This window comes from Chaetura pelagica, unplaced genomic scaffold (assembly GCF_000747805.2).
Source record: "Chaetura pelagica isolate M959 unplaced genomic scaffold, ChaPel_1.0 scaffold40, whole genome shotgun sequence".
Lineage (NCBI taxonomy): Eukaryota > Metazoa > Chordata > Aves > Apodiformes > Apodidae > Chaetura > Chaetura pelagica.
In genome coordinates this window covers 285,870-357,958 of record NW_009952160.1, presented here as the reverse complement: position 1 = coordinate 357,958, position 72,089 = coordinate 285,870, and the positions used below count along the sequence as shown (strand labels likewise).

At 39.3% G+C, this 72,089-nt stretch overlaps 1 protein-coding gene across 1 annotated transcript; it reads left to right on the top strand.

Annotated features, from left to right (window-relative positions):
- Window positions 1-26,431: 26,431 nt before the first annotated feature.
- On the top strand, window positions 26,432-70,174 carry DAPK1 (death-associated protein kinase 1; the record flags this gene model as incomplete). The annotated part of the gene is made up of 24 exons (XM_010007220.1): window positions 26,432-26,655; window positions 33,145-33,283; window positions 35,131-35,260; window positions 35,543-35,591; window positions 35,718-35,744; window positions 36,164-36,316; window positions 36,465-36,510; window positions 38,962-39,051; window positions 40,319-40,411; window positions 41,855-41,974; window positions 43,089-43,187; window positions 43,985-44,083; window positions 45,213-45,311; window positions 46,800-46,997; window positions 48,555-48,752; window positions 51,962-52,060; window positions 57,874-57,951; window positions 59,738-59,960; window positions 61,507-61,695; window positions 63,386-63,583; window positions 65,949-66,087; window positions 67,316-67,436; window positions 67,924-68,112; window positions 68,704-70,174. Coding segments are annotated over 24 exons (4,233 nt in total), but the record flags the coding sequence as incomplete, so codon positions are not given.
- Between the last annotated feature and the right edge of the window lie 1,915 nt (window positions 70,175-72,089).

Genomic DNA, 72,089 nt, shown 5'->3' with positions numbered 1-72,089 from the left:
TTTATACTGTAAAGTTTTATGGACCAAGATCTTTCACATTAAGTCCTCCTGCAATGGATCTTTTGGAGGCAATAAGAGGTAAAGACAAATGAGAATTTATTTATGAAGGAGCTTACTCACTTATTTCTTAAAAACAAGGGTAGAAGGCAAGGGGAAAAAAACCTTTTTGTGTCTGTTTGTGAGGTCATACAGGTATTTGCATTTTTGTGCTTGTTTTTTCTTCCATTTATTTATTCACACATAGATTGTATTGTAACTGGCATGTTTTGAGAGTTCATGTGTTTAGTCAGTTGCACAGAATTATTTAATAATAAAGTTCTCTTTGCTCACCAACTCTCTTGCTAATTTTGGGGGCTTAGGAATTTTTAAAAGCCTTGTAAGCTCATTTTGAATGCAGTTTTCTCGTATCTACTAAGTAAGGTATTTGTCTTTGTAGCAGAGGTGCTCCAGCCCTTCGACCATCTTTGTGGCCCTTCTCTGGACCCCCTCCGTGTCTTTCCTGTGCTGAGGGCTCCAGAGCTGGACACAGTATGCCAGGTGTGGCCTCACCAGAGCGAAGTAGAGGGGCAGAATCACCTCCCTCACCCTGCTGGTCATACTTCTTTTGATGCAGCCCAGGACACAACTGGCTCTCTAGGCTCCAGCACACACTGGTGGCTCATGCTGAGCTTCTCATCTACTACCACCCCCAAGTCCTTCTCCTCAGGACTGCTCTCTATCCATTCTCCCCTCAGCCTGAGGACTGCTCTCCAGCCATTCTTCCCCCAGCCTGTATTTGTGCCTGGGGTTGTGCCAACCTAGGTGCAGGACCTTGTACTTGGCCTTGTTGAACTTCATGAGGTTGGCACTGGCCCACCTCTCCAGCCTGTCAAGGTCCCTCTGGATGGCCTCCCTTTCCTCTAGAGTGTCATCTGCTCCACACAGCTTGGTATTGTCAGCAGACCTGCTGAGGATACATTGAATCCCACTGTCCATATCTCCAACAAAGATGTTAAAACAGGTCTTGTCCCGATACTGACCCCTGAGGACCACCACTTGTCACTTGCCTCCACTTGGACACTGAGCCATTGACCACGACTCTCTGGGTGTGGCCATCCAGCCAATCTCTTATCCACTGAGTGGTCCATCTATCAAATCCATGCCTTGACAGTTTGGAGATCAGAATGTTGTGTGGGACAGTGTCAAATTAAAAGATAATGTAATGTAATGCTTGTTGAACTAAGAACTTAATCTTAGTATCACCTGGTTGAGTTGCAAAATGTGCATGTGTGTGTTTGGGTGGCAGGTACCTCCGTGGAGGTAGAAAATAATGCACGTTTCTCAGAGATACTGTGTAGCCTTACGCTGAAGTGAGAGCGTGTTTACTCTAGTTTTACAGTAATGGCTGTGTCCTTGTACAGTGTGGAAGGGGACACTTACACTAACAAAAGTGAAGCACAGCTGCAAGTGTTGGGTGCTACTTGGAGTGCTGCTGTTCACCTTACCTTTTCAGTAGCTTCCCCATGTGTCAAGATTGCACAGAGACAGGCTGGTTAATCTTTGTAAAGCTCAGACCACATTGTTAAGTATATTTGACAGCTTAAATCAATTGTTTTTTCTATGCTTTCGTTGCTCTTCTCTTTCTCCCTTGTTGTAGCATGGTACAGTTCTATATGCCGTCAGAAACAAGATATAACTGCATTCTGATCTATTTCTTGGGTGTTACCTTTGTTTGCATTTGCTTTTTGTCCTTTGCACTTTGTTAGCTATTCAATCTCAACACTTGTTTCCTGCTGCCTGTTGGATTTTTATCTTGACTTTATCTTCAAGTGTCAGAATGCACTATGTTATCCTTAATCACTTGAGCAACACCCAGAAGCTGGGATTCTTTTCTTCCAGGTGTTCAAGTCATAAAAGGGTGGCAAGGTCTTCAGTTTTAGTCTGAAGGCATCTCCTTTGTTTGTGGTGTGCTCTTAGCCTATTGTTGTCCATCATCCTGACTGTATCATCTGCCTCAGAAAGTTGTGTTGCGTAGTAACAAGCTCACCTAGGTACGTGGTGAAGTTTTTCAGGCGATTTTTTTATGTAGTAGTATCTGTTTTAAGCAACAATTATCGGAATAAGGTAACTTCAGCTTAAACAGCAGTCATGAAATAACAATGAAGCTGAAATCATTAGTATTGCAAGACACCTTACAGTGAATTCTTGTATCCATCTTAATCAAGATTGCTAATTGTTAATACTTGTCTTTCCTCTGCATATGTAACTGTTGGAAAGTTTCGTTTCTCTGTAGCCATTTAGAATTTTTATTTTGAAAATTTTAAGTTAACTGTGTTTTTACATAGGGTAGGAAGATGTTGAGAAAATAGTGTAAATGTAATGTTTTTCACATTCATGTTCTTTTGAGATGCCCCTAAAGATCAATTTACTGTCTTTTCCTTGCCTTTTGTAGTACCTATATTGCATTCAAGCTCTTTTTCAGGTGTTTAGGATGTGCAGTCTTTTGCATTTAACGTTAGAGGAGGTTACTCTGACCCTGAATTAAAAACTGTTTCATAGCTGGGGCTATAATGTGGACTTTTTATCTGTTCATAATGAAGAACCAGTTGAATTAATAACTTATTTCTTTGGAGACATCAAAGCTGGTCCTGCATATAACTTGACTGTTGTCCATACAAACCTTTCTGCTGAAATTCCCAAGTGTTCAAACTGCGTACCTGTACTTCTTTAGGACAGGAAAACTACATAGTAAAGGAGTGCATTTAATAGCTTATGCATTTTTACTGGATTTTAGGTTACAGGGACAACTGTGACTTTGGACCCGTCTGCTCACTTGAAGTGGCCTCCAGAACCATTGCAGTGTGACCCTTTTGATTATTTCTTTGGCATTTGGGTCTAGTTTGCTAGTAGTGAGAGCTACTGAAAATGTCTGCCTTTTACTTTCCAGCTCTTCACATAGGTGGTTTGGTGCCCCTGCTGGAAAGGTAGTGTGACAAAGAGTAATCTTTTCTGTTCTGTCCTCTGAACTTCATATATCAGGGAGGAATTGACCAATAGGTAAAATTTTCTAACCTGTTTTGCTTTTTTGGTTTGTGTTAATTCAAAACAGTGAGCTTATATTTCATTTTAGGTATGCCATCTTTGTAACTGCCCTATATACAAATCAAACTTGATGTTTCCAGAATAGGATCCTGAATGTAATGAACTAGAAATACATTATTTCAGTTTTTGGGGTTTTTTTTATACCTGACAGTAGCTAATTTTCTGTAGTGGGAAGAAACTGAGCACGGTGGAAGAGTACTGGAGTTTTTGTCTGACCCCCATTAAGTCCTAGAAATCTTTCCTTAGCTACATCATGTTGCATGATAACTAACTTCATCTTTTGCCTTTGGTGGAGCAGAAGACTTGAGTGAGAGGTTTTGCTATCATGAATGAAAACCGAGGGAGCAGAAAATTAGTACTCTGTAAGTATTTGCAAGCAACCTTTTCTTGCTAAAAAATAATAATAATAAAAAATTACTACAAATGAAGTTGAAAGCAATCTATTAAGTTCTAGTCTATTAGCTTTTTTGAAGTCTCTCCTGTCTCTTTCAGAGTATTGTCTTTCCAAATCTATCTGCTGGATATGGAGCAACACTGGTTCAAAGAATTTCAGCTCATTACCATTTCATCCTAGGACATGCAGTGGCACTTTCTACCATTACTTGTGTGAACATTTTTTAATCTTTTAAACTGGATCATAGACCATTAATGGTTAGAGGTAATTTTTTATTTTGTGAGATCAGTTGATGAAGGGGTATGACAACAGGAACAAAGAGTTGGGTGTGCAGGAGATGAGGTAAGGTATACACAGACATTTTTGAACCAGCTTCACTTAAGAGACAAAGGATAAACATGTTGGAGACCCTTTCTTCATTGTCATATGCTGCAGAATTGCAACTGTGCTCACAATCCAGCCCAAGAAATGTATGTAAAGTATATGATGAAAATTAGTTACACTGAACTATGAGAAGACTATGAGTGGAGAAAATCATAACTTCTTTATAAATTGCATAGATGAGTCTCCTGTTCTTCATAGTACTGCTTTTAAAACTAATTTTATGTGATCCTTTGATTTACTTAAGATGTTTGCATAATCTTCCTGCTTTCGTTCTTTAGAGTTCCAGTGTTGGCCTTTTTTCTGCTACCTGGGTGGTGTTGACTGAAGATTATTTCTCCTGCTAGTCATGTGGCAGATGAGGAAAAGAGTTTCAGCATTACAGCATGAAAAATCATGTGAGGCCAGAAAAACAGTGACTATTTCTTGGTGGTGTTCTTGATTCTGTGTAGTTGTGGGTTTTCTGTAACATCTTTGGAAGAGGGTAGTGTCCTGTGTGCTCACTGTAATTCCAATTCCCCCTGCACATGCAATCATGAGAAAGCTCTATGCTTAGGTAGAGCTAGCAGTAGTGTTTACAGCCCACTCAGCAGCGATCACATTATCTTTCATGTGGATGTTGCTTCAAGCCGTTCTGTCTTCCAGTTTTGTGTTATCATCACATTCCCGCTGATAAAGGATCTTCTTCAGCACCACAGTGAAATGGTTATGTGCAGGGTTGTTTACAGCTGCGTCGTTACTTCTGTTTTTCCTGTGCAGCCACCACTGTATTATGTCTTCCTAAAAGACATGGAATTTTGAGGAACCTTTCCTTGGAGAAGTCTGTACTCCCTGTGAAGACAGTTTATATATGCATCCCTGACAAAGGCTGTGTCTGGCTGCTTGCAACAATGCCTGTGCTTCCTGTTCATTACCTAGTGGAAGCCTGAACTCACGCACTTAAAGAGGATTTCAGCTGGTTTTCTCAAATGTTCTTTGAGTCAAAGCTTGAGATAAATTGCTTTTGAGTGCTGACCTCTTGAGTAGCAGTCACTGCTGCCTTCTCTGGCTGGGAGTGAGATCTTCACAGGAGATGAAATCAGAAAATGCTACTTGCCAAATTCTGCCTCTGGCAGCACAGGTTTTCTTAGTACAGAGTACAATTAAGTCCTTCTTAAAGACCTCTTTCCTGGGAATGAAAAAAGGCAATTAAAATCTGTTGTTCTTCATGAGACTATTCTTCAAGATCAGTTATGGCAAACGCACTGCCGTGCTGATCTCTTGCTCTCTTGCAGTTCCTCACTGACATTTTTTCCCTATATAAAGAGCTGAGAGAAACCTCTTGTAAGAGGAGTTTTTCTTTTACACTTTAACATGAAAAAAGCAAAATTAAGCATGACACTGGAGAAGAGCACATTGTGCTGGCCTCCCTGAGACAATCTGTATTGAGCTGAAAAGCTAGTGGCTGACAGTAGGAAAAGAAGGCTGCTTACAGTTCTACTGGCACAGGGGGTGCCTGCGGAAAGCTGTGGAGAGGCACATGGTTGTCCGATCTAACAGTTTTTACTGGAGATTCAAGCTTCTGTGAAAGAAGCAATAGCAGTCGCTGCTAAGCAAACCTTGCTCCAGGTGGTGTTTCAAGCAGATGCAACTCATGCAGATGAGTACTTCTTTGTTGAAGTATTTTGACAGGAAAAGGAAGGAAACACATAACTGGAATTTGTGTTGAGGCAAAAATAAAATACCTCTGTCATCTGGATTTGTAACAAAAACACACCAAAAAAATGAGTTACAACTTTATTTGCACTACTGGAGCCTCAGGAAATCTACCTTCGTCAATAAGGAAAAAGATAAAAGAAAATGCCAAGTATTAGTGCTGTTTAATATTTTAAGTCTTTACTCAGAAATTCTGTATCTAGAAGATCAAAGAAAAACATAGGCTGTGGCTTGTGAAATTGAATATTTGAGGATGTCTTTAAGTTCAACAAGGCCAAGTGCTGGGTCCTGCACTAGGGCCACAACAAGCCCATGCAATGCTACAGGCATGGGGAAGAGTGGCTGGAAAGCTGTCTGGCAGAAAGAGACCTGGGAATTCTGATAGGCAGCTGAATATGAGCCAGCAGTGTGCCCAGGTGGCCAAGAAGGCCAATGGCATCCAAGCCTCTATTACAAATAGTGTGGCAAGCAGGACCAGGGATGTGATCTTCCCTCTGCAGTTGGTATTGATGAGGCCACACCTTGAATACTGTGTACAGTTTTGTGCACCTCAATACAAGAAAGGCACCGAGGTGCTGGAGTGTATCAAAAGAAGGGCAGCAAAGCTGGTGAGGGCCTTGAGAAAAAAATCTTACAAGGAGCAGCTGGGGGAACTGGGACTATTTAGTCTGCAGAAAAGGAAGCTGAGGGGAGACCTCATCACCCTGTACAACGACCTGAAAAGATGTTGTAGAGAAGTAGGTGCTGGTCTCTTCTTACAAGTAAATAATTATAGGATAAGAGGGAATGGCCTAAATGGCAGGGGAGGTTTAGACTAGACATTAGGAAGAACTTTTTCATTGAAAGGATTGTCAGACATTGGAACATGCTGCCCAGGGAGTTGGTTGAGTCACCATCCCTGAATGTGTTCAAAAGTCATCGGATGTGGAGCTTGGAAATATGGCTGAGTGCTGGACTTGGTAGAGTAGGGTTAATGGTTGGACTCAATGGTCGCAAAGCTCCTTTCCAGCCTAAGTGATTCTGTGATCTATGGTTTATTCCCATGTGCAAAAATATATAGTAACTAGAACGAATGTATCTTCCATAAAGCAGGCTGTCCCTGTAGACAACCTATTTATATTAGCATACCATGTAATACAGAAACATCTGACCAAAACTTTTTCAAAAGAGAACTTTGATACAGGGTTAAAATTAACCAAGAGCCCTCTGGACCCTTCCAGCATGCCAAGAGTACTCCACCCTAAGCCTCTGAAACCTATTGCGTAAGAGTTGGTGCTTTTAGGAAGTTAATTTCATATGTTATTTTTAAGGAAGTCATGACAGCAAAGGGGGTGCAGCAAAGTACCTTTTGAAGGGTGGAGGGGGAAGTGATATGCAGAGGTTTACTGGAAATACCAAAATGCTGCTGGATGGCCGGTTCTGCTTTTTTTCCTAGGCTCTGCCCATCTTCATTTGGGGTGCAGTGAGGTCCCAGGTAGAGGCAGGATGAAGAACTGAATCTAGGGAGCACACTACTGGTGGCAATTGAGAGGAAACGCAAATCCTAAACTTCCTCGTTTATAACTGTCTGGAGCAGAGCATGGCTGAGGGATGGATTCATACAGCTCTCTGTTGGGGTATTGCTTTCTCATTTCCTAGCTCTAACCAGAGAATACCAGCTATCTAGAAGAATACTATTATTGAAGCTCTGTTTACAAAGTCATCTGTGAATTAAAAAATGGTTGCTTTATTTTGGAGCTGTGTTGAGACACACTTCATCCCTTAGCTGAGTGTTCCCAAGTTATCTGACTTGTTTTATCTCTGATCTAGTAATAACTATCTGTAATATACAAAGCCATAGGTGGGAGGGGGGAGCAAGACCAGGCTATATGTGATAATTTCTAATTCTGCAATGCCAAAGTCTACAGAAAGACTGTAATTAAGACTGTAATTTCTAAAATGTTTCCTGTAGTTTATGCACTACAATCTTTTTAAACAGAGTAAAAAAGGATTTCAACTGCAGCTTGCACTGACTGTTATGCTGATGTCCATGTGACTGCATTTTAATTCTAATGACTAACTCTACATCTGAGTAGAAAGAGCTGCAGCACTGAAAGCTGAAATAGATGCATGGAAGTCTTTTGTAGACTGTAGAAGGTGAAACTTCTCCAGTGCAACATCAGTGATTATAGATACATAACCATGTTGAATGACAAATCTGCTTGCATCTTGTTATTCAAAACCAAACTTAGAAAATTGTCTGCTTTGGCACAGAAGCTGAATTTTAGAAATAATTCTTTTTAATAATGATAATAGGGACCTGCAGCTCTTTTTTCAGTTTGTGTTGTAGTTGTATTTATTCTTATGGTTGATATTAATTGAGCATACTTCTTGTATTCATGACACTGTGTACATTGCTTACAGCAGTCACTGACCTTTCCTTCCATCTAATGGTTTTCATAGCTTTCACAATGATCACCAAAGTAGGCATGTGAATTTTGGTCTACTTCAAAATACTGATGGTTGAAGTAAGAAATAGAGGTGGTGTTAGGTCAAAGCTTACAGGAGAGAGTTTTTGTACTCAACACCCACTTGCAGAACTGCAGCTAGAGTAGGCATTTGGTGCCCACAGAATGTCAATGAGAGAGAGCTCCTGTTTTGGACTGACAGCTACCTGTGCACGTGCTGCCTTCCAGAGTAGCCCCAGTCCAGCTGTGCAGAAGCAAGTTGCTTTCTCTAACAAGTTTAAACTTAAAAGCAATGCAGTAGATTATCATCCCAAGTACAATTTAGAGTGAAAATAAGACATCACTTGGCACTCAAGGAACTTGACCCTAAAGTAGGTTGTACTAATACAGGAAGTATAGAAGTCTGTGATCTTGTGAAATATGAAAGTCTGAATCCCTGGTCACGGAATTCAGGTGAGATCTGGCTGCTGCTGAGTGTTGCTGTCTCCAGAGATCCTTTTTGGTGAAACAACCTTAAATTTGGATCACTACCTAATCTGTATCAAGGTATAGTGATTTTTCTATCTACATGAGTAAAATGCAGATTTGCAACTTTTGGAAAAACAAGAATTTTTACCAGTGAGCTGTTTTATATAAGATACAAAGCTAAACCATCATGACATCTCTAGGAATCACTTTAGCTGTTTCTCTGCTTCAAAAGATCAACTCAGCTGCTTAGGAGTATAGAAAAATGTTTATGGTATTATCTGTGGAGCAGCAGAAACACTGAAAAATAAAGCTTTTCCTACTCTTAACTGAGTACATATTGCTGCCTTTTTCATGGTAGTTTTAAGTAAGTGCTTGGAGGCAAAAAGCATGTTAAAAACCATGCAAGGTAATCAGATGTGTTTTAAGAGGAAATGGATAGCATTCAGAATCTGGAATACATATTGATGGAATCCCAAGGGACGGTGGTGGTGTTATTTTATTTCAGACAATTAAAAGAGGGACTATAGATTAACTAAATGATGATGCACCTATTTCTTCTATTAATTTGATAAAAGATTTTTTGTTTTCAGTGATCTGCTGTTGTTTCTCATTTTTAAGTTCTGAAAAAGTTAGCCAATCAGCCTTGCAAAGACTTGGTATTTTCCTCTTCTCACATTCCATCTGGAAGTCATAACTAGAAACCTTGTTCTTGTTCCACAAGGAGCTCTCATGCGAATAAAATGCATGCTTAACCTGAGCCCCTGTAATTATTCAGCAGTGCTCCAAATTTGCTGTCTTTCTGCTGCTGGACAAGAGCACTTTCAAATCTCACCAAAGGAAGAGAACACTGTGTTTTTCATGAAGAGATCAAAGTGGCTGGTTCTGGTGCCAGTGGTTTTCATCCATTACCTTCACAACTACGCTGGGATTGTTTCTGTAGCACAGAGTCCTAAATCAAAATATTTCCATGTTAAACAAGACCAAAGTACCAAAGAGCAGTGATCTTCAGCATCTTTCAGTGTTTTTATGTTTCAGCATAAAAATGCATAACTCGAGTTGCTAGGTCACAGGCTTTGTTCTCCCTGAAAGGAAAGAGGTGGAGAGTTAAGTGTTAAGTTCCAGGGATTTAGGTAGAAATGTTTTGTTGGGGTTTTTTTAAAAATAAAAATGCTTGTGACTGTTTCTCCCTCCACTCCCTCCAACTATTAAATTTCTACTATGGACTCTGATTGGAGAGCATATGAGTGTCCCAGCCCTTTCTGGCTTTGGAGTAACTTTAAAAAAATATTTAGGTGCTGTAAATTAGAGCTATATGCAGTAAGCCAAATAAAAAAAAAAAAAAAAAAAAAAGAAATAAAAAACCTAGAACAAACCAGTAGAAAATATGCTTACATCTTTGGAAGATTAACATCTTAAATAACAAAATTCCTGAAAGTAAACATTTTGGTAAATATAGGAACTTCAGATGGTTTGTACTTTAAATGGGGCAGCACTGAAAAGTGGACTGACGTGGGCTCAAAAGTAGATGGATAGATAAATGTCCAAGAATTTCCTACTGAAACATCATTGCCTAAGGAGCATAGTTTTTTGTGTGTGTGTGAAATTGGGAGAAAGGGAGAATAAAAGATGAGGTGAGGGGGAAGGAAGATACTTTCTGTATAGGTGATGGTTATGCAGAAGGATTTGTAGATTTTGCCGTTACTGCAGATTGATAGGTAACCACATGTGCCATCTGTCATTTAGCTGTTAAAATAAATTTAGACTTTGTGCTTAGATTTTTTTAATTTTTCATTTCTTTTTTGAACCGTTTGTTGAAAGTGGTAATCAGCTATCTAAATAAAAAGGTAACTTTGAAAGTACTGTATTTGTATTTTTTAATATGAAGTATGTAGAGACTTTACTTTAAATTATTAACTTACAGTTTACTATTTTATTCCTTCATTTAGATTCTAGTAAAAAAATTGTTTAAGGCTCTTGTGTTTTAACTTGGACATGCTGTGAGTCCAGCCATTTTTATACATCTGTAGTACAGAACTGAATAGGTTTTGTTTAATTGTTTATCTCTATGTGATAAATATGCTCTACTGGTGCTGGGAAAGTGTGAGTGCTGCATTTAGGGTGGAGTATTCTGTTTACTCTAGAAATTAGGCATAATTGTCAGGATAGTTTGGGTTTTGTTTTCCTTCCAAGTATCTTTCTTTGATGAGCTCTGCTGTTTTCTTAGAAAGGTAAGATAGACAACTTAGAAAGAAACCAAGTGAACATAGTATATGCAGAAAGAGGGTAATTTGGAGAAGGGCATCTCTCATAGGAGAGACTGTGTGGAGAATACTAATTATTTTATTTAATTGTGCCTCAGGAAGACACCTCAGCACCCAACCATCCCACTGGAATGAGGTAAATGTTTTAGCACATGGAAATAAAGAAGAGAGCAGAGTTGGAAGAAGTGGGGAAGAATTTATCAAGCAAGGTGCACTAAAGGCGGACTCAGCTGTGCTGAGGTTGGACGTAAGGGTGGAGATCATAAAAATATGGAGTTAGGAGTATCTAGCAAGGAATATAAATACAGTGGGCTGAGACTTGTGAAAATAATGAGGAAACCTTTAAATTATATTAGAGGAGCACAGCAAATAGAAAAAAAGAGGGCTGAAGGTGCTAAACACCACAGCCTGTGAAGCCGTGCATCTTATTTAAAAAATCAGTGTTTCAAATAAGGTGAAAGGCAAGCAAGTGGTTTTTCATTTGTATTGGAAAACTTTGACTGATAAAGACTACTGGCACTACAGCAAAATGATTGGTGCACATTGAAAGAGTCTCACCAGTGGGCCACCTGCAAGCCTTGTTTATAGGATGTATTGTAACCAGGAAATCAATTCATGATTGTAGTGGAAGAAAGGAAAGGAGGATGTGTAGCAGGAGATGCAATGTCCCAAACTGTCTTAAATCTTTAACTTAACAGTTTTCTTGTCCTTGCCATTATTTCTAATAAGGAGATTGAGTGAATCACAAGGGGACATCTTGGTCCCAGGCTCTCATCCTGCTGGGGAACTTCAACCACCTTGACATCTGTTGGAAAGGTAGCACGGCAAACTGTGGGTAATCCAGGAGACTCCTGGAGTGCCTCAATGGTAACTTCTTAAGACAAGAAATTGACAGCCCTACCAGGGGAGATGCATTATTAGACTCTCATGGTCACAAATGCAAGTGATCAGGGATGTCAAATTGAAGGCAGCCGGGGCTGCAGTGATCATACGCTAGTGCAGTTCACTGTCCTAAGTGGTATAAGGCGGATGAGAAGCATAGTCAGGACTCTAAATTTTAGGAAAGCAAACTTCAGCTCTTCAAGGAGTTAATAAATAGGACCCCGTGGAAAACAGTCCTCAGGGACAAGGGAGCAGAACAGAGCTGGCAGGTCTTTAAGGATGTTTTCCATAGAACACAGAAGGTCTCAATCCCCAGGTGTAAAAAGTTAGGCAAGGAAGGCAAGAGACCAGCATGAGACTTGCTGGTCAAACTGAAAGGCAAAATGGAACTAAACAGGCAGTGGAAGTAGGGACAAGTATCCTGGGAAGAGTATAGAGACATTACCTGATTGTGTAGGGATGACGTCAGGAAAGCCAAGGTGCAGCTGGAGCTGAACTTTTCAAGGGATGTAAAGAAAAACAAGAAGGGCTTCTACAGGTATGTAAACCAGAAATGGAAGGTTAAAGGAAGTGTGCCCCCCTGATGTGCAGTAGTGGTGAACTAGTAACAACAGACAAGAAGGCTGTGATTCTCAAATTTTTGCCTCAGTCTTCACTGGCAACCCCTCTCTTCATGGCTCTCACGTTGATGGTCCACAAGAAGGAGACCAGGGGGACAAAGTCCCTCCCACCATAAGCGAAGACAAAGTTTTTGACCATCTGAGGAACCTGAACATACACAAGTCCATGGGACCTGGTGAGGTGCATCCCAGAGTCTTGAAGGAACTGGCAATTGCCCAGCTGCTCTCCCTGATATTTGAAAAGTCTTGGCAGTCAGGTGAAGTCCCTAATGACTGGAAACACTACCTAGAGGATAGTGGTCAATGGCTTGATGTCCAGATGGAAAATGGTGACAAGTGGTGTCCCTTAGGGGTCCATACTGGGACCAGTGCTGTTTAGTATCTGCCCCTCTACTCTGCCATGGTGAGAACTCACCTGGAGTACTGCATCCAGCTCTGGAGACCCCAATCAAGAAGGATGTGGACCTGTTGGAGCATGTCCAGAATAAGGTTATGAAAATGATCAGAAGCTTGGAGCACCTCTCTTATGAAGACAGACAGAGGGAGTTGGGGTCGTTCAGCCTGAAGAAGAGAAGACTCTGGAGGGACCTCATAGTGACCTTCCAATACCTGAAAGGAGCCTATAAGAAGGCTAGAGAAGAGGTGTTCACAAGGGCATCGAAAGATAGGACAAGGTGTAATGATTTTAAAGCTAGAGAAGGATAGATGTAGGTTGGACATTAGGAAAAATTCTTTAATATAAGCATGGTGGATCACTGGAACAGGTTGCCCAGAGAGGTGGTGGACGCTTCATCCCTGGAGAAATTCAATGTCAGGCTTACTGTAGAGGGGTTGGACTAGACGACCTTTAGAAGTTCCTTCCAACCCAAGGCATTCTGTGATTCTATGGATCTAACTCATGAGACAGTTGCAGCTTTACATTTATATTCAAATGTCTTCATTGAAGAGCAGACATAGTATTACATTTAACAGGTGAGATCTATTTCCAGGAGTCTTCAGTTGTTTCCCAAAGTTATTCTATTGTATCACTGCTGAAAAGAGAAATACTGCCCAGAAAAAGAGTTTGAAGACTTATGCACGAGTGCTTAAATCTTCTGAAGTGTCAGCCTGAAGTCTTACACATTACTTAACTTTTTGTATAAGGTTGTCTTGTGTCTTGATCATAATGTAATTATTTCACGTATGGCTTTATTACTTACTTTGCATCCAAATTGTAGAAATTCCTCCTTTATTGGCTATGACAAATTTATAAGGTTTATTTTTAATGCCATAAGATATATGAAGACAAATTGGGAAAACAGAACCTAAATTAATTTTACAGTTACTTAAATTGAGGGAAATTAAGTAATAGGAAAATTTCCTTTCCCTTAAAAAAGAAGAAAAATCAATGCAAATGTGAAGCTGAATGTAAGACTAATGTAGTATATAGAAATGCACAACTTAAGCAGCTTCAGAGTTTAAGTTTATGTGCAAAGACTCTTTACGATGCATCTTTGTTGAAAAACATTTTCTTCTGAGCAGGCAGCTGCTTTTGAAGGACTTAGTGAAGTCCTCTTACACTCTTGAGTTTCTATCTGTCAATTTGAGTTTACGGATGTTAACTTTTATTTAAAGTCTTAGGTAAACTTTGTTACTTAGTCTTTTTAAACAATGATGAAATACCTTGGTATGCCTTGACTGTGTCTTACAATGACAGGCTTTGTGTGGCACTTAGTTTAGACAGTAAGTATTTGCTGAAGTATTTTATATAGAAAAGACTCGTATCTGTATTGTACAGGTCTTTCTGTTCTTCCATCTAACTCCCATATTCTTCTTGTTTGTTTTTTTGAATTAAGACCAGTGATGTCTTTTAAATAGAGACAAATCTGTGTTGAATGCAGATAAAGTCTTCAGAGGTGATGTTCTTCATGTGATTTGCTTAAATTAAATTCACTATATACGTTTCTATTTTAGTGGTTGGTTATAAATTAGTATCTTTATTTCAGGTAATTGAAATGTTCTGGCACACCGTTTACATTTTCCTGTGCTGCAATGTGTGATGCATTGTGACTGAAATATTTATCTAAACATCCCTTTACAGTGGTGAAGTAAACTACAGTTCAGTTACATCTAATTAAATATCAAGGAGGTGGACTACATAAGGAAAATACAAATGGCCTTTGTTTCAAGCAGAACCTATGCAGGTATTTTTTTCAAGTGTTTTTGTAAGTGTTTTCATATTGAATCATGCAATAAACCATCTCTAGCTTTGCTTTTCTTAATTCCTTCCACTATTCTCCGTGCTCTGAGATGATGTGCAAATACTTAGGAGTCATGCAGAGCAGATGTATTTGCAACCTTATGGGGAGATCTGGTGTTACCCAGTCAGACCACATTTTGCACACTTTAAAAAAGCCCTGACTTGAACCATACCCATACTTAAAGGGAAAAATTGTGAAGGCACTCTCCTTGGATAAAAGAGAGGACTGCACTCTGATTTGGTTACGCAGCAGCTGTGCTTCACGAGGGATATCAATTCATTAGCCTTTAGGAGAAGTACATCAGCAGGATGCAAATGTTGCAAGCTTTTCACACACTTAATTTCTTTTTCAGGGTGCTACATTTCTAATTAAAACCCTTTTAAAGGGACAGTAACTGTTAATACTTACAAAGCCAAAATGTATCAAATATCTATTCACTCCACAGGATAGTGTATATAAAATAAACAAAAATCATGTAGCCGTATTTTGTATTTATATCCTGTTTTAACAATGCTCTTTTGATGTATAGAGACATACTGATGTATTTATGCATACACAGAGTAGGTGAAAGCATTTACATGTATTGCATGTAAACAGAAGGGGAGGAGGTGGATTTTTCTTTTTAACTTGTCCTTTGTTCCACTTCACAAAATAAAGGCTAAGCATCACAAGGTTGCATTTTTTTCTGAACTTTTTGTTTCTAAATGTGAAGAATTCTTCAGTGATCTGCAGTTGATATTTACTGTCAAACTGCTGATACGTGGGATCCATTTTCCATCATTTCTACCTGGTGGACTCTACTAGTTAATAAGTACTTTTTAGCTCAGCAAATGTATGCACAGGTGTTCACATGCATCCACATTCCAGCAGTTTAACTTGTTTCTCATTAACTGTTGTTAATGTTGGAAGAACTTTGATGAAGTTCTATGAGTAGAATGACAAGTGTTCACACAGATGTGATCTTAATAGAATCAGAGCATGGATAACAGACTGTGTAGTGAGCCTTTGCAGTGCCAGTCACACTTGATCATTTGTGGTTTTGAATTTGTGGTCCAGAAAGCAATATGGAAAGCAATATGGAAAACTGGTATTATGAAGGCACCCAGTAGGGTAGATTTCCGTTCAAATACTGGATACACATACTTTTCACATGTATTTATATGTAAAGAAGTAGTCTGTATTTTTATTTGTCAATCACTCGCTTTTCTGTCTCTTTTAGGCCATTATACCATGTAATTATTCCTCTAAAATTTATCATACTTAGGGCAGTATAAATCACAAAAGAAATAATAACAAACTGTAAACAATGTGGTATCCTTCTTGTGCTCTGTCATAGGAAAAGTTCTTTATGATGCTGTTAAGTCTTCCTTTAGGACTAGTGGCTAGACTTGCCATCAGAGTGGCTTCATCTGGGTTTCTAAGGAAACAATTAAGAGACTGAAAAAATACTTTTTTGTAAGCTTAGTATACATCTAGAGAAGGACATTGGCAGCCTAGTGCAATTGCAGAAAGCAGCAAAGCAACACAGATCTCCAGTTTCATGAGTGTCATGTGCTGACAGTACAAGAGGATTTCTGCAGGACATAAACTGTAATGTATGAAGAGTTGCTTTTGAAATAACCAAACCACAAGAATATGAGGCATGAGCTTATAAAATGCAAGAGAAAATAACAGATTGGACAAATTCCCGACTTTTGTGATTATTCATATTCTGGTCCATCCTACAACGTGGCTTCTGTTGTGGTAGGTAGTTTAGTCTTCTGCTATGCTTAAAAAAATAACTTAGCCCATCTGCTTCTTCCAGTGTTTGAAATCTCAAATTCTGACTACTTCATGTTGTGGTACCATCTGTTATAGATACTACCAGAGTGTTTCTCTTTCTATAAATTTCCTTAATAAGTTTTAACTGTATTTTACTAGGTAGCACAGTAGAGGTTTAATTGATTTTTACAGACAAAAAATAGTATCTTATAATGCAGTGTTTTTTTCTAACTGGAAGTGTTTTGTGGAGTAATAATCAAGATTATTTGGAAATTAGTTGGTTTTAGGGTTTTGCTCCTTAGATCTTTCAGGCAGGCAGTGATAAGGTAGAGAGAGGAAGTCTGAGGGCAATGAAGAAAGGTTTCAGGGCCTTGGGATGACTGACCAAGGGATTGGGAGCAAAAGTTGTGTTCTCCATTATCCCTCCAGTTCCAAGGCATAATGAATGGGTAAAAAAGAAGAGCCACTAGAACAACGCCTGGCTTCAAACCTGGTGCTACCATCAGGACTTAGGGTTTTTTGATCATATTTTGATTTACAGGACACTGGGCCTGCTCGCAATGGATGAGAAAACCCTGTCTCACAGAGGGAAAGGATACTGGGGCAAGAGTTGGCAGGACTCTCAGCTGGATAGGGCTTTAAACTACATGTGAAAGGGGAAGAGGATAAAACTAGACCCACCAGAGATGAGCCTAGGGGTGAAGTGCCAAGGATGGGGGTGAAATTGGTAGCCCAGACTAACTGCACCTACACTAGTGCACATAGCATGGGCAACAAACAGGAAGAGCTGGAAGCCGTTGTGCAGCAGGACAGCTGTGACGTAGTTGGCATCTCAGAAACATGGTGGGGTGACTGTCATGACTGGAATGCTGCAATGAATGGATGTAAGCTCTTCAGAAGGGTCAGGCAAGGTAGGAGAGGTGGTGGGATGGCTCTATACGTTAGCAAGTGTTTCAGTTGTACAGAGCTTGATTATAGTGATGATAAAGCTGAGTGTTAGTGGCTAAGGATGAAGGGGAAGGCAAGTAAAACAGATACTGTGCTGAGAGTCTGTTATAGACTATTCTATAATACTCTATAGAAGTATTCCACAAGTGGCTGGCTGAAGTCTCACAGTTGCCCACCCTTGTTCTGGTGGAGGACTTCAACCTACCAGACATCTGCTGGAAATACAGCAGATGAGACACAGTCTAGGAGGTTCCTCGAGTGTGTGGCAGATAGCTTTCTGACACAACTGGTAAGTGAGCCTACCAGCAGAGGTGCTTCGCTGGACCTTCTGTTCACAAACAGAGAAAGACTAGTGTAGGTGTTGTGGTCAGAGGCCATCTTGTGCTTAGTGATCAGGAAATCAAGTTTTCAGTCCTTAGTGATGTAAGGAGGGGAGTTAGCAAAACCTCCTCCACCTTGGACTTCCAGAGGGTAGACATCAGCCTGTTCAGGACACTAGTTGAGAGAGAGAGTTCCGTGGGAGACAGTCCTAAAGGGCAAAAGGGTCCAGAAGTCTGGACAGGCTTCAAGAAGGAAATCTTAAAGGCCCTGGAGCAGGCTGTCGCAAGACTAAAGGGCAGGGAAGATGACTGGCCTGGTTGAACAGAGAGCTTTTGCTGGGACTTAGGAAAAAAGTAGGGTTTATCACTTTTGGAAGGAGGGACAGACAACTGAAGAGGAGTACAGAGATCTCATTAGGTCATACAGAGAGGAAATCGGGAAAGCAAAAGCCCAGTTGGAGCTCAACTTGGCTACTGACATAAGGCACAACAAAAAAAGTTTTTACAGATACATCAACAATAAAAAGGAGCCAGGGAGAATCTCTATCCCTTACTGCAATCAAGTGCAACATTGCTAACAAGGATGAGGAAAGGGTTGTGATACTTAATGCTTTCTTTGCCTCTGGCTTTAATAGTCAGACCAGCTACCCCCAGGGCGTTCAGCCTCCTGAGCTGGAAGATAAGGACAGAGAGGAGAACAACACCCCAGTAGTCCAAAAGGAACTAGTTAATTATCTGCTTCTGCACCTGGACACACAGAAGTTTCTGAGGCCTGATGGGATCCACCCTAAAGTACTGAGGGAGCTGGCAGGGGAGCTCACTAAGCCTCAGTCTGTCATTTTTCAACCATCTTGTTGAACAGCTGAGGTCCCAGATGACTGGAGGGTGGCTAATGTGACGTCCATCTACAAGAAGGCCTGGAAGGTGGATCCAGGGAACTATAGGCCTGTCAGTCTGGCCCTCAGTACCAGAAAAAATAATGGAGAGAGTCAAGTGAGCTCTCACAACAAGTGCAGGACAGTCAGGGGATCATCGCTGGCCAGTATGGGTTTATGAAACAGAGGTGTAGTGTGACCAACCTGAGCTCTTTCTCTGACCATGTGACCCACCTATTGGATGTGGGAGAGGCTGTGGAATTTGTCTACCTAGACTTTGGTAAGGCCTTCCACACCATCACCCACAGCATCTCCTGGAGAAGCGGGTGAATCATGGCATAAACAAGTGTACTCTTCACGGAGTCAAAAAACTGGCTGGATGACTGATCCCAGAGAGTTGTGGTAAATGCAGTCAAATCTAGTTGGTGGGTGGTCACCAGTGGTGTCCCTCAGGGCTTAGGCTTGGGGACGTGTGGCTGGAGACCTGCCTGGCAAAGAGGGACCTTGGGATGCTGGTGGACAGCCAGATGAACATGAGCCAGCAGTGTGCCCAGGTGGCCAAGAAGGCCAATGGCATCCTGGCCTGCATCAGGAATAGCGTGGCCAGCAAGAAAAGGGAAGTGATTGTCTCCCTGTCCTCAGCATTGGTGAGGTCACACCACAAAAGTTGTGTTCATTTCAGGGCCCCTCACTACAAGAAGGACATGGAGGTGCTGGAGTGTGTCTAGAGAAGAGCAGCCAAGCTGGTGAAGTGTCTAGAGTGCAGGTCATACGAGGAGCGTCTGAGGGAACTACACATACTTAGTTTGAAGAAGAGGAGGCTGAGGTCAGACCTCATCACCCTCTGCAACTTCATAAAAGGTGGTTTTAGGGAGGTGGGTGTTGGTTTGTTATCCCAAGTGAATAGCAAGACCAGACAAAATAGGCTGAAGTTGCAGCAGGGGAGGTTTAGATTGGCTATTAGGAAGAATTTCTATACTGAAAGAGTGGTCAGGCACTGGAACAGCCTGCCCAAGGAGGCTATTGAATCACCATCCCTGGAAATATTCAGGAAACATGTAGATGTGGTGCTTCAGGGCATGCTGTTTTGGCCAAGGTTGTGAGGGCTTTTGTGGCTGTTGTTTTGGTGGAGTGTGTGTGGTTGTTTACTTTCATTTGGGGTTTTTTGTGTTGACAATTGGGACTTGGTGATCCCAAAGGTCCTTTCCAACCATGTTGATTCTGTTAGTCTGTGATTCTCACAGAAGCCACCCCTGTAGTCTCTCCCACTACCAAAACCTTGCCACACAAACCCAGTACACAACCTTATTAGCAGAAGAAGTGCGGATGCCCTTGATGACAGGCAGCAGTATGTGGGTGGTAGTGGTAGTGGTGACTGGCAGAGTTGACTGACACTGAGACACTGCTGGGAGAGGGAATCACCTGCTTCATTGGCCTTTCCTGCTGCAGATCTCCTAAGGAAAGACAAGAGGTGTCTGCAGTCTGTAAGTAACTGTTTTATTGGGAAAACAAATGGCTCTATGGTTGAGTTTTAGTTTCTTTCACAGTCTAACATAGTAGTATTATGTATGTCTTGTTTTGTTGGAGTAGTATAATTTTAAATAGGAAAGCAGTAAAGCAAATAGCAAAAGCAGTTGGGTTTAGTGTATAGTATTTTCAGAGTTGAACAGTCAATGCAAAAATTTTATAATAGAAAAAAAAGTGCTCATGTCAAAAACATTTCAGGATGCCTTTTCCTTATTCCTGTGCCCTGTACCCATTAAACTTTGTCTTTTGAATGTAGTCCTCCAAAAATAGTATGGAGAATTTCTCTTTCCTTGCCCTATTGTAGCACGAAATACTAGAAAATTGGTTCCTGGGGGTTACTTGAGCATCTCTGTGTTCCATTTGGACCTCTTTTTCTTGGGGCAAAAGTTTCAGCCCTTGCAGAAGGAGCAAGCTGTGAAGAGCTGGTACAGAAGGCTGGGAGTGGGGAGGAACAGAAGGTGTCTACTACCCCTAATCACTGTGATCATCCTCCTGAAAAAATGAAAGGACTTAGTTGCCTTTGATTCTACAACTTCCTTCTTTGTAGTTAAAACTGTCCATAATTCATGTGAATGAGTAGTTGTTTTGTTACAGGACCAATAAAGGGTAGGATATAGGTGCTTTATTGTTAATTCCATCACCTCTCTATATAACTGATGCATATATGTGCGTATGAATTGCAGAACACCATGTGCCATTTTATGATGTAAAATAGATGGAGAAATGTCATGATGAGGTAATGGCAGAAGTACTTGTTCAGAAGCAAGTCTGGAAAATCACTGGCAAAGAGTAGACCTAGGGTGGTAATTAACTGTTTGTTGTGTAAAGAATTCCAAGATCACAAACCAAATTACTGTTATTAGCAGAAGTATTTGTTCTTGTGTCAAGCTGTCACCCTGCTTCACTGTTTAACCTGGTTTTGCCCCATGGAAAAATCATTATGTCAGGTACTTCATTAAGTGTGAGCTTGGAATTTACTTCTGGGTTTTTTTCAGTGTTATTGTCTCTTATAATTTAGTTGGCAGCTGGTCACAAGTGGTGTTCCCCAGGGCTTAGTACTGGGGCCAGTTCTCTTTATCATCTTTATCAGTGATCTGGACAAGGGAATCGAGTACATCCTCAGTATGTTTGCAAATGAGACCAAGTGGAGTGGGCGTGTTGATCTGTTTGAGGGTAGGAATGATCTACAGCAGGACCTGAAAAGGCTGGATCAATGGGCCGAGACCAATTGCATGAGGTTCAACAAAGCCAAGTGCCAGGTCCTGCATGGCGTCCTGATTTGTATCAGAAATAGTGTGGCCAACAGGACCAGAGAAGTCATTGTTCTTCTGTCCTCAGCACTGGTGAGGCCACACTTTTAGCACTGTGTTCAGTTTCTGACCCCTCACTACAACAAGGACATTGAGGTGCTGAAGCTTGTCCAGAGGAGAGAACAAAGCTAGTGAAGGGTCTGAAACACAAGTCTTATGAGGAGCAGCTGAGGGAACTGGGGTTGTTTAGTCTGAAGAAAAGGAGGCTGAAGGGAAACCTTATCACTCAATACAGCTACCTGAAATGAGGTTGTAGTGAAGTGAGGGGGGTAGTTTCTTCTCCCAGGTAATAAACAATGGAACAAGAAGTGGCCTCAAGTTGTGCCAGGGGAGGCTTGGATTGAATGTTAGGAAAAATTTCTTCACCAAAAGGGCTATGAGGCACTGGAACAGATTTCCCAGGGAAGAAATGGAATCACCACCCCTAGAGGTATTTAAAATACATGTAGATGTGGTGGGCCTAGCAGTGCTTAATTAATGGTTAGACTTCTTGATCTTAAAGGTTTTTTTTCAGCTAAAATTATTCCATGATTCTACAATTCTAAAATAGCAGTAGTTTTTATACCCCACCCATTTAAAATCAAACCTGCAAAAGCAAGAGAACTTAAGAAACTAAAGGTCTTTTCTGGCTTTGAAGATGCTTTATGAGTGAATGCTGGATCTGAAACTGTAGGATCTGTGGTAGAATATTTCTGAATGTAAATGTGTCAGCCCATACAGAGCTGACTTATAACAGCTTGTCACTACAGCTTTGCAGGTTAAAGCCCAGTAAATCCCCTTTGATTTACACCTCTCCTCTGTTTTCAAACAGGAGTTTAGAGGGAGTTGTAAAATAGCATGGCTTAAGGATCCCAGACATGAAATAGCCCTTTTGATTGCAGCTTAAGTTTGATCAGCATGTACAGCATTTAATAACAAACGGCTAATTGTGGGGTTATGTGCTGAATACCACAACAGCAACAATAAGAAGGTTACTTGGTGTCGAACTGGAACTTATTCTAGATACTTGTTAGTTGATAACTTTCTTGGAGCAATGTCAGTGATTTCTGGAAACTGACATCCTAATAAAACACGGATGGGACCACTCTTATAAAATCATGTGGTTTTAAAACATACTGATAACACATTAAATTTTGATAGCTCAGGATATCCTTCAAAGAGGTGGTTGTAGTTGTAGAAAAAGCCGAAGACTGAAAAAACAAAGCTACATAGCTCAGAAGAGGAGGAGAGAGATGACCTACTTGTCTTACTTGATCCCCTTTGTTTCAGTAGGTCAGTATCATGTTGTAAAGTCATACTTCACACATTGCTAAAATAAGATGAAACAGTCTTAGCCTTAAAAGAAAGAAATATGAAGTGGGTTTGGGGAATGCTGTAATTAAAATATGAATGATACTGTGGAAAATTCATCTTTATTTACCTTTTAAGGACACAGCCAGTTCATGTTTTAAAATGTTTGCAAAATGATTTTATTTAGAAAGAAGCCCAAAATGCATTACACTTTTCAGTGAAGGCTAAAGTTCAAAAATTAAAATACCAGAATTTTGCAAAACTCAGTGGATGATGCATGCATCATCAGTGAAATTGAGATAACACTTAATCCCAGTCAACTTTTATAATTAAGTATTCCTGGATATCAAAATGTATTGTATGTCCATGTACTTGAGACTTTCCAGTTCCCACCTCTCCAGAGATTATTTTAGCAGTACCTTTGATTTTTAGTGTACTAGGTTTTGCTGTTGTCTGTTGTGTTTGGTTTGCATTGTGTGGCTTTTTTCACAGATTCACAGACTGGTTTGTGTTGTAAGGGACCCTAAAGATCATCCAGAGACAATCCCACTGCACAGGCAGGGACACCTCCTCATAGACTAGGTTGTTCCAAGCCCCATCCAACCTGCCCTTCAACATTTCCAGGAATGGGGCATCCACAGCTTCTCTTAGCAACCCGTTCCTGTGTCTAACCATCCTCACAGGAAATAATTTCTTCCTAAAATCTAATCTAAATCTCTTCTTGTTTTGTTGGTTTTTAGTTCTGCTGTTTTGTTATTGTTGGTTTTGTTTTCTTTGTCTGTTTTTTAAATAAAGTGGTAGCTGTTGCCAGACTTAAAAAAATAAGCATCAGTAAGAAAGTGGTTAACCACACAGGATTCAAGCCTTTGGATGAATCATAAGCAGAAATATTATTCTTCCTCTATCAGACAGTTTGGGCTTCCAGTCTGAAAGCCAGCCAGGTGGCCAAAAACTGAGCAATGGCCTGTTACTTCCTTCTGACCTGTGAGGTTGAGTAACTGTTTGGAGTTGTGGTGATGCCTGTGTCTGTCTACTGCCCAACTTTGCAGTTTCTCTGGAACTGTGAACTTTCTGAAAAGCTGATTGCTTTCTTAATAAAGCTGAGTAAATCTGGAGAGATGTGCATGTGAGGAGAGAGGGTGAGAGAATTGTTGCTTTTCCCTGCTGTAAGCAGACACAGCAGTACTCTGCAGGAGTGCAAATACCAACGTGCATGCTCCACTCTGGCTGGCTGCTCCATAGTGCAAAATTGCTTGGATTTTGGAGGTCAAAGAGCCACAATTGCAGGAAGAGTTGTGGAGTTGAACAGAGCCAAGCAGAGAGGCTTGATGTACCTTAGAATATGTTTCTAGCCCTCTGCTGCCAGTTTAGCATGATACAGATCTTTCCCTTACCTGCCAGTCCCATATGAACATCTCAGGTGTCCAAGAACATCTCAGATAGCACTAGGTGACTAATTTTAGGCAAATGAAGCAGGTATTCCAATCTATGTGTAGTGAGGAAGAGGATATGGTGAGGTCTATAGCACTGCTCTGTCCACAGGGACCTGTCTGCTGGACCTGGCCCATAACAACTTAGTGCAGACTTTGGGCAAGGTGAGATGAGGGTGGGAGCAGGAATTCAAGGCAAGGATTTCTTTCATGAAACTTGAAGCCATCTCACAACTTCTTAAACTGTTTTCATGGAACCATTAAGAACTAAACTTGGTGATTATAATATTGACATGAAACCAAACCTCAAAACTTAATACTGACTACTTCTTTCCAGGGTTTACTTCTCTTACAGCCCATGGCTGCCTTCAAAGGCTTCCCATCTGGTGTTTTCTACTTTATGAGTCCCTTTCTAAGAATTCATAGAAGAGTATCCATCTGTACCCTCTTTTCTGCAGGTTACAGTCATTTAGCCTTGCCCAACTTTGTGTCCCAGTTCAAGGCAGTTTGTCGCTTGAGGTTCTGTATGGGGTCAGCATAGAAATGGTGGCAGTGGTGACCTAGCAGCATAAAGTTTTCTCAGCTGCTCAGCCCTCTACATTCAAAAATCATTACTGTTATTTTCCCTTACAGCATTTTATTATCTTTGTTTATTGCATAACACTGCTGCTGATTGGTTACAATATTTTATTCTCTATCTGACACACATTCCTTAATTGTTTAATTACTTTGTCAGTGTTATTTGTCACATGTTCATTCTCCAATAAAGTAGTATTATGCATTGTGTGCACACATGACATACAAAGCTTTGAGCAGTTCCTACTTGCCACTTAGTCATTAAGTGATGGTCTTTTTGCAGGTGATGCACCTTCCAAGAGATCTCTCTGTCAGTTGTAATTAATTAACCACTAATAGAGGTTAGGTTCTCTTCCAGGTGCTGGATGGAATTACACATATTACATTGTTGTGTAGACAGTCAAGCCTACTAAGCTTAGCTTTGATTTAACCACTCTCTCTTCTTTAGGGGATATCACTTCTTTAGTTAACAGGGTGATAGGCTAACTTCAGAAACTTTTCTTATTGGTATCATTCTGTAATTCTGTGAATTATCATAGAATCATGGAGTAGTTTTGGTTGGAAGGAACTTTAAAGATCATCTAGTTCCAGCCCCCTTGCATGGGCCGGGGCACCTCCCACTGCACCAGGTTTCTCCAAGACCCATCCAACCTGGTCTTGAACACTTCCAGGGAGAGGGCATCCACAGCTGCCCTGTTCCAGTGTGTCACCTCCCTCATAGTGAAGAATTTCTTCCTAATGTCTACCCTTAAATATACCCTCTTCCAGTTTAAAGCCATTACCCCTTGTCCTATCACTCCATACCTTTGTAAAAAGAATTTGTCATAACAGTGAAGTTAACCAAGAAGAGGCTTGTTAGACAGCCCTCAATAGGAGATTAAGAAAACTTGAAAGAAAACTCAGCAGTATTAGAAATCCTGTTCTTGTTTTAAATTAACATTACATTCCTGGAGATTTCTGGTCAGAATCAATGTGTACATGTAGCAGCAACAGGCTTTTATACATCAATGATAACATGCTGGAATCAGCAGCTTCTTGGGGTTTCTTCTGGTTTGTCATGCAATTGCAGGTTTTTTTTGTTCCTCAGTACTTTTCTCGACTTTAGATTCTTCCCACTTAGCAAGATGGTGCAATAATTGTAATTATTTTTAGTCAACACTTTTAAAAGTAAAAATGAAAGCAGTGTCCTGAAACCTTCTATTATTTTAAAAACTTTTAAAAAAACAAACTTGAGGATAGAATTAAATGAATGGTGACATATTGTATAGATTGAAAGAAACTAAGGACTGTCTCTTGCAGAACAAAAGAAGTTATCCTCAAAATGCACGTGGAAGGAGAAATCCAGAAACCATTACTTTTCCCTAGTAACCCCTGATGCATGTATTAGTCAAAAATCCAATGGTCTATACAAGTGTTATCTTTTACTTCCAGTTATGCTTAGATGTGTGGGTATATGTGCATGTGAGAGTGGTGAGACACAGGAACATGTTGCTCAGGCAGCTTGTGGATGTCCCCTTCTGGGAAGTGTTCAAGGCCAAGTTGGATGGGGCTTTGAGCAACCTGGTCTAGTGGGAGATGTGCCTGCAGGGGGGTTGAAACTAAATGAACTTTAAGGTCCCTTCCAACCCAAACCATTTTATGGTTTTGTGATTCTATGTCTGTATGTTTGTGTGATGTAACAGTGGTACGTTAGGTTTTCTGCCTTCACTAGTTGTTTTTTTTTCAGCTGTTGTTCCAGATTGCAAAAAGGGCAGTAATACATTTTTGCGGAGTTTATAACTCAAAGGTACAGCTGTTTTCCCCCACAGTAGAAAACAGAGGATACATTTACCTGTAAGCTTCCTCAAACCAAATGCTAATCTTCATTCTTTCCCTTTTTTTTGTTTGTTTGTTTGTTTGCTTTTGCTGGTTTTGTGTTTTTCTTCAGTGGGCAGTTTGCTGTAGTGAAAAAATGCCGTGAAAAAAGCACTGGTCAGCAATTTGCAGCAAAATTCATCAAGAAACGAAGAACAAAGTCCAGTCGACGTGGAGTGAGCCGGGAAGATATCGAACGAGAAGTTGGCATACTGAAAGAGATTAGACATCCTAATGTGATCACGCTGCATGATGTTTATGAGAGCAAAACAGATGTCATTCTTATTCTGGAACTGTAAGTATCTCTAGAGACCGGGGGTGGAGTAACAAAATATTTGTTTGTTCAATTGAAAAGAATTTATGCTTTTTCTGAGAATCACAGTGATTTAATGGATGTTCCTTACCACTCCAAAAGAAGGCAGATAATAGCCTGTGAATTCTGTATTTTTAAGTCAGTGTTGTAGCTTCTTGATGTCTACATGTATTTTTCACTGTAAGTGACTACAAAGGTTAAAAAAAATCTAGTATATTTAGGAATTTTTTGTGCTCATTACTTCATTCATTGTTGGTGTTTTGGATCCAGAAGAATAGCTTGGGGCTAAATAAACTGATTTGAAGATAAGAACAGAGGGAAATAGAGATTCTAAGTGGAGGTTCGTTTAGTAAATTTTACTGTGTTTTGTATTACTGTAAAGTCACATCACTGAATGCTTTTTCTCTTTTTTTAACCCACGAAACAGAGAACATAATATTCCTAGTTCTGTCCTGTTGAAATGTAAACTGAACTTTCATAACCTTGTTTTAGTTCCCATTTTTCTACCAAGATTATTGGTAGTGGATTGAGGTAAATATGTTGGCAGAGAGCACTTCTGCATTCTTTCAAGTCTTGCCTCAGGTTCCTCAAAGATTGCAAATTTAGAAATTAAGCATTACTCACCTGTTGCGCTTTGTCAGTGTCTGCTGGTGGGACATGCATGACTTTACATTGGTTTTATGCCTAACACTGTTATTGCCATACTTGTTATGTATGAATTAAATGTGCTTTAGAGTAAGTATTTCATGGAAGCAAATTATTTGGTACCAGAATCTTGGACAGCACTTGTGCCTCTTCATTGGCTGTTCATTTGATTTCTGTTACGTGGGTTATGTCTTCCACTTTGCTAGCTTTGGTAAGTGATACTTCCATTTAACCTTATAAGGATACTTTAATGTTGCATGTTTTCAGTAACGTGTAGATTTACAATTTAGATTTCAAATTAAAATTAGGAAGTAACTTTTGGAGTTTTATCTTTTCTCTCGTCTATATACTGCTTTGTTATGCTAGAAGGTACATTTATACTTACAGTCCAGCATCTGATTGTTTACTGTAGTACTTGTGTTACTTTGGATTTATTTTTTTTTAGTTCCTGAAGTACACACTGACATTAGTTTGTTAACTCAAGATAATTTAACTAAATATTTCCTTAGAAAAGGTAAATTATCATCCTGTGTGAAAGAAAACTTCTTTATAATCCTGTTAGAGTATCTACTACTCCTGTTTTTTGTTCAGAACTGCTTAGATGTGTCATGAATACACACTGCAAAATTAGTGTAATGCTTCTTCCTGTCCCCACTTGATATTAGCTCCCACATTCTTCCTGTTTATAACCTTACTGTCAGTGTATTGCTGCTCCTGTAGCACTTTCCTTCTTCTCTGCCGTCTGTCCAGATGAAATCAGGCCAGTGTCAGAATTTGAGAACTCTGAGCAAGACTCACAAATCATGGACAGTGGGTAGGAGGAATGGGACTGTTCCGCTCCTCCCTGCCTCCCTCTCTAAATGAGCTGGAAGCTTTTGGCAGCAGGGTTGCTCTGTGTGTCTTTGTGTACCCACTAACTTTCATTGAATGGAAGCAGGTATTGCTTCTGACAATGTGTATTCATATTTGATATTCTTGATAGCATGAAGCTTCGGAAACTATCTACATTGTAGTTTAGCTCATTGTTTTGTCTAGGTAACAATCCCCATGTAGTTTCAGATGGAAGCTTTTTATCACTTCTCCAAACTGCTATGTGAGTCATCAAGTTGAAAAAGTCCTGTTTGGGGTATCACAAAGGTAACACATTTATTTAGTTAAAGGATTGAAGAGGAAAGATGGCATATTAGTGATCATTTTGCAAACTGAATATACTAATTCCTGTAAAGTTTTGTAATTATCAAAATCACTATTATATTATGTAAAGCTATTGAAAAGGCAGAAGATTGTAGTTTTAATCACAGGCTTAGGCATTTAAATATGTAATCCTAGTTTTTATGGTTCTAATATTCACCTTTTTTCTTAGGGACCTACTCCCCTGACATTCTTTTTTTCTTACAGAGCAAAACAGAAACAAAGCTGAAAGCTCATTAAATAACCCATTTTGCAGTCCTCAGAATCCATCTTAAGTGACCATTTTCCCTTCTGATTAGAACATAGCATTTTTCCTGGGACTTGTGTTCATTTATGACTTTAAGATGAGACAGCATGACACAGGCAAGATTTTGTGTCACTTATTTTTTCTGGAATTTAAAGAGAAACTGAAAATCAACATTCCAGCTATGTATGGGAAGTTCATTACACAACAAAACCTAAGAAGAAACACTTACTTCTTACTAGTAAGCCAGTGTAATAAGGTGAGCAGTGATGAGGAAAAGTATCTCTGGTTCCTGGTCTCTGTATAAGCTGCAGCTCACAGATGTCAAGCCACTCCGCCTGCCGTTTTGGTTGCTGCCAGTAGATGTTAACGTGCTCAGTCTCAAAGCAACAGCATCAGTTGCCTGTTCACACTGTTGCATAGTGATAATGCACTTCTTTCTTGAAGCATGTTTTTGCACCTACTTGGGTCCCATTTTTCTAGACTACTGGTAATCCTGGATGCATAATATCTATCTCTTCTGTTTTGTTTTTCATTTCACTTTAGTGTATCTTCATTTAGACTGCAGACGTGCAAAATATACTTATGTGATGTAGTGCTTTGTTGAGCCATGGCTAGAGTTCCTGGTTACAACTATAAAAAGATAAATATCCTTATCCTAAATCATATAGTAGTTCCTTGGAATGCTCAAAAGTAATGCAGATGGTCTCGCCCGTAAAATAGTTTGATAGCAGTAGCTGACTCATTTCACTGGGAAGCTGTGGATGGAGTTAGGTATTCTTACTGCTCTCTGTAAAAAAACATACCTTCAGAGAAGCTTGAAGTCTGCACAGTGTTTCTTTACTTTTTTTGTTGTCTTTTGATAGAAATAGCTCAGAGATTTTTGTTAATTTTACCAGTAAGTTATAAGAAAGTTGTTCCCAAGTGGCCTTGCAGTGAATTTTGAGAGGAGGATTGAATCTTTGCTGCTTATGGGGATGTAACAGGTAAGCAAGCTCTGCACTGCTACTTTGATTTGTGCCACCTTTTGGTTTAAAAATTCTGAATTGGAGGCCCACAAATATATGTGCAGAGAAAGCGCAGGCAGGTAAGAATGAGGGCTTGACAGGGCTGAAAAGAAACAAGGTAGAGCCACTGTGACTGCAACACACTGAGCCCATCTAAGAGGGAGAGAGCACTTGGCTTCTGGGCTCTGCAGTCCCTGAGCAAAATGCATGGCACTCTTGTATGTTAACCTGAATGCTCTTCCTATGTTAAATTTTAATAACTAAGGTGGCATCAAATATTAAGGCACTTCACTGGGCCAGCCTTCCAGTAACCATGTGCATTATCCAGTCTTGAGGCACTTGGGTAACTTCAGGGATGACATCATAAATATCAGCCAGTTTGGGTGCAGGAAAGATGCACAGGAGTGTTCAGGTCTCCCTCTTACTGGGATTTAACAGCTGAAATCTTAGTCCTTGTTTTGGTGCCTTTGTTACTCTGGCTGGCCAGGGGCAAATGCTTATTCAATGTAACTGAAGAATTAGTCACACTAGAGGGGATTTCATGACGGCATCTCTGATAGAAGCTGGAAAAATGAAAATGACAAGGTGTAGTGTTGCACTAATGTGGCGTGATTTTTCTGGTAGCTAGGTGAAGAAAAATCTCAGTACATTGTTGCTCAGCAGGTAGGCAACATAATGAGTTAGCATCCCTGTTCTGCTTTTCCAAAGAATTTTATACACTTAGCACTTCTGAGGACTGTGTTTGTAACTGTAAAATTCATAAAGGCTGTGAAATGAAACAGATGTAAAACCCCTTAACCTAAAATTAAACAAAAGCAGCAATATCTCAGTCTAGTCCTGGGCTGATAGCTTGTTTCAAAATAATACAAGGAGTTATACAAGAGACACAGGACTCCAGAAGCCTTAAGGAAAACATTTATTTTGCAAGATGATAAAGGAAGTTTTTGGATCAGAGAAGAATTCAGCTGATTATCAAATTGAATCTGCTTTAAAAATGGAATAAATTGGTTCTGAAATCCTTCTGCAACTCTACTAGTTTATGTTGTTTTGAAATCTAAGCAAGGTAGATTAAACCTTGTAAGCTTTAACTTACTAGGTTAAGTTTCTTCAGACTTAAGTTTTAAGGTTTGTTTGTGTTTTTTTAACTTCACCAGAAATCCTTAGATAATAATTAATTATCATTTAGGTGCTACTACAGTATGAGCAATGTGATCAGCATGGCATGTGACTGTGTTGTTACAGGGTGACCACATTGACTTTGAAAGTTAATTGGTTCTAAGTTCCATGTGTAGGTTCCCATAATTGCTTCCTCTGAGATCTGGTTATCAGTTCCCTTTCCTATTGAAGAAAGCCTGGCAACTTGGAAAAAGTACTGTCCAGAGTTCCTTTTTCTGCAGGTATGGTATATTTTCTTACCTAGAGAGAGATGTGCAGATTGCAAACACATCTGTCAGCCTTCCTTTGGAAAGGCTGGGAAATGCTTTACCACTGTTGCATTTTATCAGAAACAATGCAGTTGACTTAAAGCTTTGTTTATTTTACTTGGATCTGGTCAGTAAAGCTATCACCTCCACCTAGAAATATCAGGGAAGCAACATGTACCAGCTGTCCTCTTAGTAAAAGCATTCATACAAAATATTTCTAAAAACATATGCTCTGCTACTCAAAAACAATACAAAGTGTAGTCATGTTGTAACCACAAAACCACCCTTAGCTCAGTAATTGAAAATGAAAAGAAATGGCAGCACTGTGTCATCACCCAGGTTTGTGTTCAGTATTGTGAAGTGCTGCAGAGGTACAAACCTTAGCCTGAAAACCTTTTGCTCTTTTTTCAGTCAGAAGCAAAGAATTAGTGAATCTGCATATGTATGTAAGATGTTTCTGACTAGCCTCTGTAAAATGATTAATTTTTAGAAATTTCATTTTATGTCTTTGTCAAGAGCCATCTTCAAAACAAAACAAAACAAAAGATAATTAAAATGACTTATCTTACTTTCATCCTATAATTCTTGTATTTAGTAGCACTCTGTTTCAATAATTGCTTTCATGCAGAAAATATTACAACACAAATAATACCCAAAACAGTACTCTCGTTATTGTCTAGGCAGCTCAGTGAAAGCTCCAAGAACTCATTAAAATACACTTTTCATGCAATTTGTATTACAATAATGCAGATTAAGTCTCTTGAAAAGTACAAATTATAAAGAAGTCAAATGTGTTTCCAGAAATTTATCCAGACTGTTTAGCTATTGTGGTATGGTAATCCCATATTTTTTCATAATCAGAACTTTAAATAGATTATTTTTTCCCTTCAGGAAGGCAACATAAATAAGGTGTACTTACCGATTTATTTATTTATTTATTTATTTAGTATCAATACAATGCAAAATAAGGGAATAATATCACTGTCTTTGTGCAGTCTCAGAGATTTCTAGGTAAGTGTCCTGCTTTTATAAACAGGCAAAGCAGTTTGCCACAGTGGACAGTCATCTCAGTAGACATCCTTAAACTGAAACAGATTGGTTGTTTTTTAAGAGTAGTTGTAGTTGTATTCCCTGTTCACTTTAGTATCTCTTTTTCTGTTGACAGTTATTTCTCCTGCCAGACTGCTGACAGAGCTGAGGAAAGGGTCATCTTCAGTTTATCCCTCTCATTCAAATGCAAAAATCTAGATGTGCTTATGTACCCTCCTCACTTCTTGCTGTCTTCTTTCTGCCTGTGCAGCTAAAACACTGGAAAATAGTCTTAAGGGCAGTAGTGGCTTTTCCTTATAGAAGAAGTGTAGTAATACTACAATATAAATAGAACGTATGTGCTGAATGTAATACAATATTTCAAAAAACAGAATATCTTTTTAAAAGTTGAATGCTTTGAGGGCTTTACAAACTGAATAGTAACACAGCTGCCAGTAACTTGTTTCAAATTAAGTTTTATATTTTGTATTTTTCAATGGGCCAGGAAAAGAGGAAGCACAGAAATCTGATGGTACTGGTGGTAGTTTAATGTTTTATTTTCTAGATGTCCTGTTCCATGAGTATGTTTTAAGTATTCTTACTTCACATTTAATTTTATTCTGTGAATTATGTATGCAGAGAGTAGGTAGGTTTTACTTCATTTAAATTTAAATGCAGTGAACCGTGTTTGTTCCAACTTTAAAACCTATTTTATTCACAAATAAGACTATTGTGTTCTTTTCAGAGGAGGAGGGGTTACTATTTTGGGTATCAAGTTAAGTAGTTTTCATCTTTTTTTCATCCTCTTTTCTGTTACTGACAACAATTGAAACATTTGGATCCTTTTCAAGGCTAGTCTGACAGTAGCTATGCCATAACGAACCTGTTGTTTAAAGCAAGCTCGTCAGTAACTCTGCTTCTACTCTTCAAGTGTTGCAGGTGGAGAGCTCTTCGACTTCCTGGCTGAGAAAGAATCTCTGACAGAGGAGGAAGCCACAGAATTTCTCAAACAGATACTTAATGGTGTTCAGTATCTCCACTCTCTGCAAATCGCCCACTTTGATCTTAAGGTGTGTTGAGCAGATAAAAACTTTGACAACTGTAAGCCACATCCATTAGAAGTCTTTTGTAACATCAGCCACTAATCTGTCGTCGTGCAGATCTTGGTTGTAGTTCTGTTTTGCAGGTTTATGTAGACTGGGGAAAGCTCAGCCTTTGAAAAGAAATTACTGAACTGTAAATAGTTCTCATCTGGTTTTAAAATAAGATTCTTAAAGGAAAATGGCAACTTCCAACAAAATGAAACCATTTTGAGGAAGCAATCCTGAAATAAAAATTATAATGATTTTATGGAATGTGCATGGAATCTGTATGAAACATTCTGAATAGAATGCCTTTTTTTGACCTTTTTTTTTCTGTTTTATACATTTTGTGTTCACATGAACGTTATTTGTATTTACTCAATTGAAATGGTACAGAGTTAAGTACAAACATTCCTAAGGAGCAGACAAAGCAGATAATTTCCTATTTTTTGCTTTTGGAGTGTTTTTGGATTTTTTTAGAAAAATTGTTAGTTGCATCCTTTTAGTAGTGAAAAGAGAGTCTTTGTATCTAAACTCAGTTACTGCTTTTCTATTGTTTCAATTTCAGTGTGTTCTCTACCATAAGATTATTTTCAGAGGTAGGCAGTTTAACAGTCCCTAAAATCTGCTGAAATTGCCAGCTATGTCTGTAATAGGAAATGGAGGCATAATTATTACATTGCAGTGTAGTTCTGAAAGGGATGCTGTGTTCTGGGAATAAGGTAAGGAAGGGAATGGTTTTCAGGGTAAGTGTCCATTTTCCAGTCTTATCCCTATTACCTACGGTAATATATTTGGGTTTTGTGTGACAAGCAGCAAGAGAAAAGAATTGTGAATCTAGTAAGAAATACATTTCTCACAATATGAAATGTAAATTTTTGTGAATTTACTTATGATTAAACAAAGCATCCTTACACTTGATACCAAAAATATGTGAATTGAAATATGCAGAACCATAACATTATGCAATAGAAATAGAGGGAGGGAACGAAGAAAATTACTTCTGCACATATCAGCCCCTGTTCTTGGGAGAGGTAAAAGAGGGGTGAGGATTAAGAGCTGTCCTTAATTACTCCAGAAGTCCTTACCAGCATGAGCAGGATGGATGTAGCTCCAGGAATTCTTCTCGCCAGCTTATGTATACAACAGGGTGTGGAGACTAAGGAGCTGTTTCTGCTTACTGGTTGAAGTGATTCAGTGCTGAATAAGGGTCCTTTGATTATAAACTTGATATTTTCTCTTCTTTCTTGTGTTTTAGCAAGTCTTTGTTGTAAAAGAATCCAAACTCTGTACATTAAAATATAGCTAGAAAGACATGAGAACACACTCCTAATACTCAAAGTATGAGAGCTGGATGCTCCTGAAGTTTCTTTGGAGATTCAGAGGCAAAAACAACAGCTCCCCGATTATGCACCGTGAAAGAAAACTCTTTCAGGAAGTAGTGTTAAACAAACCCAAATACTAGTTTATTTGACTTTGTATCTTGCAAACTCACAGCACTGGTCGTAGTGCGGTGGCTGTGGTCTTTACTCAAGACAGTGTGTTTCACTTAGGGTTAGTACACATTAAAACTGCAACTCTTGTGTCTACAAGAGACAAAATCTGGTCTTTGGGAAAATCATAGCACTCTGTCCTTGACATTAAATCCTAACTTACTGTAGTTAATTTCTGGCATATCTTAGATCATAATACGAAAAGAAAGGATTTTTTTCTGGTAAAGACACAATTCAAGATGCTGAAGGAGTAGTGTTCAGGGCTGAAGAATGCTGGTATATGTCAGACATCTCATACATACATATAATCTCTCTTCCTGTCCACCTTCCTCCTTCTCAAAGCCTGAAAACATAATGTTGTTGGACCGGAATGTACCAAAACCCCGAATCAAGATTATTGACTTTGGTTTAGCACACAAAATTGACTTTGGAAATGAATTCAAAAATATCTTCGGAACGCCAGAGTTTGTTGGTGAGAAAACTGTTGTTTCTTCAAACTGTTCTTTCTCAGACTGTGAAACAGTATATGTGGCTTAGCTTGGTTTGGTTAAGTTACAGATTATGTAATTTTCGTGTAATTCCTGACATTTTGTAATTCAAGTAAGCGATTTGTAGCATTCACTTTCAATTTAGACTTGCATTAAGGTGTTTTTATCTATCAGCATCTTAGCTTATTATCACTGAGATATATAGGCTCTAAGTGACATAAATCTGTTACTTAACTAGGTACTGATCTTCCTGCTTTCTCCTTTAGCTCCTGAAATAGTAAATTATGAGCCTCTTGGTCTTGAAGCAGATATGTGGTAAGTTATTTGACCTTACTTGAAATAAGTCTCTTATGATTGTTCTTATGTACTAACCATTTTTATTTTCCTTTCTCTACCTCTCCCCTCTCCCTGATCCTTTTTTTTTTCCCTCCTTCACTCCAGGAGCATTGGTGTAATAACTTATATTCTGTAAGTACCAAAATCTACAGATGCTTCTTACAAATGCTGTGATTTAAATCCTATCTTCTGGTTTTCTGGTGATGTCTACACAAGTCAAACCATTTTGATTGCACATCATGATTGAAGTTGAATGATCATAAAAGTAATAGTACAATTATTGAAAGAATGGCCATTAATCAGCATTGAGAAAGCATGGGAAACTGTCTTCAAACCTGTAGGTGATTTTTCCACAGTGGCTTTATTTTAATTTGTACTCTCTGAAGTTACAGCAAAGTTTTTTGCCCTGCTAGATCACATCTTCCTGAAAGTATATTTGCAGTCTTAAAGCAGAAAATAAAAATGTTCACTTTTTTTATGTTATTTAGTCTCATAGGTTTGAAACAGCAATGTTAAAACATTTAATGACAGGAATATTGTCTTCCTTACAGTCTAAGTGGTGCATCACCATTTCTTGGAGAAACCAAACAGGAAACATTAGCAAATGTGTCTGCTGTGAATTACGAATTTGAAGAAGAGTTCTTCAGTAATACCAGTGCCCTAGCTAAAGATTTTATACGAAGACTTCTAGTCAAGGATCCAAAGTACGTTGTTTCTCTTGTGTACGCACTGTTGCAGCCTATGTCTCTAGTATGTCAAATGACATTATATTTTGCAGTATTAATTTAATAGATGTATAGCAGTACGTATTTATTACTATCTAAAACAGTTCTGTCTTTTCTTGTGCTAAAGGAAGAGAATGACAATTCAAGATAGCTTGCTGCATCCTTGGATTAAGGTTAGCATGTCATGCGTTCTCTGTTTTCCTCGTTTTAATTATTCTGCATTTCATACTTTGCTTTCATATTTCTAGTTCCTTTAATTTGGCATAATTGTGTAATATAACTCACCATTTTGGAAAGCTGTCTGAATAAAAAATAGTAAGTGAAGAATGTTCACTTCATTAATATATCCAGTTGTCATGGTTTGGGCCCAACACGACAATAAAGGAGCAACCCTGTGACTGCTCACTAAATTCCCCTTCCCCCCCCCCCAGTGGGATGGGAAAGACAAAGGCCAACTAGAAGCTCATGGGTTGATACAAAGGACAAGGACGATTCTTTACCAATTAAGGTCTCAGGCAAAACAGACTCAACTTGGGGAAAAAACAATAGTTTGATTTCACACTAATCAAACACACACAGGACACAGACAACACACAGAGCAGGGCTTGCATATGTTAGCCCACCCCTCCCTTCTTCCCAGGCCCAAATCACTTTGTTCCCAGTTTCTCTCCCTCCTTCCCCCCAGCAGCACAGGGGGACAGGGAACGGGGTTTAGAGTAAGTTCACAGGCTGGTGGTTCCTGCTGGTCCTTCCTCCTCAGGCAGGGGTCTTTCAAAGCTGCGTAATCAAGAGTCCACTGGCAGCAAATCCACTGGCCACAAAATCCAAGTCCACTGGCCAAGTTCACCCCTCCTGGCACCTTCAGGGAATGTTCCACCTTGTTCCTCTATGAGTGCAGGGGCACAGCTGCCATCTCGCCATGGGTTGCAGGGAAACTTCTGCTTTCTGCTTGGGCACCTTCTGCCTCTTCTTCCTCACCAACCACCAGCACCGCTCTCCTTCCCCAGCACAGCTCTTCTCCTTTTGTAAGTGCCTATTCAGGTGTTGTAGCTGTTCTTTTGTATGTTAATCACTGAGGTGCATCTGTTGTCCCTCTAATGGCGCCTTGGCTGGATTTTGGAACCAAGGGAAGCTTCTCAGCTTCTTACAGGAGCCACTCCTGTGGCCCTTCCCCCACTACCAAGAAACGCACCAAACCAGAACACCTGTGTAGAAGGTAGCAATAAGGAAGTATCCCACTCTTGAGATTGAAATAACGCTTAGGCAGAAAAGCTGATCTTCAGGGAGTGTTCTGTTGACTCAGATACATTCTCTGAACCCAATCCAATTTCCTCTTACATTTTTCATCTTCCAGTCTCATTCAGATTGGACGAAAAAGGATCATCTCTCTTCTGTCCTTCCTCTTTAGATTGAAGAAAGAAGCTCTTATAGGCCAGCATCCACTACTTCTTCGAGTGCTCCAAGGTGTTTGGTTTGGATCACACTTTAGTGGTGCTACTAGGTTGAGAGGGAGAAAACAGGACCCGTCATTCTTAATGTGTGTAGTAATACCTGCCATTTAATTTTTTCAATTGCATATTGTATTCTGATTGTGTATAGAAAACCTATGCAGTGCCTTTGATTTCCCAGGTCTTGGAGATGCCCAGTGGGCTTTTGATGCCATTCCACTTCCTAGAGAATAAATTAACAGAGTATTTATTCCTGCCACAGCTGCTCCAGTTCACGCTTCTGCATCCTAGGTTAGACATCTTTACACCAGTAGGCCAAACTACTGTGCTTTGCTGCAGTTTTGGTGGAGTAATCTTACTCAGTTGAAACATGTTGAAAGGATCTCTTAAACAGCTGAAGCAAGCATTGTTCAAGTTTGTCTCTTAGGGACCAAGGAGTCTGCACTCCTGCAGCAAAATACGTTGTTTTGTACCCTTTTAGGTTCCTCAAGTTTTCAGACATTTTACCTCAAGCCCTGGTCATATCATCTTTTCTGCCCTTCCATCACCACCTTGACATGCATTTCTCTGTAAAAATGAATTAAAGTATGAGATCATGTAATGCAAAATTTTGTATACTCTGCTCATGCTTAGGGTTGGCTTATGAGAATGCACAAAGGATACTGCCTTGGAGTTTGCTGCACATGTAGGTGGGATGTGATTGTTGGGGGTTTTATTGGGTCACAGCAGTATCTAGCTGACTACACTGAGACCGGGATAAAGTTTGACTGCATTTAAAGTCAGCCAGAAAATCTCCCCAAAAGACGAAATTTGTCTAGGAGAGGATGATCAATGCCTCTGTCACAGAAGGAGGTGAAGAATAAAGCTTCCTGTTCTGTTGGCTGTTGGGTTTTTTTTCTTTAAAATGAAAAGAAGAATTAGTATTGCATGAAATGTTCATAATCCTGGGGGTTTTTTTAGGGCATTTTCTCAAGAAATTCCATCTGCATCCCCCACTAAGCTGTGGATGTTAAAATTACATGCTTACAATTACTTTAGTGTTATTATAGTGTAAGTACAGCATTATTTGTAAGTCATCAATTAAGGATAGTCTTAGATACAGCAATGTGCCTTATAAAAGTTCTGGTTGTGATTGTGTGATATTTTACAATGGCTATATTTTTCTTTTGCTCATAGCCTAAAGATACCCAGCAAGCACTTAGTAGAAAAGCATCTGCAGTAAACATGGAGAAATTCAAAAAGTTTGCAGCACGACGAAAATGGAAAGTAAGTAATTCAGTAAGTCTTCAAAATGTCGGTGACATACAAATGCAGTAGAGTTACCTGCTCCAGGGAAATAACAGTGCCTTTAAGAGTGGAAAAGAAGGAAGAAGAAACCCATTCCTCTGTCATTTGGCATAAATATGGTTATTGAGAGTGGTGGTGTGGGAGAAGACTTCTTTGTTAATGATCTGCATACAAACGCTTGTGTGTGGATTGTTTATCGTGTGCATCCAGCTGTATGCTTTATCCTTTCAATGTTTTCGGAGAAAAGGCACTTCTAAGTGTAGGTCATGTTTTTGTGACAGGAATCCCAGTAAATCAAATATCACTTAACCAGGAATCACAGAAGTAATTACTTCAATAGTTGTGCCAAAACTTAAAGAGACTTGAAAGGAAAAACTAGTTTCTTTTGCAAATGACTTTTGGTCTTAGACTGCCAGCCTGTTTAGAACCCTGGTATCACTTAATCTCTCCAGAAGTGGGGGATGGTATAAGCTGAAAACATGATGCATGCAAGGAGCAGTTCAAGTCAGTTATCCCTCCTTCTTCAGGATACACATTGGGGAATTCACACTGGTACTAAGCAAGGACAGGACTGTTGTGTGCAAAATCTATTTATTATGAGGAGAGATGAAACATGAGACAGCAGACGTCACTATTATTAGAGAAGTTTTACTCATTGTCACTGAGGCCAAGTAATAGAATGATTTTGCTGAGCTGTGGACCAAAGGCACAAGATATCCAGCTATTCAATGCAGTTTTTGACCACAGTTTTGTGTCAGTGTTAAGTGAATTCTATGATATTTATAAAATGTAAGTACTAGACTGCTGGCTTAGAATGAAATGGTGGTTATAGGAATACCTTGACCTCTTCAGTAATATCGTTTAAAGGCATGCTGTCAGCTAATTTGCACTTCCTCTAGGTTTTCTGTGTGTACATACTTGAAAATATGTACATTTAAATTTTTCCAGTGTGAACAAGAGGACATAATACAAATCTGTCTTGCCTTCTGTTTGAACAGCTTGGTGACATAGCAGCAATGAAAAAATATTATGTAGATAAATTAATGCAGAAAATACCCTATTTGGATTTTAAATGTCAAAAGTAATTGAAGGTTTAAATACAATTTAAAGTATTCAATTCAAACTCCACTCTGTTTTGCTAATACAACAGAAGTCCTTTAAAATATCTGCAATAGCATCTCATCACAAGTATTCTGGTTTGATTTTTTTTTTACATATGGCTTTTTTTCTTATTATTTTTAATAAGCAATCAGTGCGTTTAATATCCTTGTGCCAAAGATTATCAAGATCTTTCCTGTCCAGAAGTAACATGAGTGTCGCTCGGAGCGATGATACTCTGGTAAGTGTATACTTAAATGCTTTAGAATGCTGCACCACATCTGTAATTCTCTGATTCTGTGATTTTCTGAAATGATTCTAACAAAAATAATGGATTATTGGAAATGTGCATAATTAATTAATATATCTGCAGAGGTCAGTTGTCTTTAGTCTGACATTCTTCATGACACAAACCTTGAAGTTTAATTTAATAATTACCATGATGAGTTTCATAGCTAGTGCCTTAAATTAATCAATCTTGGTTTTGAAGTTTGATTCAGGAGTAGCTTTTATACTATAGCAATTATAATGAGAAAAAGTTTCATTTTAATTTTTTGTGGCATTGTGTAGAATAAAATAGTATTGCGTTTTTTTAACAGAATATTAAAAAACATTGAGACCCTCTTAAATCCAATGCATGCTAGACAGCAGTATCACAAAAAGTGATAGTTCAAGAAGGAAATTTTCAAGCTGGCCACAGTTCAATTTATGGTATTTTATATGTCTACTAAATTTAAGTAGTTGGTAGCAATTTTTGGAAAACCTCACCTTTTTGAGCATTAATAGGATCAAACTGAAAAAATTCTGGGAAGCCCTTTCAATCCATATTATCTTCCCTGTGTTGCTCCTGTGCAACTCCACACTCTCATTTTCAGTTCTCCTCTTCTTACCTGTCTACTTCCTTACTCTCTGTTCTCTCAGTCTTGCCCTCCTTTCCATGCCTCCCCCACCTCAGCTATAAGCATGCCATTTTGCACTGGATCAGCGTTTCACACGTGTTTCAGCAGAAAAGATTGTAGCCTAATGTTAATGTTCTAAAAAATACGAAACCTCAGGTGAGAGGAGGTGAGAGTGATCCAAATATTTGCCTCCGTGAAGTTCAGTTCTTTGGTATTTTAGTGCATGGGAAAAATAAAGTTAGACCTACAGAGGTATGTAGGTTCATGACTTGTGTTCTAGATTTTTAGCTGATCCATTTGAATAAATGAAGTCTTGGTCCAAACAATGTCTTCTGTGTCATATTCCTGCATGGCACAGAACTTGATGCTCCAGTTCTTAGTTGTGTACCTCTTGGGTTTTTTTAATGTTCACATCTATGTATGGAACTAGTTAGATTTCATGCAAGTATTGCATTTATTGAAAGTCCTAGGAGGAAAAAGAAAATGCACCTGGTAAAAGAAACCTGTTTGGAAACTCAGTGAGTAACAAGCTTGTGTGTGAAGTAGAGGGAAGCACATAGTACGAGACAAAATGTGGGGGTTTTTGATGTGGGTTTTCAGATAACATGCATACATGTTAGCCATATGCTTCACAAAGAAATGCAACTTGCCTCTGAAGCACCCTTAAAAGACTTAAAAATTTTCACTTTTTTTGGTTTTTTAGATGTCTTGGCAACTGTTGAAATAGAGATTTTTTTTTTTTCCTTGAAGCTAACAGTTTTTCTTTTTTCTCATTTAATTACAAGGATGAGGAAGATTCTTTTGTGATGAAAGCTATTATTCATGCCATCAATGATGACAATGTTCCTGGATTACAGCACCTTCTGGGTTCTCTGGCAAATTACGATGTCAATCAACCCAACAAGGTAGTGTGGGTCTGTGTTGAGGTGTGTGGGGAACTTGCTGTCACCCTCTTGAATAGAGCAGCATAGTTGTAAAATAAAAATGTAACACCTGAAATGAAAAGGAAAGACAAGTGGAAGGAAAATAATTCTGCTTTTCTTTAGGAGAAATGTTAATGTATTCTGTGTTCAGTCTTCTAAAACTACCTGAAAATGGAGCCCAAAATGCTGGGTTTTGCCTAGGCCTTTGAAAAAGTTTTAATTGAATCTGTTGTCAAGAGCTGTGGTATACCAGTTGTCAGCCATTGCTTTTGTTGCAGTTGTTTCTTGTGGCAGATAAAGATGACAGAACATACAGGAATAAGTAGACTACCAAAACTGACTTAAAATCACTGTTAGAAACAAGTCCCATACTGCAGAAACTGGTTATGTGAACATAGTGTTAGATCGCCTTTTATTTTCAGAAATTACTTGCCTACAGTGCTTCAGTGTACTGCTGCTGAACTAACAGAAGTATTGGAACTGGGACCAACAGACCAAAGTTGTGTTGCTCACTCTGCTCTTTAACCTTGGATAAATCATCTCCACTCTAGTTCTCACTCTTCTGAATGGTTATACTAACCTTCATTATGGAGTATTTTGAGAAATATTTGTGAAGAACATTATAGAAGTCAAGCATCTGCTATTTTGTTATGATAGGATCTTGAACCTTTTAAGGAGATATTTGGTTGCAATGTTGCAATCCCTTTCAGCTTCTCCATATGCTGCTGCTGGCTTGTCTCTTTGTGGTGGTGTGCGAAACACCTTAGATAACCTGACTTTAGATGTAGATACAAAGAAATAGCAAAGGTGAATATCCTTCCCAAACTGGGGTAATGAGAGGTGAACATTCAAATTGCTAATCTGAAAGCGTGTCTTCAATGTGTGGTTTTACTAAGTGTGAATTCATCTAAAAAATTGCTGTGCAATAGGTTTCTTTGGACAAAAGGACAAACTATTTTCTATACAATATTCTCTGAAAACTAAATTTGAAACCGGAAGTCCAGTGGTGTCATTCAATGCTTGCATTCTCTTCCACTCTTTTTTCTTAGTCCTTCAAAAGGTAATTATGTTGTTCTTGCTTGTACTTCACTGTTAGCATGGAATACCTCCACTACTGATTGCTGCTGGCTGTGGAAATATTCAGATGCTCCAGTTGCTTTTGAAGCGTGGATCCCGTATTGATGTTCAAGATAAGGTCAGGTTCTGCTTTGAAATGGCTCTGTATGAATTTTTCAGTATATTTAAGAGAGGATAAGCAATTGAAACCAAGTTATATTACAAATGAAAAAAATCTGGCCTGTAGAGCCTATTTGCTGTTTTCAACAGCGAAAAGATAAAAGCAAATCTTCAAGAATTTAATTTATTACTAGTGCATATTGTCTGAGTTTGGTCACTTTATTAGCTGAAGTAATTTTAATGATATTAATCTAAAAGCATAGTTTGTGCTTATGAAATTGCCTCAATTAAATTAGTGACTGCCATAAAACACAATGGTGTACTTCATTTAATATGGAATAATAAATGCACTTTTTAGCAATGAGGAATATTACAAATAAAACGCATTTGTCATGGACTGTATGCTTCACTACCAGCATTTTTCAAAATTTTATTGTAATTACCAGGGGTTCATTTAAAGCAAACTTAAAGCACTGTCTGCTCCTTTGTCTAATAGATGGTAAAGTAAGCAGCAGAAAGATTTTTATCTCATGATTGTTCTTTCCAAAAACTCTCCCTTACAAAGGAGAAGAGGTTTATCCTTTCAGTTTGTGATCCTGTTACCATCCTTGTGTAGAGGGCTTTTTTTGGTCATTGTTGATACATGGTATTGTTGAACTAATATAAAAGTGGGTTTTTTTAAAAGGTATGTATGTGAAGTTCCAATAGCTATTCAGTACATCTCTCTGCATCTAAATGCAAATACACCTCAATTGAAAATCTATAATTAGGATTTTAAATTGATGAATAACATGTGTAATCAAATGTGTTTGACAGGCTGGATCTAATGCAATCTACTGGGCTTCTCGACATGGTCATATAGAAACACTGAAATTTCTCAGTGACAATAAATGTCCTTTGGATGTTAAGGATAAGGTAAGAAAATAAAATTATTTTCATTTTTCATACAGAACTTTTTTCTCATAAATTTATCTGAGCAAGGAGAGAGGTCGTTCAATGGGAATGATTTTTAGTGGTGCCATAATTCCAATAATTTGACTGGCTTTTATAAGTCAACATAGAGGGCTGTGATAACACAGCTTCAAAGTAGCAATGTACTGATTATTTTCCTGACAAATGTTAACCGAGCATACATATTCAATGTAGTGAGTACATGGTAGGTAGGTGGGGAAGTACAAACCTCAATTAATTTTCCCTTGAAGATTAGATTTCTCATTGGTGCTCAGGATAAAATCGTGATTCTGTTTTTCACTCCTCTTGACTGAAAATCATTTTTGTCTGACAATTAAATTTGACTGTTACTAAGTTGAGTATAATGAAGCCTAACAATTTATAGCTGATGAGCACTTATCTTGTCTCCAGCAGTGTTACTTGAGTGACATTTGTCCTGGAAACCATTTACTTTTAAAATCTTACACCATAGTGATGTTTTCATACTAGCCAAAGCTCCAGTATAGAGGCACTTAAACTTGTGAAACATTTTGAGTTGTTGGGGAGCTAGTGCAAGGTAAGCACTAGCATAACCTTAGCAAAATTATTGTTCAACTCCTGATAGGGCTACTAGGAAAGAGTTAACTCTCTTAAGAAAAATACTATTTGTTTTTCGTGTAATTTCAACAAAAGATTACAAATAATTACATATAGTGACAAAATATGCCAGGATATACCAAAGTGTTAGGCCAGCTGTTTACATTTGTATATACAGGGCAGACAGGTGGCATATGGAAATTGTATGAATAGGAATAGAATGCTGGTGTCAACATGAATTGTGCACACAGCTGGCTCCTCATATTGCTCAGAAACCCCATTGTGGCTGTGACCTTGAACAAGTTCAGTAGGAAAAAAAAGTTCTGGAAAAGGAAGGCCTCTGAGGAAATAACCTGTCAGATGGTGGTATACCTGTCATGTACAACTACAGTTTGTGAGTTGGGGCTCTTTGCTAACTGCAGTTGTGCCACTGGGTTGCAGGGAGGTGGGAATATGAAACAACGGTGTGTATCAAGGGGAACATACAAAATTACACTGGCACGTTCTGTAATTGCAGTCTGGGGAGACCGCTCTCCATGTTGCAGCTCGGTATGGGCATGTGGATGTGGTTCAGTTTCTCTGTGGCATTGGATCCAATCCAGACTTCCAAGACAAGGTGAGTCATGGACACTGTCTGTTTTTTCTTAAATAAATAAGGTTTTATTATGAGTTGTCAAAACTCTTAGTCTTCCCTTGCAGCCTGTGGTATGTTCGCATTTGAAAACGTAACAGAATCATGACCATTTCAGTGCCTCTTAATACATGAAGATTATGCAGAAACAGTGTGCATGAACCAACTGCTTTTAAAAACACAGGTTGTCTCAAAAATGAAAGCTTTTCTGCATCTTATAGATGGAGAAACTCAATATCACAAACATTTGGGTGGTGACATGTGCTCTGTGAGTTCAGTTGAAGTTTCTGAAGACTGTTTTTGCCTTGAATTCAGCTTAGTTTTAGCTGTCATGGGATTTTTCTCAGGTATCAAGCACTCCTTTTTTAAAATGAGAGGAGGGGTTAGGAGGGCATCTTTAGACCTCTGAACTCTTTTGAGAGAACAGGAAACAAACCCATCCATTTGACGAAAATTCAACTGTGTGTAAGAGTTCCACAAGCCTCCCCAGGTACTGCATCTTCTACCTCTATATTGTTCAAGTAGCAAAAGTTCAAAGCTAAATGGACCACACAACAGGCTCTTCAGCTATTTTTTTTTCCCCTCAGATTTTTACAGAAACCTTTAATACAGTCCAAATCATCTAATACTATCAGCATCAGTTGTCTCTTCACTGTCATTTGCTAGGTTCAGAAAGGATATAGCATTTCATAGAATTTGACAGCATGGCTTTTTTTTTGTGGGTTTTAGTCCTCCTTGCTTTTCAGTGGACTACTTTCAATAGCATATTTCTGTAAAACACTGAATTTCTTAGTGATGGTCCATGTAACTGTTATGAAGTACAAGGAGATGGAAGGTGACTGTTTTTAAGTTTCCTGGGTTCAAGCAAAAAGCAAATTAGATCTTCAGCCACAATGAACTCCAAATGCCTACAGTTTCAAAGGCTTGTCATGATGTAACTTAAATGACTCAGGTTTCTAAGTACTCAAGTTGCTGCCTACACCTAATCATCCGAATGTGCTCTTTGAACATGGCAAGCAGTGATCTGCCTCAAACTGCAAGTCTAGTGGGATTTGCATCTCCTCGGTGAGCCATGTGCTTTAAACACTGGCTTAGTTCCTCAGCACGTAGGATGTAGAAATCGTGTATGAATTAAGAGTAGTTTTCCAGTGAGAGAGCCAAGATGGTTAGCTTCAGAAGGATGGAAGCATCTAAACTAAGATTGCTGTCATGGAAGGTGTGGAAGATACAGAACATGGGCTCTCAGAATCCGGGTAATGATGAAAATCTAGCATGTTACCCTAACCACTTATTATGTCAGGAGGAGTTTTTCTTGCTTGGAGAAAATCAGCATTAGAAATTACATCTTTTTATGGGGCTTACTTATTTCACTGTATTTATTTTGGTATTATTTTCCTATCTAAGTTAAGCTTCTCTTGTTAGGATTTGGTTCAGCTGTGTTGGGTTTGGGTTTTTTATTTACCATATGAATAGGAAGAAGAAACCCCACTGCATTGTGCTGCTTGGCACGGTTACTACTCTGTTGCCAAAGCACTCTGTGAAGCAGGCTGTAGTGTGAACATTAAAAACAAAGAAGGGGAGACTCCGCTTCTGACAGCATCTGCACGGGGTTACCATGATATTGTGGAATGCTTGGCAGAACATGGAGCGGACCTTGATGCAACAGACAAGGTTAGTTTGGATTGCTTTTGGTCAGGAATTAAATTCAGAGAACAAAGGTGCCACAGAGCAGTATATCTGAATTGCTTAATTTGAATGCTGCAATCTAGCATTGTTTCCATGGTGTGGGTTTTCTAAGCAGTTTGCATGGAGACTGTTGATGACTGCAGTAGTCTTTAAAATTGCCCACTGATTTTTTTCCACAATTGGGTTTTTGCTGATTCATTGTCACTTTATAAATCATCACGTTAAGAGTAATGCTGCAAAAACTTGTAAGACCATTAAGTTCTTTGATGTGCAACAAGCTATTAACTTAAGAGAAAAAAGGTGAATTTACTGTTTTGTCTTTTATTCCTATGAACTGGATAAATCTCACCCATTTCCAATAGGCTAAATTTCAGCTATTTAAAAATACAACTCTTACTTGATTCAGAATAATTTTTTTGTCTTGCATGGTGTGATCCCAACCACTGAATTTTGCATTTCATTGCTGATACTTTTGGCATACTTGTCCTTTTAGGTGCCTTTTTTGTTGATAGAACCATAGAACTATCATCAAGTTTGGACAAGGCCTTCAAGATCATCAAGTCCAACCATCTGCCCTGCAGCCCCTAACCCATCTCCCAAAACACCATATCTACCCACATGTTGAATATCTCCAGGGGTGGTGCCTCCACCACCTCCCTGGCCAGCCTGTTCCAATGCATCACCACCCTTTCTGTGAAGAAATTTTTCCTAATATCCAATCTGAACCTCTCCTGGTGCAACTTAGTCCATTTCCTCTTGTCCTATCACTGGTCACTAGGGAGAAAGGGGCAACACCCACCTCACTACAGCCTCCTCTCAGGTAGAGAACAGTGAGGTCTCCCCTCAGCCTCCTCTTCTGCAGACTGAACATCCCCAGCTCCCTCAGCCTCTCCTTATAAGACCTGTTTTCCAGTCCCCTCATCAGCCCAGCTGCCTTTCTCTGCCCTCTCTCCAACACCTTGATATCCTTCCTATACTGCAGTGACCAAAACTGCACACAGTGCCTGAGGTGTGGACTCACCAAGGCAAATAGTTACTAAACACTTATTAAAGCAAGTTCAGAAAAAAATCTTTTGCTTCTAAAAGAATTAAATTGTATCTTCCAGTCACATTGTCTCTTTCAGATGTTCCACAAAGAGAGAAAGCTCTGTCTCTGGACTTACTGATCACTAAGTAGATTGCATACCTTCTGCATCACTAACTTCTGTCAGTAAACACTGCAGTGGCTTACAGCATTCAGCAGATTGTTACAGCTGGTCACTGTCACACCTCTTGCAGAAGTCCATAGGGAATATGTATTTGCATTTCATCCATTTCACTGCAAAGCCCAGTGGCGTAATAGAAATTTGCTTTCATCCTGTCACTGATTTGTTCTGACATATACTGTGCATCTCCCTGCCTCCACCATCAAAATAAAAATAAAACAATTGTGATTCTTGAGGCAAGGAGATGCACCCAGTTACACGAAATGATTGTGACTCTGCAAAATGCTTTCATTTTTAGCATTATTAAATCTCACTTACAAACTCTTTGTTTTTTCAGGATGGTCATATAGCCTTACACCTTGCTGTGAGAAGGTGTCAAATAGAAGTAGTTAAAACTCTCATCACTCAAGGATGTTTTGTAGATTTCCAAGACAGACATGGGAACACTCCATTGCATGTGGCCTGCAAAGATGGGAATGTTCCTATTGTGATGGCACTCTGTGAAGCAAGTTGTAATCTGGATGTCACTAATAAGGTAAAATTAAATACTGGTGCTGAACTACTTTTTAATACCTCACCTTCCATTTGATTACTTTTTTCAGATCGAATGCTTCTCCTTTTTTTTTCTTATTTCTCTAAGTGGCCCAATGCAAAGCATTAAATGACTTCCAAATATACCTAAGTTTGTTTGAGCTGAATAGATGATTAAAGATCAATGAAGAGCCCAAGTGAATTATCACAATGTATTTTGCCACTCAAATCTAATGTTGATGTATATGCCAAACTTCCCTAGCTGTATATTTTTGCTTTGTGCAGATTAAATCTGGTCATTGAAAAATGGATGAAATGCGTTGCTGCTGGCCTGAGCAGGCGTTGATTTGATGTGATTTCATAACAGTAATTTATACACAGAATTGAAGACTGATACATTTCTTACAAAAAATCTACTTGGAATTCTTGCAAATTACGCTGAAAAGACCTGAACTGTCACCTAACAAGAGATCTAAATCAACTCCAAGTTCTATTCGCAGTTACAAAAATAAGTGTCATATTGGATCATGTATGTTTTTATGCATTGAGCTGATTTTTTAAAATACATCTTAATCAAACATATATTATAATAGCTTTAATTTATCTACTAAACAAGTTTGCACTGGCTGGGTACAGGAAATCTCAGAATTAAAATGCAATTGAGCTTTAAAAACCACTTTCCAAACAGAACATTTAATAGCCTTTCCCAAATTTTCAGATGCTAGTGCCTTGCTTGCTGCTTCCATTGTGCTAGTGTAGTAGTATATGGGATAACTGAATGTAATGCTTTACAGGCTTAACATTGTCTTTCCTTCTGGAGATATTTAAGGGAAAAAGGAAGTTTTTGTCAAGAGACTTTCCTTTGGTTAGAATAGGTTAAGGTCAGCCATGGAACTCCGCTGACAGACTCTGTGGCTTAGGGCTTGATATTTAGCTGTTAATGTCTTTTTCTGCCCTATTTATTCATAAGAGTCTTTATCTTGCTATCTGTAATTTGTTTGAATCAGGTGTTGTAGCTTCTTTTTTCTGGAAAAGTACATATTCTGACAATAACATTTTGCTAGTTAACACTTCCATTTATTACCATTTATGACCTCCTCTGTGTTAGCCAGCTGAAGAAACATGAGGCTGTTAGCTTAAGGGTTGTCCAGTGCAGTCGCTTTAGTTTTAATAATTAAAATAATAGCTACCAACTGAAAAAACAGGATACCACTGCTCACTGGATACCAACTGGATGCAGCTCCATTCACCATCACTCTCTGGGCCTGGTCATCCAACCAGTTTTTGTCCCAGCTAAGGGTACACTTGTCCAAGCCATGGATTGCTGGCTTCTCCAGGATGATGCTATAGGAGGCTGTATTTAAGGCCTTGCTGAAGTTGAGGCAGGCCACATCCACTGGGTGGGTCAACCCAGTCACAGAAGGAGATGAGATTTGCTAGGAAGGACCTTCCTTTCTTAAACCCATGTTGGCTGGACCTGATCCCCTGGTTGTCTTCTACATGCTGCTTGATGGCACTCAGGGTGATCTGTTCCATGATCTTGCCAGGCACCGGGGTCAGGCTGACAGGCCTACAGTTCCCCAGATCCTCCTCCCAGCCCTTGTTGTGGATGGAGTAACATTGGCCAACCTCTGGTCATCTGGGACCTCCCTGGTTAGCCAGGACCAGTGATAAATGATGGAGAGTGGCTTGGCCAGTGCTTCTGCCACCTCCCTCAGCACCCTAGGATGGATCCCATCCCGACCCATGGACTTGTTGGCATCTGAATGGCACAGCAGGTCCCTAACTACTTCCTCCTGGATTACAGGAGGGCGATTCTGCTCCCTTTCTACTAACTCAGGAGCCCAGTTGTGAGGGTAGCTAGTTTTTTTGTTAAAGACTGAGGCAAAGGTGTTGAGTTCCTCAGCTTTTCCCTTGTCTGCCATTACAAATTTCCCCCTCTCATCCAATAAGGAATCAAGATTTTCCCTGAACCTCCTTTTGTTATTAATGTACTTATAAAAACATTTTTTTATTATCCTTTGCAGAGATGGCTTGTTTAAGTTCTAGCTGAGCTTTTGCATCTCTGTTTCTTTTTCTAAGTGACCCTACAGTATTCTTAAATACTTCCTGATTCACCTGCCCTTTTTTCCAAAGTTTCAAAACTTTTTTTTATTCCTGAGTTCTTGAAATAGTTCCCTGCTCAGCCAGGCCAGTCTTCTTCCCTGCCAGCTCACTTTTCAGCACACAGGGACAGCAGCTCCTGCGCCTTCATTATTTCATTGTTAAAGTAAGCCCAGCCTTCCTGGGCTCCTTTGTTTTTGAGGGCTGCTTCCCAAGGGACTCTCTGAACCAGCATCCTGAAGAGACCAAAGTCAGCCCTCTGGAAGTCCAAGGTAGAGATTTTGCTGACAAACCTCCTGGCTTCACTACATATTGAAAATTCTGTCATATCATGGGCGCTGTGCCCAAGACAACCTCCAACCACTACGTCTTCCACCAGCCGTTCCCTGTATGTGAACAATAGGTCCAGCATGGCACTACCCCTGGTACTTTCACTTACCAGTTGTAGCAGAAAGTTGTCTTCCATACATTCCCAAAACCTCTTGGGTTGCCCCTTTCTGCTGTGTTATACTTCCAGCAGACATCTGGTAAGTTGAAGCCCCCCACAAGAACGAGAGCTAGCGAATGTGAGACATCTCCAAGTTGTTGAAAGAACATCTCGTGAGTCGCTTTATCCTGGTCAGGTGGTCTGTAGCAAACTCCCACTAGGATATCACCCTCATTTGCCTTCCCTTTTATCCTTACCCATATACATTCTGCCTTGGTGTGTCTAGGATTGAATTCTAGGCAGTCAAAGCTCTCCTTAACATAGAACGCCACCCCACCACCTCTCTTGCCTTGCCTGATGCTTCTAAAATTAGAAATTATAAATTAGACATCCTTAAGTATAGCCAAAAAGCTCTAAAGGATTGCTCCACGATTCTGGAGAAATCTGGCCATAAGGTTGTTTCCCATTTTTTAAGTAGTCACTATAGCCTTTGTTTTTAATCGAGCTTTAAGCAGTTGTGCATAAGCTTTTTTCTCAGTTTTAGCTTCATACTTTTTCTTACACTTTTTGCAAGACCTTTGCTGTATATCAGTATTATAATTGTACTACGTGTTTGGTTCTTCATCATAAAATTTGGAATTAATTTCTTTGACTAACATTATGACACCTTTTTTTCATGTTAGTATGGAAGAACACCTTTACACCTGGCAGCAAACAATGGCATTCTTGATGTTGTCCGGTTCCTGTGTCTTACTGGTGCCAACGTAGAAGCATTAACATCTGTAAGTGTTGAGGGATTACTTTTATCTGTAATAGTAGGAAACAAATTAATCTCTTGTTGGGGGGAGGGTAATTTTTTAGTAAAATTACATATTGAAATTAAAAAAAAAAAAAAAGTTAGTTGCTGTTGAATGTCCACAGCTTTAAAAGCATTCTCTTGTCCACATGTTTCTTCTTACAACTAAATTTGAATTTGATTCAGGTACAGGACAACTACCACTTCATCTACACCTAAGAATTTCTTCATCTAAGAATTACTTGTAGCACTGTGTTTTCTGTAAGCACAGTGGGTCTCTAGCATTAAGATGTATGTCATATCACATCAGCTAAAATTAACATTCAAATATATTGTATTTATCTTAAATATTTTTCTTGCTTTTGGGGGATTAAAAAGGTTTATTTTTGAGTGCATGGATGAGTGAACTAGCATGCAGGTATCCTTGTGAAACAAATAATTTGTCTGATCAGTCAGCACCATTGCTTTCAGTTAGCACCACTGAATGTGTTTTTCGTTGTTACAAAAGTGAGAAACATCCCCTTGGCTAACATACCGACAGCTGGAATGAAGTGTCTTTCATTATGCCTACCTCATACACACCATACATCAGAGGCATCATACACACCAATTCCCATGTTTTGAACAAACTAACCATGTTTTCTTCTAACACTTGGTGAATCACTTTATGTTGCTACTCACCCTTATTGATACATTCTGCTTAGAAATAAGTACTGCTTTGTATATTGAAACAGTATTGGGATTAGATTTTAATCCATGGTTTTCATAGTGTTCTTCTCCATGCAAAGTATCCATGAGACAGCTGAAACAGAGGGGAAAGAGGAGCAAACTTCTGTTTCATTTGCTTTACCCATTTGGTAGAAAATATAAATGTTTCTATCGTTTTCCTGTACACTTAGCATGTTTGTTTTTTTCTCTAAGCATCTGTCTCATGTGGCAAGAGGAAGGATTCAGCAAGTAGTCATTAAAACGAATTAACCTCAAATTGTATTTAGTGTCTATCTAACTGATTAACATCAATTTGAAGTTTAGCATCTAAAAATTACTTTCTGATCACTAGTAGATTTTTAGATTGCCGTGACTCTTATTAATAATGATAAATGTGCATGCAGTAGACTTTATGTAGTATTTTACATATTTTCCTTTGTCACCTTTTTTTCTCCCCTTTCCTTTTTTTTTTCCTTTTTCCCCCTTTTTTTTTAATGTCTGTCCTGTTGTGTAGCTGTAGTTTCACTTCTACATCCTGTAGAGATAAGGTACAACAAAAAGATGGTGATGGAATTCTTGAGTTGTGCCACTTAATTTATGTAAAGACATCTGTATTAGTATAATTGCCTATGTAGACCTTATCCTTCCAAGAGAGAAGTACTTTTTATCTCTATAATTCAGATCAGCTTGAAGGGGTTTTTCTGATACTAAATCTGGCAGGAGAAACAGACTGAACATACATAACTATGAAATATTCCAGCAGTGTTGTGGTGGAGAGAAGAGGAGGAGAGGAAGGGAGGACGTGCATGTGGTTTAGCATTTCAGTTTTGCATTAGAGTGCTAGATGGATGTTAACCTTTTCTGGAAAGTCTTATTAACAGCTTTTTCTGAGCCAGTGCAACAGAATTAATTCTCTTTTGCTTCTCTCAGAATGCTATTTCTGAGGAATTAACTTTTTCAATGCTGTTAAGCATTGCAGCTGCAGTGTAATTTCTGTCTCCTTCCCAGAATTGAGCCCATTTTAGGACTAGTTTGATTTTGAATTTGAATGCACGAATGTCTTTAAATGACCTTAGAAAACCTTATGCTGCTGGAGTATATAAAATTTCCAGTGGTTTAATATCCAAAAAAAAGTTTACTTGTTCTCACATGCTAGCTGGCACCATGTTCTTGGCTTCTCCTCATGGAAGTTTCTAAAATTGTTCCAAGTTTGAAATTGTCAGTTTGCCTGAAAACTGAATGGTGCTCACAAACAGCCAGTTAAACTCAGGACCAGCTCCTGCAGGCATAGCAGTCTGGTATGCATCAAAGGAGCCAGTCAGAAATTGTGATTAAATATTACCAAGAAGTGTGAAACATGGTTTCATAGATGCTGTAACCAAGCCCTTTTCAAGTGCCAGCTTGGCTTATGCATTACTATTATAGTGTATAGTTGTCCTGTACTTTTCAAGAAAGCTTGAATAGGAAAATAACTTACTGAAATGCATTTGCTGTTTTGTTTGTGTGTGCATTTTCTTATTTTTAATAACAATGAGAACATAGCCGTAACAATGCTCTCGATCCCCTCCCCCTCCCACCCAGGTAGGGGAGCAGAGAGAGAGAGACTTGGCTGGATTGAAAACTAAACTACACAGCTTTAATTAAACACTAATGATATAAGAAAATATATACAAATATATACAAATGTGTTTAAGTATGTGCAAAAGCCCCTATTGCCTCCCCCCACCCCTAGCAGCTCCCGCAGCATCTCCTGAGCTGTGAAGAGTTCCGAGGAATCCCGGAGCTGCTGGAGAAAGCACAGAGTGATGAGGGTCAGGAGAGCTCGAGCCTGGGGGTCAATGGTGATGGATGGACGGAGTCCTCCCCAGATGCCAGAGATGGAAGAGAAGGGGAGAAGAAGCAGGAAGGAAGTTGTCTTCTGTGAACTCTGACCTTCCTCTGAGCTTACATAGATCTATGGAATGGAATATCTCTGGCCAGTTTTGCTGTCTTTCTAAGTCAGCCTCCTATTGGGGGGTCATAGATCTCCTGGTAGTGTCTGAGCTGCAGAGTAAAGGTGCAACCTTGAAGACCCAGCAGTTACAGAAACATTCCACTGTTATCAGTCTTAATTGGAACACTCTGCTACTAGTTAAAAGAAAGCTTACTGAAGGGGAAAAAAAATAGTAAAAGGAAAACTGGCTTCATCCTGGCTCAAACCAGGACAGTTGCCAGACAAATATGTAGCAATGAGGCAAGTCTGAGATTATGTCAAGATCAGGAATTGGACTTGGTGAGCGTAGTCATAGAATCAAGGTTGGAAACAACCTTCAAGATCATCAAGTCCAACCGTCCACCCTAGAGCTCCTAAACCCAAACCATCTCCCAAAACACCGTATCTTCCCATATGTTGAACATCTCCAGGGATGATGCCTCCACCACCTCCCTGGCCAACCTGTTCCAATGCATCACCACCCTTTCTGTGAAGAAATTTTTCCTAATACCAAACCTGAACCTCCCCTGGTGCAACTTAGTCCATTTCCTCTTGTCCTATCACTGGTCACTAGGGAGAAGGGGGCAACACCCACCTCACTATAGCCTCCTCTCAGATAGTTGTAGAGAACAGTGAGGTCTCCCCTCAGCCTCCTCTTCTGCAGACTGAACATCCCCAGCTCCCTCAGCCTCTCCTTATAAGACCTGTTTTCCAGACCCCTCATCAGCCCAGCTGCCCTTCTCTGCACCCTCTCCAGCAAGGTCAGCCAAGGGTCTGGTGATTGCCAGGCAAGTCTATGGTGAAGAGACAGGTTCATAGTCAAACCTGTAAGTCAGGGGCTGGGTCAATGGGATACATGGCCACACAGAGGCATACATCTGTCTTGTGGCTCAGATGAGGACCAAGGGCAAAAGCCTTAGTCTAAGAGCAACACCTGGGCAAAAACTAGTGTGAAAGCCTCTGATGATGCAGCTTTTCAGGTCTTCTTCCTTCACAGCAGTCTGAACTAAGATTAAACAGCTGTATCAGACAGATAGTCTTGAGTTTAAGAACCTGTTAGGACATGGAGAGGGAGTTCTGGGTCACAACATTGCCATCCCATTGTTAAAGTTGGGCTTGCTCCGTGCACACATTTGTTCAAACTTGTAAGCAATTTGAGCCATTCCTGTTGTTGTTTTTCCAGTTTTGGAAGCAGTCACCTCCATCCCTTTATAATCCTGCTTACCAGTCAGGCTCTGTCTGATCTGCTGCCATCCACACTTTTTTGCCAAATGCTCACCACATGGTTGTTTCCTTTGTGTTTGTGCCCCAATAGCTATGACTGAGCTAAAAAACAATGCATTAGAGCGCAGCTGCTTAGCCAAAGCCAGGCTTTCAAAGCGAAATCAAACCCCCATGGCATAATTAGACCAACCAAGAGTGCTAAGGTACCCAAGCCATGCCCAAGGCATTTGTGGTGTACCCATCAAGAGGTGTGGGACCTACTCTGATTTAAAGGGACTGTGCCCTTGCAGGGATCTCTTGCTGCATGCATGCTTGATGCTGGAGTTTGCCAAGCCATCTGCAGCCTTATGGTATAATAGGAACATCTTGTACTCTGGAGAAGTGCAGGACCAGGTTGTAGCAGTCATGCTTTGGCCAGAGATTAAGGGGAGGCCAGTGATTTGGGAATCCAGATAAAATTCACACTTCAGGTGGCTGAAGGCCACATTCTGTCACCACAGGAATTCTCAGGAAGGGGATCAAGGTTTCTTTTTTATGTGAAGGTTTTTGGATTCCCCTGGTTGTGCCCAAGTGTGGAAACTCTGGAAGCACTAGAAGGTTTCAAGGAGCTCACCTGAGGGCAGGCTAGCAGCCCAGCCACAAGACCACTCTTCCTCCCATACAGCAGGCACACTGGATTAACTGAGATTTGGAGAGTAGGATCAGCACAGACAAAGAGGTTCTTCCCCTTTAATACATTTTCTCTAAGGAAATTTAATTTAAAAAAATACATTTAGATGTTTCTTTACTAAAGTTGTGATTACATGTCAGCTGTGGAAGGAATTTAAGAGTATTGATGCAGATCTAGTCACTTCACACCAACAATACTGGCTGTTTCTTGCTAATGTTCTAATCCTGTTCTGTCTGAATTACCTGAAGTTCTGGAGCACATAATAACTTTTATGGAAGCCTGAAAATGGCTTCTGTAGGTGGACACTCAATTGTCAAAGATACTTATTTCATATGTAAGGATAATAATTACAGTAACCTCAGGAACTACTTAAGACAATGTAGATTACATGTGAAAAACCAGTAAAATCAAATACTGAAACCCAACAAAAAGGTATTAGTTTTCCAGTACTGCATTTTAATAATTAAAAGCTTGTATCTGAGAGACTGAAAGAAGCAAAGTGCTTATAAATTCATCTTCCCAGAATTTAAAGCAACACAATACCATTAATGTAGTTGTAAGAATGAAGGTAGTGTGCAATTTTTCTTTCAGCCTTTTTAATATTAAACTACTCTCCTGTGAAACATGAATAATTAAATGGCAAGTACAGAATGCTGAAGGCAGCGTTGCTTTTCCTTTTCAATTTGCTGATGCAATGTAAACCACATCCTTTGCAGTGTCCTTGCTTTCTGAAAACATGCTGTGATTGATAATACAATAGTTCTTTATCCATTACTAAAGAAAATTTGCCTGCTATTCATGTGAGTGGATATGGTGATGTGTTCCCTCTGTGTGAACTGTTTAAACTGTTGGATCTGTTTAGTACGTTTAATATCTAAAAATTACTATCATCCTCTAGTTGGTGAAAAGCAAAGAGGAATTCAGACATGGAGTAGTGGTATTGCTGTCAGGCTCTGAATTCCAAGTATCTTGTTACAGTGGCATCTGGATGCCAATTTATGAAAGAAATGCCATTGTTGTACATTGTATTGTAAAAAAACAGGAATTCTGGTTGTGAGGGGTAATTGTTATTGGTTGTTGGTTTTGGTTTGGTTTTCTTTTCCTATTTCTTTTTCATCTAGCAGCAGTTCTGTTACTGCCTTAAGCAGCTGAGCTATGTTGCATGTGATATTTTTTATTATGGGGAAAAGGAAGGAACCATTGCTAATAATTTGTGGTTTGACAGGATGGGAAAACAGCAGAAGATCTCGCCAGAGCAGAGCAGCATGAACATGTGGCCAGTCTGCTTGCAAGACTTAAAAAGGTTGGGAATCTATGAGTTTTAACTGAGGTTTTCATGGTTTTAAGGTACCAAGAACAGCGTGGCCATGGTAAATCACATGATAAGATAGTCCCTCAGTTAAATCTAGTATATACATACTAACAAAAATGGCTAAGCTGGTCTGCACCACTGATCTATTTTATCCTATCTCAGACAATGCTTAGCAAAACAAATAATACGTTTAGAAGAAACTGGTATATAAACTATTAAGAACTAGCACTTCCCACAACAGGACTTGTTTCCCAGCATCACCATTTTAGTTTATTAGGGTTAGGAAATATGAGGACTTGTGTCCCTTCTGGAAACTCTTAATACCATCTGGAATAGTTGTATAAGTTCTCAATGTATTTTTTTAACTCTGCAATTTCAGTATCTCCAAGTCCCCTGACAACTAGAATGCAAAGCTAATCCGGGCTTGTTGTAGGGCAGTAAGTCTGACACATCTGGTATGCATTGATTATACTGGGTAGGCAACATCACTCATGCCATGAAGATACAGGGACCACTTTGCCTGGAGATTCCAGGCAACAGCCAGACCAGTTAAAACAATCTTGCTTTAATTATGCTGATGGATCTGTGGAAAACTGAAATAAATTAGCATTTCAGAGTAGCAGTAGAAGATGGTGTGTACCAGACATTGCCACAGTCAAAGCAGAACCATGTCCTTTAGTCCTGTCAGTAAATCTGTACTTGCTAGAATTGCAAAATACAGCAGTGAAGATGTCAGGAAGTGCCAAAGTTCAGGCTTCCTTTGCAATTATAGTTTTTGTAGACATTTGTCATAACAGGATCCATTCTGCATAGTTGTATCCCTGCACTGAACATGTGTATCCCTGCAATGAACGGATTTCCTCTGCATGCAGGTGGGTAAATTTGTGGTTTAGTCATGATGATACTATGGAACTAATAAAAATTGACCTAGAACAAAAGGGCGATCAGATAAATCTCTTCTGAAATACATGTTATTAGCTGTAGCTCTTCTCCTGATAGCAGAGTCTATTTAATTCATGAAGGCCTGCCTGTATGTATGGGGAAAAATGTATGATAATTATGTACTTCATCAGGGTATACTTTGCAACAGAGAATCTGATCAATTGAGATGAATAAACTGCGTCAAACCACTGGATATATTCTAGTACTACTCAAAATTACCAACATCATCTAGTTGAGAGCGTACCTGACACTTACTGGGGTCAGTTTTGTCTCTAATAGCACACACATGACAAACCTACTGTCATAGTGGCTTCTGCAGAGGATTCAGTATTGACCATGAGAGGTGCAGTATTTGCAATGTGACTAGCTTATTTAAGAGTGCCTGTTAGCAAGGAAGGAACTAAATTATATGCGCTACTATTTGTGTCAAAATCCCCAGCTTAACTGCTGCATGTCTACAATTTTGGGGGGTGGTAGGTACTTGTTTAGTGACTCATCCTATATGTAAAGTTCAGTATAAATGCAGAGAGTCTCTCAGCTCCAAGTGAAGGAATGAAAGAAGGGAGGATGAAGCTAGGTCCTTTGCCTTTCCACCCTTCTGCTGTCTTCCCATTTCTTTAAAGCAGCTCTTTCTGTAGTGAGAGACACTTGATAGTCTGCTGTCCTACACTGCATCCCTGTGTTTAGATGATTTTTCAAGCTCAGCTTCTGTGAGAAATGTAGCATCCATGTCTGATTGCCTCTTGCTGGGCAAAGAGAAGAGATAGATTTGATTTGCTGGGACACAGAAGTTCACTGCCACACGTTCTCATTTCTTCTTTGTGCTGAATTTTAGGATACGCACCGGGGGCTTTTTATCCAGCAGCTGCGGCACACGCAGAATCCACAGCTCCGGATTAAACTGAAGCTATTTGGACATTCTGGTGCTGGGAAAACAACCCTTGTGGAGTCTCTCAAGTGTGGCCTGTTAAGAAGCTTTTTCCGAAGACGTAGGCCTAGGCTCTCCTCCACAAACTCAACCAGATTTCCTCCATCTCCTTTGTCTTCCAAGCCTTCAGGTATGGCTTTGAAGCTGTAATGTTTGAACAAGAAAACATTTTCCTCTTAGTCTCTTTAGCTCCTAAGGAAAAGGTATTGGCTTTGCTGCAAAAGATGGGACAGGCTGAGTGTAAAAATGCAAAGCAGAGAGGGTATTGATTTCTCTGTGTGCAGGCTTGTACCTAAAGTAAGAGCAACGAAGAGAAGCAAGTGTGGAGGTTCCACAAGTATTTAAGGTTTTCTTTACTTACGTACTGTGTAAGTGAACTTGGAGAGTGGAGGACAGGGCTTTTGAACACTAGCATTTGTTTTTCACAAAAAGTCATAGGCTATGAACAGTGTCATAACCAGATTACACCATTGTGGTTCTAGGGATAATGTTTTGTCAGCCTTTTTGTTTGAGTAGCTTCAATAAACTCTGCAAAATTGAAACAGTTTCTGCACCTTTATGTGAACTTTAAGTAAAAACAGAGGATTCAGAACTGCCTCTGAAGTCTTGGAGTGCTTTTCTGTAAGGTACAAGAGTGGATTAGACCAGTTAGAGCTGTCTAAAATTGTTGTCAAACAAAATGAAAACAAAGGTTTTCTGAACCAAAGTAAATGTTTGCAAATAAAAGGGAAATTTAATCCATGCAGCACCATTTTGCCTGTGTGAAATGAGAAGAGCTGCAGGATGCGGAGGAACTAGCTAGATTTACACTTCAACACGTGCTCAGCTTTGGAAGAACCTACAGTTGTGGCAGAGGGACACAGGAAAGAGTAATAAACTGTTTTCCAGGTCCCTTTTCTAATAGGCTGTGCAAGCTAAGCAGGTACTTTATGGAGCTCAAGTTTAAATTGATGTTTAGAAGTAGTCTTATGAAAGTTTTAGCTGGGGTCAGGGTTGCCTTTTTCTTTGAAAACCTTTAGGTTTTAGGTTTCATTCATCATTGTTAAGTAATGTTAGAATAGTACTAGTAGAGGTTTCATCTCTACTTTCTCGCCAGTGACCTGAGATCTTGACTTTCTCCACTAGATGGTGCAAGTCAATTAAGAAGTCCTTTCTCATTTACTCTTAGGGACTCTGAATTAAGCATGAACTAAAATTGTTTATTAGTAAGATAATCATAGTTAAGAGCCTGCTTTTCTCCCTCGTGTCACCAGAAACAGCTTTTAGACCATCACATTTTTATCCTTATTTACAGGAATCAACTACATGAATATGTCGCATTTCCATGACGAATCTGTCAATGCTATGAAACTGCAGCCCTTAGCTTAAAATACAGCATATCTTTGCAACACAGAAGAACTTTAACTGTTGAAACCTTCCATTCTAAATCATTCCCGTTTTTTGCTACGCTTCACACCCTCCAGTGTATCTGCTGAAGGGCAGTAAATGCTATATGGCATCATTCCTTTTTGTTATTCAGAATAAGGATGTGGTTGTGTTTGCTCACAGCTTGGTAGTCATCTCCTTTCTGTGAAGTGCAGCATGTATCAGCTTTTATGCCTTGGATATTTATTTTGAAGTGATCTGGTTGTGATTTTCACATGGTTTGTAATCTCATTTTCCTTTCCCTGACCCAGTTTCAGTGAGCATTACGAATCTTTATCCTGGTTGTGAGAATGTCAGCGTGAGAAGCCGTAGTATGATGTTTGAGCCAGGTCTGACCAAAGGGGTATTAGAAGCTTTTGTTTCACCTGCTCATCACTCTCACTTCTCTACTGATGACCAGTCCACGAAGGCCATTGACATTCAAAATGCCTGCTTGCATGGTAAGCAGAGCCTTGGGCTCATGTGCCTTAGTGCTGCAGGATGGTTAATGCCATATTGCTTGCTTTTAAAAATAAAGTAAAAAAATAATAATAAAAATCTGACTTGATATCATAGTGACTTGAGGATCCAACACTGGTGGTGTTTGGTTTGTTCAAGCAGGAGGTAAATCTGCCTAAAGTTCTCTATCTGTAAGACACAGTAATCACTTACAGCAGATCATTATACATAGAAATGTTTCTGAGATGGGTAAATGGAACAGGAGGAAGGAGGGATTTGGTGAAGTAAGAGCCAGTTGGCAGACTGGCTGTGAAAGTGTGAAAGCACTTTCAACTATACTTTATGGTGTTTGGGGATTTTAACAGATTTAAACTGGTCCTATAAATGCAAGTGTCCTCACCATGTGAGTGAGGTTTCCAGCTGTATGAAGGACCTACCATTCTTTCCCCATTACAGGGCTGTAGCATGTTTGGTTTGTTTGGGGTTTTTTGATACGTTTTGTGAAACCACTGAGCAGTAACAGGGGTCATTCAGATAAGTTGTTATAAGTACATATATGGCTTTTGACAGTGAAGAACATATAAATAGTGGATATACACCACCAACCATACTAATTACTATATAGATAGTAAGATCTCTCTCAGTGGGGTCTCTGTATGTTCGCATACATTAAGCAGCTGCAATTTTGAGGCTGAGTTAGGAATAATCCACTGATGTGGGGTTTTTTGAGAGAGAAATCTATCTGTGAGTGCAGTATATGCACACTAACATGCAGTGACAAAGCATTTGTTCTAGATGCTGAAGAGTTTGGTGTGGAGCTAAAGCTTGTTCTTTATTGAGGCTAATTTCCTCTTTCAGTATAATTGGAAACTACGTAAAAATAAGCACTGAAAAAGAGTTTTGCAACAGACTGTCAGAAGGGGTTTCTTTTTTTTTTCTCTGTGCTGTCTTGATACAGAAGGGAAGTGTGCACATGGTTGGATTATGAATAGCTGTTCTTAGAACAACAGATTTGAGGTTTCTGGCTTTTAGTGTGAGGTGCATCTTAATCAGCATTTATTTAAATAGAAGTAGCACAAGTGCATCAGACTTCAGTCTGGGAAGTGCAACACACTAATACTTCTCTCATCTGAAGCTAAAGGAGGTGGCTAAAAGAAGCATGGTGCTGTTGAGACCCTTAATGTGGTGATTCTTCATCCCTGACATAACGTGATGTGAATAGTACAGTTCTGTAAAGCAAAGTAGCTTCTTTGAGAATGTCCTTAATCTGTTTTTAATACCAGCAGTGGCAAGTTAAAACTAAAAAATGTTGAGCTTTGAGGGATGAGCAAGGAAAGAATGGGAGCGGTTATTCTTGTTTTTCAAGGGAATTAAAAGATCTATTACTGTTGTGCAAGACAAAGGCTAATTAAATGTGTAAGGCTTCACAGGTGCAGCCATGTGGCATCCAGCTGAATGTCAGATGGATGAATGTGAGAGAGGAACAGATTGTGGGCACCCAGCTTCTCACTCTCTTGAGACTGACTGAACCCTTTGTTCATTATTATATTTGCAGTCTTGCTTTCTCACATGCTTGCAATTTATCTTTGTAAAAGCTTAAATCAGAGTGATACTTTTGTTTGTCTTTCCCTGAAAGATGTTTCGTGCTCACTGACGTAGTGTGATCTCTTCATCTGTTTATCTGTTTTTCAGGAGTTGGTGATTTCAGCATCTGGGAATTCTCTGGAAATCCTGTATATTTCTGCTGTTATGATTATTTTGCTGCAAATGATCCCACTGCAATTCACATAGTGCTTTTTAGTCTTGAGGAGCCTTATGAAATACAGTTAAACCAAGTGACCTTTTGGCTCAGTTTCCTGAAATCGTTAGTCCCTGTTGAAGAGCCAATAGGTATGCTCTTCTGCCTGTTCATGAAATATTAGGAGACTATAAGATAAAGCTTTTTGTGTTTCTCTGCAACTTCGTACATCCTCTGTGTTGAGTGCTGTTATGTGTCTTCATCCCCACGTGTTCAAACAAACTTCATAGAAGACTTCTTAGAGAATGGTAATTTTATCTATGGAACAAGCCTGAAGAGTTGTACACACCACTTAGTCCAACTGAAAAGGGTTCTAAGGTACAGTGCAGCCTCACCAAGATCATGGAATCAGAATGTCTTGGGTTAGAAGGGACCTCTAAAGGTCATCTGGTCCAACCCCCCTACAATGAGCAGGGACATCTCCAACTAGAAGAGATTGCTCAGAGCCCCATCAAACCTGACATTTAATTTCTCCAAGGATGGAGCCTCCACCACCTCTCTGGGCAATTCATTGCAGGGATCCACCACGTTCATATTAAAGAACTTTTTCCTGGTGTAAATCTATCGTCCTCTAGAGTAAATCTTTTATAGTGTAAATCTACCCTTTAAAACCATAATCTCTTGTCCTTTCATTATATGCCCTAGTGAATTGGTCTTCCCCAGCCTTTTCAGGTACTGGAAGCACAAGAATGATGTAGACCTTTTGGAACAAGTCCAGAGAAGGGCCACGAAAATGATCCGAGGGCAGGAGCACCTCTCGTGTGAGGACAGGCTGAGGGAGTTGGGGTTGTTCAGCCTGAAGAAGAGAAGGCTCCAGGGAGACCTCATAGTGACCTTTCCACTACCTGAAGGGGAGCTACAGAAAAGCCGGGGAGGGGCTCTTTACAGGGGCTTGCAGTGAGAGAACAAGGGGTAATGGTTGCAAACTGAAAAAAGAGAGATTTAGGTTAGAGATCAGGCGGAGATTCTTCAGTGTAAGGGTGGTGAAACACTGGAAAAGGCTGTATCCCTGGAGGTTTTCAAGGGCAGGTTGGATGGGGCTCTGAGCAGCCTGTTCTAGTGGGAGGCTGATGCAGGGGAGTTGGAACTCGATGATCTTCAAGGTCCGTTCCAACTCCAAACATTCTGTGATTCTGTGATTTGGATCTAACCAGCATGACATTATTTCTGGAAGTAGAAGCTCAGAAATTTGCAGAAAAGGATCAAAGCTGAAAATAAGTTGATTTACAAGTGCTGAAAGCTTTTTACAGCTCCTTAGTCAAGCAGGTTCTTGGTTTGACCAAATTAGAATTTGAGTTCATAGTTTCTTCTTGGTTATCTAATTATCTGCACTATTTAAATACTATTTGAAATACTTCTAAATCGGTGTTTATGCTGGTCAGCTCAGTTTGGGTATCCATGCATTTTTGTACTGTTACGAGTATCTCAAGTAATATATAGTGATTGAGGTTAGCAGAAAACTTAAACTTTTGGAATTACTTTCAGTTATTTTGTCCAAGTCCTTCAGCTGCCAAAAAATAAATAAATGATATATTTACAATTATCAAATACTTACATTGGACTACCCTGCAGAGAGTTGGGAAGATGTGGCTTTTTTTAAATAAGTCAAGATTCTGTAGCTTTTCTGTGATGATAACTGAGCAGTGATGTAAGCTTATTGCTCCCATGTGAAGTGTGTCAGACAAAAAGAACAGGGTTGGATGCACTATCTAGTCTAGTACTAGTAGTAGATAATAATAGTACTAGTACTAGTCTAATAATGTATCTTCTTTTCTGGAAGATCAGTTTGAGAAAACATTGAAAACTGTGTATTATGTAGTCATTCATGCCATGCCTGCTTTCCTCCTTCCATCCTTCTCTCCCTCTCTCTCTCCCTCCCTCCTTCCTCCCTCCCTCTCTCCCTTCCTTTCCCTCTCTCTCTCTCTGTCTTTAATTCTTTTTCATTCTTTTTCATTCTTTTTCATTGTTTCTGCCAGGCTCTCCTACTTAACTCTCACCTAAGTGAGAGGTCCTTGTTTGTGTAAGTACTGCAAAGTAGCATTCATACCAATCTAATAATGTTGTAGACATTTTGTGCTCTACTGTAGCCCTGTAGTGTTAAAGACTATCCGAAGATTGAGAAACCCTTTTTAATTCTTTTCCTCACACTATTGTAGTTTGTAGTTAGTAGACTTATCATTAGTTTTATTGATTAGTGCCTTTGTTAAAACAACAAAATAATGTAGTATCAGTGTATTCAAAGAGTGACTGTTCAAAGTGAACATTTAATAGAGAATGCTATAGACAGATAACAGCCAAAGCACCAGTGGTGCAAACACAGTATGAGTTTATTGGTAAATCAACTGCAAAAGTGATTGGTATGAAGAGTGTAAGATGTATTGTACTTTCCCAGATCAGTAAGACAGCCATCTCCATAGGCATGTTTCATAGTGTTTCGTGTTCTTGTTTCTCATCTAGCATTTGGTGGAAAGCTGAAAAGTCCCCTGTGCGTTGTTTTGGTCGCCACACATGCTGACATAGTGAATCTTCCTCGGCCTGTCGGGGGAGAGTTTTGGTATGACAAAGATATGTCATTGTTGAAAGAAATCAGAAACAGGTAAGTGGGGAGTGTATTTGTGGGTAGTGTTTAAACATGTCAATTGGAAAGAAAAAAAAACTAAAATGCATAGGAATATGTTAAAAGTTTTTATCTGCCTTAAGCTTTATGATTCTGTGATGTTTTGAGTATGTCCAGGGAGCCTATATTGTGCAAAAATTTAAATGTATACCACTACTGCAGTGAGTGAACTGCCTTAAGTAAGCTAAAGTGAGCCAAGTGGTGCAAAAATGAGTTGAAGCTTAAGAAGTCTCACCCTGGAAACACTGGAATACATCCAAAGGCTTGTATCAGCCATCTGTCTTAACATCTTGGTGCTCAGGCTTTGCACCATTCTCAGAAAAGTAGGCAATTCTCAGCTACAAACTCTGGGTTCCCAAAGAGGAAGTTTTATAGGAGAGACACCCTTTGCACTTCTTTGATTTAGAATGGGTAGGGAAAAAACTTGAACCAGGCCTGGAGGTACTCCATACACAGTTTGTGAAGGCTTGACATAGTGGAGTCACACAGGTGACAAGGTCATGCAAGAGGCAGCTAGAAGTTAGGGAAGCTTTGAGCAGTCTTCAGAGAATGTTTGGAGAGGATGCTAATTGTAGGTGGAAGCAGGGAATTTTTCACAAACATGCTATTGTGTAAAGTAGTAATAATTTATATTCATAGTGAGCATGTAGGCAGATAATATGGTACGAGGAAGCATCCATATCTGTGAACATAGACTTAGGGCAGTCTCTTAATCAATTGAAATAATCCAAATACTTGTGTGTTGGAATCAGCTCAGATCTAGGAAAAAAGTATGTGCAATTGAAAAGTCAAAAGGAACTGAGAAGGAGAGCCTGTGTCAGTAGCAATGACAAATGAGCTATGTAAAGTGCGATGGAAGAAAACAACTGATATTAACACCCTAAAAATAATTACATTCTCCTAGCCCTTCTCTAGTAAAATGTTTGTATTTGTAATTGTGAGTCCTGTGATGCAGTTGTAATTTTCTTACATGTCTTCAGCCTTCTTCCTTAGGAAAGACAGCAGTTTTCTCTCAGTATCAGTATTCATTTTAAAAGAAAATCAGCAGCTATATTGTCTCTGCTTATAAAATATCTATAATCAGTACATAACTTGTCATTCCTTGAAGAAATATAATATAACTCTTATGTAATTCAAGTACAACTGAATTAAGAAATAAAACTGGATTTGGGACTAAGTCAATAATAGCTCACTTTTTCATTTTTAGATTTGGAAATGATCTGCAAATTTCAGACAAGTTATTTGTCTTGGATGCTGGAGCATCTGGGTCTAAAGATATGAAGCTTCTCCGGAATCACTTGCAAGAAATAAGAAGCCAGATAATTTCTGTAAGTAATGTCTAATGGTTTGGGTCAGGCCAGGCAAAATGCGAAAATGTTGTGTAATTACTGTAAATGTAGTACACTATTGAACTATTGATGTCATCACCATGAATCCACAAAAACTTCCCTAGTGCAGGTGACCAAGTCACATAGTTATATAACCTGTGCTAAATGTATTTAAATTTCTTCATGCTAAAGGCCTTTTTACTCTTGTGACACACAACAAAACTTTCTGCAGGTACTTCTAATCGGTTGGGGTTTTTTTTAAATCAATTAAAAGTGAATGTCTTAACAGAGTTAAGTCAGATTTTACAGCACGCGAATGCCAGATGGAAAAGTAACAGTCCATCACAGAGGGAACTCTTGAGACATGAATGTATTTCATGGGTACATTAGACCTTATCACTTCCATTAAAAACAAAAACAAACAATGATAGTACTGTAATTCTAGCAGAGCAGAATTACAAATGGCTGTTTTCTGTGTTTTTGTAAGACTTGCCCACCTATGACTCATCTATGTGAAAAAATAATTGCCACACTACCTTCATGGAGAAAAATGAATGCACCAAACCAGCTGATGTCCTTGCAGCAGTTTGTATATGATGTGCAGGGACAGCTTAATCCCCTAGCAAATGAAGATGACCTACGAAGTATTGCACAGCAGTTGCATAGCATAGGAGAGGTAAGTGTGTTTACCTAAATTGTGTATCTTTACTAGCAAGTTACTGCTCTGGTAGATTGTTGCTTAATGGGATTTACGCCAATATCTATAGTTGTTTTTTTCCTCCTCCCTTCTTAGACTTTATAACAAGTAGAGACTGGTTAAAGATACTTTTTGTTATTTTGTTGTGGCTCCTATTTTGTTCAATATTATTGCTTTCAGATGGGCAGAAATACAGTTTACTGCTATGATTGTAAGAATATAAAACACCCGGAAAGGATAAGTATGCTATAAAATCAGTTAGTGCCTTGTTCTTACTGCATAGGAGAAATGTGTGTCCATTAGACATTGAAATTTAAGCTAGCACCTCTGAATATATAGATTGCAGGACATGACTAGGCTTTACTGATGTTGGGCTCTAATGGTTTTGTTACTGGTGAAAATCAAGAGCAAATCTGCTCTTTGTTCTGAATACTTAAATTAAATTGCATTGGTTTTGTCTGTCAGCAGTGTTAATTAAATCATTGGCTCAGTAAGTTAGGAAAGAGAGGACTTGGGGTATTATCTTGTACTTTTCAAGGTGTAAATAGTAACTTTCATATTTGTGAACAGATTAATATTATGCAGAGTGAAACTGTCCAAGATGTTGTGCTTCTGGATCCTCGCTGGCTCTGTTCAAACGTCCTTGGAAAAATCCTGTCAGTGGAGAACCCAAAAGCCCTCCATCACTATAGAGGTCGGTACACTCTAGAGGACATCCAGCGTCTGGTGACAGATAGTGATGTAGAAGAACTGATACAGATTTTGGATGCTATGGATATTTGTGCAAGGGACCTTAGCAGTGGAACAATGGTGGATATTCCTGCACTCATAAAGACTGACAATCTCCACAGGTCTTGGACAGATGAGGAGGATGAGGTGCTGATTTATGGTGGTGTTAGAATCGTTCCTGTGGAACATCTTACCCCATTTCCTTGTGGAATTTTTCATAAAGTTCAGGTGAATCTGTGCAGGTGGATTCATCAGCAAAGCACAGAGGGAGATACTGATATACGTCTGTGGGTAAATGGATCAAAGATTATGAATCGTGGAGCTGAGCTTTTAGTGCTGCTTGTCAACCATGGTCAGGGTATAGAGGTTCAAGTTAGAGGACTGGAAACAGAGAAGATCAAGTGCTGTTTGCTCTTGGATTCTGTATGCAGCACCATTGATAACTTAATAGCCACAACCTTACCAGGCCTTCTGACTGGGAAATACTACCTTAGTCCACAGCAGCTGAGGGAACATCATGAACCAGTAATGGTCTACCAGCCTAGAGACTTTTTCCGTGCACAGAGTCAAAAGGAGACATCACTAACTAACACTATGGGGGGATATAAAGAGAGCTTTAGCAGTATACTGTGTTTTGGGTGTCTTGATGTCTACTCCCAGGGAAGCCTAGGAATGGATATTCATGTTTCTGATCTGAATCTACTTACCAGGAGAAAACTAAGTCGACTTTTGGATCCACCTGATCCTATGGGCAAAGATTGGTGCCTTCTGGCCATGAACCTGGGCCTTCCTGATCTTGTTGCAAAGTACAATACAAATAACGGAACACAAACTGACTTTCTCTTAAGCCCAGTCTATGCCCTTCTGCAGGAGTGGAGTAATGCTCCTGAGAGCACTGTAGGTATCCTAATGTCTAAGCTGAGGGAATTAGGTCGCAGAGATGCAGCAGACTTTTTACTGAAAGCATCTTCTGTATTCAAAATTAATTTAGATGCTAATGGTCAAGAGGCTTATGCTTCCAGTTGCAACAGTGGCACATCTTACAACTCTATTAGTTCTGTAGTGTCACGGTAAGAGCACGTTTTACATGGACATTTTTTCTAAATTGCAGAAAGGATAAAAGATACAGTACAAGAGTTTCTGTGCATTTTCATTTAGGAGGTTTTACATCAAAGGATTTTTGTCCTCCAGCACCACCGTTTTGTGCATAAACTTTCTACTTCTAACTGTGAATTGTTGCTCTTTATCTATTAAAAAGGCTGGTATATTTCTGGTGTTTTAAAATTATTCCTGATTAAAAATGTGCTGCTTAATACTGCCATTTTAACTGGAAAGGCTTAACTTTTGAATTACATACTGTGACTGTTTTATAAAATATTTTGATTGTCCCCAGAAAAGGTATGGGGAGAGGAATAGCACATGTTACCTGAAATGTGTCTTGCAAAAACCTCTTTTTTTTTTTTTTTTTTTTTTTTTTAAATATGTGTTCTCTGCTTAACATTTTCTTTATATTTGTAAGGAGAGAAATCCACCATTTCTGGTCAATCTGACTGAATTTAAAACCACATTGTTTATAGCTGAAAAAGCTAGTGCCTTTTGCAGAAGGGAGGATGCCGTTGATTTGAATGACCCTGCTGGAGATACAAGAACATTCTACCTCTGTTTCACTTAAATTGTCTGCATGCTTATCATTTAAAGTGGTGCTTGACTTTTAATTTTTGCTGCATTTCTGAGACATTGGTGATGACTCATGCAGAGCATTCTTGTGCCAGTGCTATGGGTATAGACGTGTGATAGCTAATCAGCTTCAATTACTGTCAAATCATAATGTGAAAATCTCTTAAACTTGCCAATTATCATGCTTGATTATTTCCATGCACCTCAGGTAAAAGTTCATATCATTATAGAGTTCAAAAAACACACAAGTGTTGGATACTGCAGAATAATATTTTATAGCTGTCTCTTGTAATTTGTGTATAACAAAGGTTTTCTACTGTTAGATCCTGCATTACTTACTTCCTGTACTTGAAAACTTTGATGGGGATAAAAACAAAAAGGAAGCAAGGTTTCTTGCAGTGATAACTTTAAAATTGACATGAGGGAATATGATGCATTCTCTGTTTTAAAAAGCATGTGATGGTGTGATGTGTGTTTGTTCATATATATTGTATGTACATATATTAATACTATTTTTTCCTTAATCTTACAATGTAGTAAAACTTTAAAGGATTTTTCTACAAATAAACTGTTGCTTGTTGCATCCTTGTAGTTCATACTTTGTAGCTGACAGGAACTGAAACTTCTTTTTCTCACAGTCACAATCCCAGAGAGGCAGGGCCTGGTTTGTGAAGGTCTGGAAACCTCCCGTCTCTCTTCAGGGGTTTTTCTCAATAAGCTGGAGAATACTTTGATTTGTTCACTGCAGAGGTGATCCCTCTGCAGCAGAAAGACTTGCGGTCATTTTGACAAATGGCAAGCCAAAACTGTTTGCTACATAGCTTTTCTTTTGTGTTTGTTGTTGTTGTTGTTTTTTACAAGGAAAACCAAAACAGCAGACGCAAGTTTTTGATCAGGAATCCTCCAGACTATGCTGTCTTGCAAAGGGGGAGAAAACTACGTTAGAACCATGCTGCAGTGATGGCCCTTTGCACTAAGGATCGCCACATCACACAAGGGGCTCTGCTGCTGCTGCTCATTTAAAATCTCAGCAGCACTCGCAGATAGCTGTGTCTTCTCTGTGTAGCACTCTGTGCAGACAGCTCTGCACAGTAACTCATCCCTCTCTGTGCTGAAAAGGAATTATCTCTTCTTAAAGTGCTAGTAGCCATTTGCCACTGTCTTTCTTTGCATATTTTACCCTTGCTTTATTAAATCCTTTTCCAGGCTCCTTTGTTAAATATTTTTTGAAAGCCTAGTGCTCAGCAAAAAGAATGATAAATGAGCAGTCCTGCCTGGAGGTGTCTCTGTTGATACTCTGCCTCTGATGAACCAGGTTCAGCATCTCCCACCACTACTCAGAAGTGCTCAGAGAAGAGCCCAGCTTTCCGCACTCTTATTTGCCTGTGTTACTTCATGGCCACCACCAAGTTTCACCATTCAGCTGTGGATGTGTTCAGCACTTCTATCACGTTCTGGTATGTGAGAGCGTTTCTCATCTCATAAGACTTTCTTTTTTTCTAGCTGGTTTCTTCAGGCCCATTCACCAGGCATCAAACTTGGAGTTACCT